This window comes from Schistocerca serialis, chromosome 6 (assembly GCF_023864345.2).
Source record: "Schistocerca serialis cubense isolate TAMUIC-IGC-003099 chromosome 6, iqSchSeri2.2, whole genome shotgun sequence".
NCBI classification, from domain to species: domain Eukaryota; kingdom Metazoa; phylum Arthropoda; class Insecta; order Orthoptera; family Acrididae; genus Schistocerca; species Schistocerca serialis.
In genome coordinates, this window is record NC_064643.1 from 499,541,136 (window position 1) to 499,613,224 (window position 72,089).

Sequence of the window (72,089 nt, forward strand, 5' to 3'; positions counted from 1 at the left end):
GAGATCCGGGCTGTGAGATGAATGAGGAAGAACAGTCCACTGAAGTTATGTGACCTCATCTTGGATGCCCACACTTGCGTGAGGCCCTGTGTTGACGTGGAGAAGGAGAAATTTGTTCGAATTTTTGTGGCGACCGAAAACTAAGTGGTTTCTCCAATTTCCTAAGAGCAACACAGTACACTTCATAGTTGATCGTTGCACCATGATGGAGGACTTCAAATAGAACTGAAATGCCTGGGCTAGCAGGACAGAGCAGATTAGGTTGTGGAAGGGGGCCAAAATAAGTTGCTGTCAGTTGCACTCAACATACAACCTTTATTTATCAACACACAATATTACAACAAGTATGCAAAACACTCAAAAATCTAATCGACCTCCTGCGTTTAAGTTTAGATTGGCTGAAGGGCACACTCATCCAAGACACAAGGCCTAAGCAAGAAATTGAAATACGAGATTCTTCTGGAGGTTTCACCCAAGAATATTTTCTAAATCTTCCATCTACACAGGCTGAAGGCCTTAGCAATTTAATTTTAATGGAACTTGGTTGGAGGCCGCATATTAAGCAATAAGAAGAGTTTCAATCAAAAGGCAGAAGGCCTTCTCTTAAAACATTTCATGCAAAATTCGGCTGAAGGCCCCATACAAAAGCATTACAATCTTATGCCTCAAGGGCAAGACAAGAACATTAATTTCAGAGATTTCACCAAATAATTTAACAGCTTAAGCCCAAGAAACAAGAGTTTCAATTTTAAAAAGGAGAAGGCCGCATCTGAAAACATTTCATATAAAATTCGCCTGAAGGACCCTGTAAAGACTAACAATCTCATGCCGTAAGGGCAAGACAAGAACATTAATTTAAGAGAGATTCATACTCGGGTGAAGGCCACACATGAACCAAATACCTAAAACCCAAACAGGGAAATTACTATGGAACACAGAGGGAACGGCGCTCAGAAGTTTCCAAGGGTCGGCCTGGGACTGTAACACTAACGCCCGTTTAGGTGAGACGGGCTGCCTGTCCAACGACTTTTTAATCTGAAGGCAACAAAACCGACAGACAGCCGACCGACCACTCACTCAACAAAATCAGTTCCGCTCCACGCAACCAGCAAAACGACCACAAGATTTCAATACAACGACACACAGAATATTGGCGCTCACAACGACCAACAACACCTCAGCTGTCGAACTACATGCCGCGCTGGACAGCAACAACATGACGAGGAAAATACACTGCCGAAAATCACGTCAACGACCAGGGCGGGTAACCGGACGCCAAGGGCCACAAGGCAGAAGATACCGCTGGTCAACTTCAATAACAAGGGAATAAATTAAGTTATAGTCCACAGGAAGACGGCTGGAATCTTAGCTGACTTGAATACACACACGTTGTTGCTCGCGGGAATGTCCTAAAAGCGACAAGCAACGAAGAAATGCAAACAGTTGAGGCTCGATAGTAGGTTAAGTGAGGACTCAACTGTCATGTCCAAGATCGGTGGGCGACGAACTTCGTAGCAATCGCAAGCAGCACCTCACACTCCAAGCGCGCGTGCACACCGCCAGCGACCCGGGCCAGACTATGCGCGACGGAGACTTCCTTGCTGCTCCACGTCAAGCGACTGACTGCCGAGGCCGAGAAACGGTGAAAGGACTAAATATACTTTAGCTGATGAGACGACCAACCGAACGACCAACCAATGGTCGTCCCGCTCCAATCTCCCTCCGTCGGACAGTTCATGTGTGTCGCCAGCGGTCGGCTAGCACTGGCTGTCGGCGCCTCACCGGCGCTCCATCCCCGACTTCACTGCTGCTGCATACCGACTGCACTGCTGGTCCGTCTCCAACTGACTGCCAGACACACGACGACCCGGAAATACTATCGGTCGCTCCAGAGATGGTAATACAGTACACTTATCGATACACGCTGCTGCTGCTGCTCACGGGCAAGTCCGGAAGGAAGTTAGTGACACCAGTAAATGGAATGAGAAAACGAAGCGGCAGTACCGTAATAGAAGCTGTGTGCGGCTCAAATAGCCTCTTCAGAGTCCCGGAAGATCGTCGCCATGACTTTACCAGGTGACGGTGCGGCTTTGAACCTATTCTTCGGGGGAGAGGTGGCGTGGTACCGCTCCATGGGCTGCCGTTTTGTTTCCGTTTCGAAGTGATAAACCGATGTTTCATCGCGTGTGACGATGTTCAATAAAAAATTCTCACGGACAGTCTCTTAAGGCGCAAACGATCCTCCACAGATGGTCCTTCGTCTCTCTTTATAACCCAGCTGGCACATACCTTTCAGTACCCCAAGTAGTGCACGAGTGTGTCAGCGCTACCAACAGAGACGTCCAGTTGAGCAGCGGGGATGTTTGATTGCCGGCCGGTGTGGCCGAGCGGTTCTAGGCGCTTTAGCCTGGAACCGCACGACCGCTACGGTCGCAGGTTCGATTCACGCCTCTGGCATGGATGTGTGTGATGTCCTTAGGTTAGTTAGGTTTAAGTAGTTCTAAGTTCTAGGGGACTGATGACCTGAGATGTTGAGTCCCATAATGCTCAGAGCCATTTGAACCATTTTTTGATGTTTGATTGTGATCTGTTGATCGCCTCGAATGAGAGTGTCAGTACGTTCCAACATTACCTGGATCACAGCTGTGCGCAACTGGCTGGCACGTTGGAGATCGGACAGGTTCAAATGGTTCAAATGGCTCTGAGCACTATGGGACTCAACATCTCAGGTCATCAGTCCCCTAGAACTTAGAACTACTTAAACCTAACTAACCTAAGGACATCACACACATCCATGCGCGAGGTAGGATTCGAACCTGCGGTTCCGGACTGAAGTGCCTAGAACCACACGGCCACCAAAGCCGGCAGCGGACAGGTGTGCGTGACCTTGTTGCCATGATAATCGTCTCCACTCACCGTGGTTTTGTTCACTGCTGAGTCTCCGTTGACATTCTGCAAGCGCTTATGAACATTTTCGATGGTCTGGTTTTCCGCCAAAAGGAACTCAATGATAGTTGTCTGCTTGGAATGCAGCTCAGTAACAGTTACCATTCTGAAGCCTACGTAGAGCAGCGCCACCTATCGGAACTTCATGAAACTAAAGTGGCTACAAGGGGAATATTTCACTGTGTCCCACAACATATTCCGCATTTTTTCACCCAAAACATGTGTTGCATTATTTATTGAACTCCCTTCTTATAGTCAGATTTAAAAATGTTTTCATTTAATGGCAAGACAGAAAAGAACAGAATGAAATTAAGGATTATGATGATAGAATGACAGAAAATACATTGCCAAAACAAATAACAAATAACCAGCCGCCTGGAAAGAGAGAACTAGGTAGACATCGTAAGAACTGGTGAATATACAATACCACCACACGGTGTACGCTCTGTTACACACAGTATTTCCGATAAAAGCAAACTATAGTTTAGAATCGGGATTTTTCTGAACCTTTCATTATTCCGATACCAATAAATATAGATGACCTTAAGGCGACATTGTTCTATGAAGTTGGCAGTTAAAGGCAGTTGGCCTATGACCCATTACGTGTGGAATAGGGAAGCTTTTTTTGCTAAATCTTGTATTCCGTTGTGTGAGTGACCAATGTAAAAGTGGTGTGCGTGACCTTGTTAAATCGTATGCAGTAATTTAGCAGTCTTACGTCACATGTATTGGTCCGGATGCTGCGCTGTATAATGTGCCATGTGTCGGTACACGCGTAGCATCCCAAGTAACGGTATTTTAACTTCTGTGTTTGTGTGTGTGTGTGTGTGTTTTACTCGTAATAAGAAAATAAATGTGAATTATTGCTAAATTCTTTGTTATTACGTCTCGTAGCGCCATTCCGCTCCCAAGTCAAGATCCTTACAATCAGTAAGTTTGCACCTCTTCTTAGCAATGTTTCAGTGAGATTCGCCCTGATTATTGTATATCCAACATATGGATTGATATTTTATTAAAACATCTTATGATCTGTGAGGTGGCGCCGTTTTATCAATTTAATTAATTAATATTTAAATAAATTTGGCCCACTAATCAGAAATTTTGTGTTTGGTACTTGTTGCAGGCATGCAAAAGTAGCCCCTATTTGCAGAGTCATTCTTGGGAATTATGGAATCAGTTCGAAATGGCTCTGAGCACTATGGGACTTAACATCTGAGGTCATCAGTACTTTAAACCTAACTAACCTAAGGACATCACACACATCTATTCCCGAGGCAGGATTCGAACCTCCGACCGTAGCAGCAGCGCGGTTCCGGACTGAAGCGTCTAGAACCGCTCGGTCACAGCGGTCCACCTAGGAAATCAGTAAAGAGATATTTTGCTTAGCCTATCTTACCAATAACATGCAGTAGTAAAAGACGATAGGCACCATTCAATGTTCCGCCGTGGACGTTAAAATACTTTTATTAAAATGTCACAACCAGTTTCGCAGCACTTGAGATGCGTCTTCAGATGATAAGTTTCTTTACGTTTCTTAAACAGTCATGATACAGCAGATTAAATGCTACGAGCCAATTCCCACCGTTCATCGTCAAGCTTATACCAATAGAGCGCTAAAAGTAGTTGTCTCAGATCAAACTGACTGGGACCGTGCTGCACCATGCCGTAGACACCATAGAAGTACGTACAGTACTGTTTACGCTGGCGTCTTGGGGACTTCTGTGATGTCTACGGAGTGGTGTGGCGCGATCCCAGTCAGGTAATCATAGACCACCGCTTTTAGCGCTCTATGTTTAATCGTGACGATGAACGGTGGAAATTGGCTCGTAAAATTTACTTTGCAGCACCGCAACAAAAGTAAAATAAAATAAAATAAAATAAAGAAACTTATCAAATGAAGATGCATCTCTACTGATGCGAAACCGGTCTTGACTTCGTCATAAAAATATTTTAGCAGCCAGTGAGAAACATTTTATTCACGACGTTAAACTTTGACTGTGGTTGCCCGAATTCTATATAATTGTAGGGAGCTTTGTGGTAAGTCGTCCTTCATTCGTGGAAGCAACAAATGTCGAAATTCATCAAAGAGACCTGAGATTCAGAGTTTCTGAAGTATTATCCTGTTATCCTTCCGGCCTCGCTACAATACTGGCCAGCCACCACTCAATTGTGCTACAGCCCTCAGGTGCCCCGACTATCCGTCTTGGGCTACTTCCTGTGTCGAGCAGGACCAACACATCTGTGTGGGCTTTTCCACCCAGGGCCTGTGTTACACCTGCCTTTTCATTTCCATTGGCGTTCCAACCTCTGCTAGTACAGGCAATCATTCATTACTCCATTTTGATAATAAAGACAAGCCATCACCTTTCATGCCATAAGAGTTTACAAGGTGTACGGTATGTGACAATGTCAGTCTTCTTTAAATATTCAAATATAGGATGTACAAACTATCAAATGATACCTAATTCCGGTTGTAAATCATAGCAAAGTATGTAGATGAGTGCTTGTAAGGTGCGAAATTATTGACACCTTACAATACCCCCACCTAATGAACGTGACAACTGGAATATACAATAACACGAAAAATAATCCATGTTATCAGAAGAAATTTAACTATCATTTCAAAATTTTTATGCTCTTTCAAAAATGGCACTTCTCATCTTTCTTTAGACTTAAAGCCCATGCTCCCTGTCATTCATCCATCCCTAAGACATAGATTAAGGCAAGGAATATTGAACAATCCAAATCTTTTCAAAGTAGTCATCCAATAAATTACATGTTCTTCATTTAGCCATTAATATACAAAACAAACAGTTACATCAATTATTATAGAGATCATCTATTGATCATTATACAGTTATACAAAATTCTGTGAAACATTCTGCATAATTTTACTTCATCATGTTTATGACCTTGGCTTGTATTAAAAAAAATATTGACTGTCCAATTCCAGTGTGTCTCTTATGCGTATACTCTTTAAACATTTCAAAAATCTTATGTTCTAAAGCATTCTTTGACAAACTGCATTTACGTTTCCTGTGACAACTAGTATTTGTAATAAGAGTTTGGATCGAGCACCAATTTTAACTAATCTTCTTGTTCACAGTGTGTAAAAATGTAATGCATTAAAACGTTAAAACTCATAGCATCATTATCAACGAAAATGATAAACAATAGTTTTATAAATAAATACGCAAATATTTAAAAACATTGAAGCATATAGCATTATTATCAAAAATACTGACAAACAATAATTTTACGTGAATGAATATACAAATATTTTCTTAAGACTACCCTGAAAATAAGTACAAGATGTTTACAAAAATGACAAACATATTGGAAATTATTAGTTTGTGGGTGTAACGGTTCAGCATTCATCAAATTATATGCCTTTTTTTAATCAAGAGACACACACTGTTTCGTATTTCACAACACACTTTCATCTTCATTTGTGGACGGAGATGGAAGCTACAGTTTTTGTGAAGTTTAGGCAGCGAAGATTGGTATAAAATATTGTTTGAGATCGGTGATGGTGGCTTTGCAAGTTACTCTTTGGACCCTCAGCCCATTCTTGATCCTGTCAGGTTACAAGTCTCTTGCTGAGTTGATGATGTGAAAGGCCCCTAAGGAGATAGAGCAAGGTAAGTGCGTGTATGTTTTAAAACAGCCGAGTTTTCGTCAAATTTCACACATTATGAGGGACGTAAGCTGAGGTAGGCTCTTTACAGGTCACCTAAAATTCTTCACCATCAACTAGGAGAAGGTAATGGTATCTAGTCTTCTTTTTACTATGTTTGTATCTAGTCTTCTTTTTACTATGTTTGTGTTCCTCCTCTTCTGTTCTTCACGTTGCTTCTCTTTCTTGACATAAATATTGTATCTTGGATAAGAGTATTGGTAATTGTGGACAGATAGGTTATCTGTTTGGTGATATTATACATGGAACTTGAGTCGCGTGTGACTCAGATTTCTCAGAAATCAATGCCAGGTGACTGAATGCTACAGATTGTGTTTATCAGTCTCCGTCTGGCAGAGAACAGCAGAAGGAAAAGCAAATAGAGTTCACAGTTCTGTACAGCTATCAGCAGTTGGACTGAAGGATTAACTGTGTGTGCAATTCTGTTATTTCGTCTCCATCATGTAGTACAACAGTGGAGACAAGTTATTAGTGGCTGTTTAAACACCCATCTTGACCTGACCCGACAGGGCTGCTGCGGATGGCTGTTTACTACCTGCTCTGTCGACACCTCCACCTGAGGTCTTTAGGGAGCTGCATTTGAATATGCCTGCTGTTTTTCACGTCCACGACATGGTATTGGTTTACCGACGGCGTCCCTTGCTTCTACTTTTCCCTGCAGCTGTGCCATTAGCCTCCCATTCCATCCACACATCACAACACCGGTGTTGCTTCCAGTGTGTCTCGCAAAAGTTTGTTTTTTGTGAATCAAGTGTTTTACTAATACATACAATTAGTTCCTGATTTACACAAATACTATGTAACAAATAACACAAAATCATTGACATGTTTCTGTTATGAATATATATATATATATATATATATATATATATATATATATATATATATATATATATATATATATATATATATATTGTAAAATGGCCTCATGAGTGAGGTCATTTATCTTTACATTTATTATTGTTCTAGTTGTACAATCAGCCAAGACGCTCACTTATTTACTCTTATTGTTGTGATCAAAATTTCATGTACAATTGATGTTAATAAAAGAACATAGTCCTCAATCTATTTAATTTAATTATTAAATATCTGTCGGCACCTGTATACCTATAAAATACATGTTCATGAGTTATCCACATAACAGAATTATGATCATCACCAGGTCCAAATGTTAATAACTGCGAATACTACTTGTTAAACTACTGGCCAGTAGGGTGTTTGTATTAGTCTAACTACAACCTTATTCAAAGTACTACACTGTCGTTGAATATCACAAGATCACACGATCTTATAGCTCTTCGTTTCATAGTGGATGTTGTCGTGAATATTTGTGAACAAAAAAGTGAACATCTGCACAAAACACACATGAATGAATGATGGTTAGGCAGGCCTCTCCTTCATTTCATGCTCCGGCTTGCTTCCTGTGGACAGTCATATACTACATAGCAAGTTCAGTACAAAATTACTGATACTTTGTTTAATCACACTGTCACGTACCTTCTTTCATGTTTTTACTCAGTAATACTTTCTCTGTCGCTGTCGTTTCTCCAGAGCTGCTGCTATTTACCTCTATCTGTTGTTAACTCTTCCTTTTGTGTAAATAAAGTTACATTTTATTTTACTAGTGGTACCTGAAAATATAAAAACTTCAGTACATTATATAAAATCACTGCTCATCAACACGACTGCCATGCCCTTATGTATTACCAACGGTATCATATGCTTTGAATGTATAGCATTTCTTACTTTCCTTTATTAATTTTTGTGTCTATATCCCCTTATTACACTTCCATTTCATGTCGCTATAAGACTCAAAAAATATTTCGGTGACCTCATACGGTATTCCGCAGAATTGGCCACTACGTACACAATTCTCCGGGCTCTCTGAACATATGTAAATACAACACTTCCATATACAAATAACGGTGCGCTCTCGCGTGGCCACGTGATGCAGCATATCTAGTGAACACTCGTTTCTCTGAATGGAGACAAATTACTTGGACGATACACCTGTGTGCCACCGCAAACCATTCCTAGCAAATAATTCATTTGTGATCCCGTAGATAAAAAGGTAAAATAGTCACTCATTACATAAAGTAGCTCTAAAATCTTATTTATCTATTTACACATCTTTATAACGATTTTTTTGTTTTGTTTTTTGTTTTTTGCAGATGCCAGACGTTTCTCATTTTTACTTTATCCCTTCGTGGACAGGTAGCAAATCTTAAACTCTAGACACCTTTTGAATTGCACTCTCTGCTTGCTGTGCACATATTTATAGCCTACACAAATAAACATACCCTTATTTGAAACTTTCTGGCAGATTAAAACTGTGTGCCAGACCGAGACTCGAACTCGGAACCTTTGCCTTTCGTGGGGAAGTGCTCTACCATCTGAGCTACCCAAGCACGACTCACGCCCCGTCATCACAGCTTTAATTCCACCAGTACCTCGTCTCCTACCTTCCAAACTTCACAGCTCTCCTGCGAACCTTGCAGAACTAGCACTCCTTTCTTCCAGAAAATGAAAATAACAAGTTAAACAATGTATTCACTGTATGCATGTAATCAAGTATATTGACAATAATTACATGATTTTGACTGTTTTCATGCAGAATGCTTCATGGCGGTGATGTTAGCCATTTTATTACTCATTGCTAATTGAAGTCGTTCTTCATTTTCAGTATATACATTATTTTTGTGCTGCAGTGTGGATAACCTCACAAAAAGTGTATGGGCAGTGCAGTTAGTTGTAGGACCTACTGTTTGAATCTATGGCTTCAATGCACAGTTACAGCTACTAATAATCTACGAACTGCACCATGCTGACCACATTTATTTATGATCCTTTAGGTGGGTGACTGTTAGTACGACTATTAATGTGCAGTTCTCATTTTCAGGTTTCTTTATTTGCTCACTGAGTCCCATTAGTTTTGCATCAACATATCAGTTTGTTACCACTTTGGAAGTCTTATGACCTTCATATAGATTCGTTTATTATTTGGGAAACTGTGTTGTGTTGTTAGCACCCAATTATATCCAATATCATTTCGTTAGACGAATGATTTGAAACTGTATGTAGAAAACCCCAATGCTATAAAGGAGATGTTACTTAGAAATGGTAATGGGTAAAGTTGGTCAGGTAGAGGATGTCAACAATATGGGTGTTTGAGCATTACTAAGTGCTTTCCTATGTCAGAATGTCAAATTCCTAGTGAGTAAATAACATGTTTGTTTGTTGTATATATCGACCATCGTAAGTGCATTTTCTTGATGGACAAAAATAGGTCAACTGTGAAGAGAGACTGTACTAAGGCAGCAAAGTGCCAGTTAGCTTCGTCTTTACTGACCATTTCAGAGTGGACACAAGGGAAGACATCTTCGCTCGTATTTTACTTTCGTGTGCTCAAGTATAGGACTATAAAATCAGATCAGCAACATAGCATATTTCGACAAGAGATAAAAAATTAATTGCAATTGACGGTTGAGTTTTTGAATATTTTTTATGAGGAAATGTACCCAATTAAACAAAATAGTAGATCACAGTGTTTCACTACCACCTGCGTGTGTCCTGTTCCACATTGTTTTCAATTGCGTCTCAGAAACAGGCCAAATGTTCATGTGATGTTTTTTGTTCAATATGATTAATACTGCCACTCATCAAAGCATTTACCTTTTCTCCTGACTCACCCTGTATAATGGGGCATAGGCGAAGGGGAATCGTTCTAGCGACGATCAGTGGGAATGTTACGGCTGACAAACATATTTCGTTACAACTTGACGACGGTTGTGTTCAGATATGCCTACAACAAGGCGAATGGCAACGCATCACAGGCACAAGCCTTCGGGACAGTATCATGCTATGGGAGACATTTATCTGAGAATCCACTGGACCTGCGGTAGTAATCGAAGACATCTCCCAGCGTGACAGTTGTCCATTTCACAATTCGTATTGCAATGGCTTGATGATCAGGACAGTGAACGCACGTTGATGTCTTGGCTACTAAATTCGCCTAATACTAACTCGATGACGCACATCTGGGACACCCACAAACCAAGGACCCGTAACTGAAGGGAAATGTGACGCCCGTGAATAGACGTTGGTACTACATACCTCCGAACCCAATGAAGGACTTGTCCAGTCCATGTCACACAGAATCACTGCTATGGTGGGTTCCATAAGTGACCCAACACGGTAGTATGCAAGTGGTAGTAATGTTTGAGCAGCGAATGTACAGTCATCTTCAGCTGCTTAAGACTTTGTTCTTTCTTCCACATGGCTTTTTCTTTTCTGAACATGGCACAACCTGCTGTTTTCCTTCTGCTTTTGCACGTGAGGACTACCAGGAACCTACGACTTCAGCGTCAGGCCTCTCGTCTATTGGACTTCGTACTCATGGAGCTCTCTCGTCCTATCTCGCTTAATGGCTCTCACGATTTCACCTTGGGCATCGAACCTTGCTCCATTTCACTGAAAACTACATTCATGGACGATGAAGCTGCTTCATCAGTACCAACTTTATATGACCTCAAAAAGTCATAGTCTCGTTAATGCCAACTTAACAAGTTAGAAGAAAACATAACATACTTCATTCCATACTTCATTACCTCATTCCCTTCCCAGGGAAGGATTCATTTTAGCTCGCAACAGACCCAGGAATGCTTTCTCCCACTCTTTTAGACGTATCGCCTTGTTGAGACTTACTGTCACACCTGCTTTCTGCTTCGCGTTTTCATCATTTAAATTCTTTTGAAGTCCAGAGTTTCTATTAATGCTACGCTAATGCACCACACACAGCAACAGCATACTTCTTTTCGATACTGGCGGTTGTATTTGTTTACAATGTCACCGCGACATGTTAGCAGTTCCACGAAGTGCACTTTAAAGCGCGTTGTTCCTTCCACTAACAATTTGCAACTCCTTTCTAGACTGAAATGTTGGACTGCTTATTTCGGCGAACGAACAAGCGGGTACGAACTGTGGCCCGTGTCATGTCTCTGATTTCCGAAGATCGTCTCAGAGGGCCTCTGTTTTCCCAGGAGCCATGATTCGCAAGGCACGACTCAGCTTTATTACTACAAAGACCCTCTATAACGTATCATTTCCAAGCCTTTAATTGGGTCAGTACTTTTACTCTCCTTGTCTGTCCCGACAGACGGCGACGTGATCTTTGCTGCTAACGTGGGTGACGTTAGCGAGGCGTTTACAGGCTGCTTGGGAAGGAGTGCTTTTGCCTGTACAAAGGCCGAAAGGGTCGGGTTTTCTTGCTCCACGTAATAAAGTGCTTCTCAGAGATTCACAATATATACGAAATGCTGTAAATAGGCTCCTGTATGTGTTAGACAACTCTCATTGATGTCAGGTATTGTCCTAATGACATTAAATGAAGACGTTCGAAGCACTTCTCCTGTCTTTGTCATAACTTTCCCCCAAACTTAAGGAACATGGCCAGTTCACTTCTGTCATACACTGAAGTAAATACTCTCACCTTTTGTCAACTTCCTCTCTTTCTCTTTTCATTTCTCAATCATTAATTGTATTTTATCTACTTTAATCTTTTTCGTCTTTATCCAAAGCGTTCATTTCCTTGGCTGCTGGCGCTCAAATTTGAAAACTCCATGCCTGTAATTTGTTTGTTATAATTTGCTGAACGAATGAAACCTGCAATTTTTTCCGGCACTTTAATAATGTCTAAGTCTTGGAGTCTACAGAGTATTTCTGTAAGAGCATGCAAAAATATAACGGGACATAGAGGATGCTCCACTGAACAATTTGAGGTAGAGAACCTGGGATCGGAGAAGCAAACTTAAATACATAATACAGATAAAATCATACTAAGGTATACTTTTTTATTTACATTAGTTACAGGTAACTTCAGATACCATCACTGATGCAATGAACGTACCATTTGTACTGTATCTTACTAATTGTGCTGAAACTGACGGCCATCAACCTTAATGCATGACAAGGTTTTGAAGCACCCTGACAAATATCCCTGATGTGTTTCAAAGTACATCACAGGCAGCTAAAATTCTGGCAACTAATTCAATATTCAATGGGGTCTCATACATAAGTGACTTTAGATATCCCTAAAGGAAATAATAAAGGGGATTCAGGTCAGGTGACCTCACAGGCCATGGAAAAGGACCTACTCTTCCAATCCAGCGACAAGATAATACAGAATTTAGGTGGTAGCGGACATCCACACTGAAGTGAGGCGGTGCGCCGTCATGTTGTACCCACATCCTCTTACGAAAGGCAAGGGTGCGTTGTCCAACGACTGAGGTAGAAATCTTTGCACCAATCTCAAGTACAATAGGTTTGTTTATAATTAAATAAATCTTCTGCTACCAGTCACGATTTTTCTTTATTTTACTATTCGCACGACGCGTTTCGAGAAATAATTCTCATTTTCAAGTGCCTTTTTTTGATGTGTGTTAAGCCATTTCTTTTGATGTTGTCAGTGTGTGTGAGTCTGCTTCATTTTGTTGACTTTTAAGTTTTCTAATGGTCCATTTGTGTAGAGTCTCACACACACTTAACATCACACACAACTTGTACACTTTACACATCAAAAATATCTTGTATAAACAAAACAGTTACAGAGATCTTCTTACAGGTATCTACAGTCGCAGGCTTTCACAAACCATTTATAATGGATCAAATCAAATCTCAAGTACAGTTGGCAATTCAGACTTCCAGGTAGACTTCCTAGTAATCAGGCTCGTGCTCCTCGTTTCCTTACAGGAAATAAAGAAAGTACATGTAAATAAACAGCACAGTACGTGTAAAGTTGTACTCATGTTGGTTATAAATAAGACGGAAAACAGTAATGTTGGACAAAGTGATAGAGAAGTTGAATTCCATATCTCCTTAAAGTGGTTTCTCTGACCTCATGTTCCCTACCCCAAATTGTTCATCAGAGCATTCTGTATGTCCTGTTACACTTTTGCACGCTCTTATGGAAACATCCTGTATATTAGATGTAATTTATGACAAATTTATCGTAATGAATATAGGTACCACAAAATTTGTAGAATGCTATGTAAGATGTGAAGAGAAGGCCTGACATCTTTTATCTTGGTTTAATGAAAGTTGAAACGTCCCCTTTGAACAATTTATACAGGACTGTGCTTAACCTGACACACAATATTTTTAGCGCAACGCAATCTGACTTTCAAAATTACCTACTAAAGAATGGCCCTGACAAACATTAAACTATACCTTTCACAAATCACTTACCTCACAAAAATCTTCGCTGCTCAAGCTACTGCAATACAGCGAGCGCCACTACTGCCAGCTAAATAGAAGATTCAAACTACTGAAGGCACTAACTACTGATAGGGATAGTTAGCAAATGAAAGATATTAATAGAGAACAAACAATGTATTTACCTTAATATCATCACAAGTCATAATATATATATCAGTTCATGACAAATTTCAAAACTCCGCCATCTCTCTCCCCACATCCACAACTGCTGGCGGCTCACCTCCAACTGCGCAACGCTACGCGCTGTTCACAGCCAGCTGCCTAACACTACAATGGCGAGTATTACAACAATGCAAAGCAGCCACAGACTGCACACAGCACAGCCAGTGATTTTCATATTGAGCGCTACGTAACGTTGCCAATAAGAAAACATAAACAGCCTACTTACATAGAGAAAACATAAACAGCCTACTTACATAGCCCCCATGCTCCCCACAAAAATTTTTACAAATGGTGTTGGGCACTGGCCAATACAGATTTGACAAAAATTTTTCACAATTACAGTAACAAAGATATAAAATGCACACACTTATTAATATTATGTTGGTCAAAAGATCAAAATTTCTCACAGTCCATAAAGACAGTCCACATTGTTCATCACATTAGAATAGCAGTGTTTTTTCTCAAAGTCTGAGCAGTAAAAGAAAATGCACACGGAAGTAGTGGATTTCCATGCAGTCTTGAAGAAGTAGTGTTGTCCTTCCAATGGAAAGACAGTGCTGACTCTTGATATGCATACAGGTAATGGGCCACAACAGAGCAAACCCACAGCAGAGTCATTCGAAGTTCTGACGAATATTGGTAGGTAGGTCATCACAGAGCAGACCCACTGGAGTCCTGGTAGAGATTGTGGTATTGGTGGGCCACCAGAGGTGCAGACCCACTGCAGTCCTTGTAGAAATAATGGCGTTGGTAGGTCATCATAGATGCAGACCCACTGTAGTCCTTGTAGAGATAATGGTATTGGTGGGCCACCAGAGGTGCAGACCCACTGGAGTCCTTGTAGAGACGGCCAGCAGCCATCCGTTGCGACTGTGCAGGTGCACAATCACCCTCGAAGAGTCTTGCGGAGAATATAGCAAGTCCATAAACCACCACTTGTGCACTCACAAAGTTTTTGGAATTGTCCTTAGAACCAGCAATGCTGTTATCCAGTCCCTTGCTGAATTACCAACACACGTGCAAACACTATCAGTCCCTACTTCTCACATATTGTCCATATACTGTGACCAACAGAAACGTGTGCAGTGAAATGTAACTTAATTGGAAGAACTGGTAACAATTACAATTTGATAACATAAAAATACAATAACAAAGGTACAAAATACATCATTAAAAACATAATAATACAGATAACATCTGTAGTACAGGCTTTACAAAAGAATCGAACTAACATATACATCAGTGGAATTATGACATGAGTGCATACATAAAAGATCACAATAATTTTTGAAACATCAACTTCACACATGAGCATTAAACAGAATGGAATTAATGTCTAACATCTTTACAAAGTAAATAACATATTATTAATGCCAATTATATTCGAGGATAACAGTATTCCTCATCATAGTGAATGTAGCTTAATATTAAAAGAGAAAAAAAATTCTATGAAACTGTACACAGAGACAGGAAGAAAACAAATACACAAGGGTACACAAACATATAGTGGGATAACACAAAAGGGAAAGGACAGGGTTCGTTTTCAGTGTAACATGTGGTACTGCAGTCCAACCCAAAACTTCATATATCTTTCCTCTTATTTCATCCTTTGTTTCCACCAACAAAATCCTATCCAAGCATGCTTTCTGTATTCTATTCATATTTCTTTCAATATAATTATTTCTCAGTGTACAATACTCATTTTGGCCCAAATCTTTTTCATATTGTCCATAGTCAGTTTCTTATATAGTCTACCCCCTCTTAAGCTAACTTAAATCTACTGAGCTCAGATGCTAAACTAAGGGACGAGGCAATGCAGCAGCACATAAAACAATTAATATAAGCAGCAATGACAAGAAATACAGATTGGCAAAGCTAGCAGCAGCAAATGTAATAACTTATATCAAAACATGACATAGCTCAAGCAAAAAAGATATTACAGTAAAAACAACAATGCAGATAAGGGAAATGTATATTCACATCTTAATATCTATGTAATTAAAGTGGTGCACCACAACAACTGATTGTAAAAAGAAATATTACCATGTACTTGAAAAGAAAATTATGTGTTACTGTTACTAGATCCTTCTTATTGTTCTTTCCTTTCCAAGTGCTCCTTTTTTAAAGAATGTGGATCATAAAATAATTATTTAATAGATCTGTTGACAGAAAGTGTTCACATTAGCAAATGCATTTCATTTTATAAAAGCAATGCTGCAACACAGCTGGAAACCAGATATCAAATGAAATAAGCAACTATGAAAAGCAAAGCATAAAAATATCATTCAGTAGTCATGTGACATTTCATAAGTTAGTAGCTCTCAACTCTCGTAGAAAGACGCTTGTCGTAATCAGGTGTGCAGATGTACGAATATTTCTCATCAATTCATAAGCATTTCAGTAATTAGCACAAAGTGCGAGTAATCATATGTTTTCAAGTAACGAGGGTGTCGCATTAGCGATGAAAGGCACACCCTAATGGCTTGTTCTCCAGGTGTTTGACACGTCCCACGTCCCCTTTTTTTTTTTTCTACCTGTGCCGCTGAAAAGGGCTCGCAATAATGGCTTTTTCTCCAGACGTCTGACACAGCTGGGTGCCCGCGATGCATAACGTGCAGGTGGTCACTTAACTTTCGTACGGAAATATTTACGACAGCAATTTTCGCTAAAGTGACAGTCTCACATAAAAATACTTCACAGGTCAAGAATTAGCGTTGCAAATCTGTAGAAACAAAATCCTATGAATATAACAGTGTCCAAAAAATGTTCAGTGGCATTGTGATACATTCACACATGATTCACACATGTCATAACTCTTAATGTACGATTCTTGGTTTCCAACATCCTTTTTCACAAGTCAAGAGTCCCTACCCACTATTCATTACTCCTTAACTTATTACACATATACGTATCCATCGACACTCGTCAATATTTCGTCATTATAAATATGAAGCATAATCAAATAACTCATATAGCCTCAGCCTATTAATCGTAAACATACCTCAGCAGCATAATACACATCGTCGTCGTAAAAATAACATCATAACACCTCAGTCAAATCTCAAAATCGTCGTAGCTTCCTCCAATAATTAAAAAAATTATCTGCTCATGTCAAAAGTGTCATCTGCCTCAAACGTACTTTAAAAATCATGATCTCATACCAAATACATCATTCAAAGCTCTCATAGTATCACAATGATTCCGAAAAAATATGAACAGTTTACAAAGTACAGACAAAATACAGTTTCATAAGTGTGAAGTTATCCAACCGTGTAATTGCGTAAACATGTGTCACTGATGCAGTAAAATAAATGTTTGTCTCTCTCAGTTAAATAATCAGACAGCTGTGTAATTTGTGTGTTAGAGAAATAAGGTACCGATGTGTAAAGTTGTATAAGCAAATACCATATTAGCTAGGGTTCCTTGTGGTTGCCACACACATGGTACACAAAGTAAGCGTGTACCCCCCTGAGGATTAATGTAATTATACCCTCAGGTGTTACAGATTACAGCAATGGAATGAAATGTATCACGGAAAACTTTCTTTGTAATTCAAATATCTTTAAAAATAAATGTTTCAAGTACAAAATTAATCACTCAAATACGTGTACTGTAGCGCTAAATGTGCGTCTTGTTGCAACATAATCTGTGTGGAAGTGTCGTAGTTATCGTCCTCTGAAAGCTAAGTTCTGCAGAAGCCAATGTACTTACCTCATGATAAACAAAAGTGAAATGCTTTGCGTAGAGATATCTTAGTTATTACGCTTATTGTTGTGATGATGAAAGTACTGTGCTGTAACGTATTGTTGTGCTATGGAAAAGGCTGTCTCCTTGTAGCTATACCACAAAAGTTACTAATAAAACATGTTTTGATTTCCAGAAGAATTCAGAAAACTGTGCAGATATAAAACAGATACACCGCAAAAGCAACATTGTAAATTGTCACTCATTAGTAGCGTCGTGATAAAAATCGTGTAGCTGTCACATAAACTAACCTCTGTGTCATCTGGTATCTCTCAGAAAGCACTTTAAATTCAGAATGTATTTTCAAATAAACCAAAATGTTGCATTAAAATCTCATTAGCAGTACTGGTAAATGTTCTAAGTATGTGAGCCTTATAGTCGTTACGTAATCGTGCAACAAACAAGCAAGAATGTACACATACAATAACACTGTGACGTCTGTTTACTATAACAATGCATTCGTCATTTCTGTTTAAATAAGTTCTCTTGGTTCTTGATTGGATATTTAACTTCAAACATTGTTGCATGTTAACAGATTATTAAGTCTAACACAGCATACTAGTAATGTAAAGTGAAAAGTTATATGGCAAAGACAAAGTTAAAAAGCAGATTATCTTTCAATAAATGGTTTTACATGTGAAGTGTGGTGCAATCCTTTACTCTTCCTAGTACGCAGACTTTCAACTTCAAAGCAATTATCATGTTGTTTACATCGGTAAAGAATGCTAAATCTTTTCTCAAGGCTAGCGTCTTTGTTATTTTTCCCTGAGCCAGCGGCCGCACGCAGCTGCCTGCTGTGCGAGTCATTGTCTGTCTCTTTGTTGGCGCGCGCTGTTATTGGGATTAGGAGACCTAACTTCTACAAATTCGCCTTGCTGAGAGGGCCCAGCTCTGTTAGAGTCCCGCCAGTTCTGATGAAATTCAGGTCTCTCGTTACGATCATATCGTCTGTCGTCATGTCGGTAGTTCATGTAGTTTCTTTCTTGTCGGTTAAGTGGTGGAGAATTTCTCCCTGAATCGTAACTGCGCGCTGGACCGTTGCGTCTCAAGTTATTCTGTCTCCCTTGATAATAACAGTTCTGGTTACCATATTGTCTGTTTCTATGGTTATCTCTGTCATATTCATTTCTACGGAAATGCGATCTTTCTCTGTAACTACTATTCTGCCAGCGGTTGTCATAAGGGTGGTGTCTGTTTTGGTCACGATTTGTGTTGTGAGAATAGCCTTGTCGTGTCCAGTTATTACTTCTGTCGTCACGGAATTGTGACGGATGTGACCTGTAGTGATTGTTTTCCCGGTTTCGCGTTCCGCGATTGTCAGTGTCAATTTCTAATTCTTGTAAAAGTCCCTGAAATGCTTCAATGTCGTCTTTGCAACGTCCTGCCAAAATAATATGTCGTAAATGTTCAGGCAGTTTGATTAAGCAAATGCGGATGAGTTCTGAGGGGCTGTATGGGTTTGAAAGATACTGATTCTTATGCAACATGTCTTGAAAATATTTCATAAGACTGGAAAATTCAGATTGTTCGAAGTGTTTCATCATTATGATGTTATGTTTTACACGGTCTTGTGTGGCTTGAGACCAATATGCTGAGAGGAAGGCATGGTAAAACTCTCCTTCACTGTGGCAATCGTGAATTACCGATCGCATTCTTACAGCTGGTTCATTCTCCAAGTAGCCACACATAAATTCTAATCTGTGTTCTAACGACCAGTTGGGAGGAAAACAATGAGAGAATTGATGGAGCCACGCTTGTGGATGAATGTCGTTGGCAGAATTCTTAAACGTTTTGAATTTACGTGTAGTAATGAACAGCTTATAGTCAAAATCGTCATGTCGGCGAGTCGCATGTCGGTCATTGTTACTTCGCTTCGGCGGTTCCAACTCAAAATCCAATGCGCCTTGCCAATTTCTTTCATAATTTCCGAAGTGTCCTGTGTTATTATTTTGTGGCTGTTCCGTATTTCTATGTCCCTCTTCCCGTATTGGAGCGCGAGTGTCCTCTGAAATACGTAATTCTTGTATTACCTGTGTCAGCTGATCTTGTACTTCCCGGATTTCTCTTTTGTACTGTGTATTGATTTGATTTTGATTCTGTTTAAATTTTCTTATTTGTTCATACTCTTCTGTGTCAGTGAAGGCTACGGGTCTTGTGTCATTCAGATCATCATCTACCTTTGTAGATAAGTTAGTGACCTGATCCGAAAGTTCGGCTACTTTCTCCGATAGTGTACTTATTTCCTCCATGTGTCTTTCTGAACCAAGTTTCAGGGTATCTACTGTGTTCTTTAAGTTTTCCTGAGTTCTTGCAAGTTGCGTAACCGAATCGGTAGATGCAACTGAGTCAAATTTAGCTTGCAAGGTCTCATGATTTTCATGAACAATAATTTGCAGTTCTTTTATGGCTGCTTCGTGATTCTGTAATGCATTTTCATGCCGCGAAAAAATAGGTTGGAAATGCTCACAAATTTGTGTTTTTACGTCATTACAGACTTTTTGACATTTCGTTTCAATGTGATGTAACTCAGTAGTTAAATCTTCACGCGTTTGTTCAAGAGTTTGTTCCAATGAGTCTAACTTTTGAAGCTGTTGCTGTGTTTGTCTCTGATTTTGTTCCATTGTGTCTAACTGTTGCTGTGTTTGTCTCTGGTGTTGTTCCATTGTGTCTAACTTTTCAAGCTTTTGCTGTGTTTGTCTCTGATTTTGTTCCATTTGTTGCATTAATTGCAATAATAATGTATTAGTGTCTGGAATCTGTTTCTCTACGCTTTTCGGCAGTGCATTTGCACCGGCAACATTCACATTTTGACAAGCAGAAAATGTGTCTTGACTTATTTGAGAAAACGGTGATGACCCAAAACCTGAATCTACAGAATTTGCGAAATTGTGTCCTGTCATTTCGGATTCCTGAGGCGAGCTGTTGCCGACCGATCGATCGATAATGCTTCCCTGTTCACTACCTGTTTCACTGTCTACACCATTGTTTGCAGCCCGCTCCATTTCCCTATTCACAATTACCAAATTACTACTTTGAACATCAGTTAATTCATTACTCTGCGGCGCTAACACACTGCCTTCGTCTTCACTGTCATTTCTCAGTTTACTTTGGAGCCTAGTATTACGTTTTTCACACGCCATTATTGTCACAGTATTTCACACGACAACACAGAAAAACACAATTTGAAGAGCAAAATAAAATAACGTAGCAATGGAAATAATGTCTAGTTAATTGCAGCTGCGAAATACTTGGTGCAAATCTACATGCATGCCACAACTGTTTTACTCTACAACAATGAAAAACTATAACTACAAAGGAGATTCTCTCTACAATTACGCGCTAGCAATAAACAAAAGCTACACTAAATACACAAACTACAAGAAAAAATCAGAAGATTCCAGTGAGGTATCCTAGGCTAAGGGTCGACATATGAAACGTCCCCTTTGAACAATTTATACAGGACTGTGCTTAACCTGACACACAATATTTTTAGCGCAACGCAATCTGACTTTCAAAATTACCTACTAAAGAATGGCCCTGACAAACATTAAACTATACCTTTCACAAATCACTTACCTCACAAAAATCTTCGCTGCTCAAGCTACTGCAATACAGCGAGCGCCACTACTGCCAGCTAAATAGAAGATTCAAACTACTGAAGGCACTAACTACTGATAGGGATAGTTAGCAAATGAAAGATATTAATAGAGAACAAACAATGTATTTACCTTAATATCATCACAAGTCATAATATATATATCAGTTCATGACAAATTTCAAAACTCCGCCATCTCTCTCCCCACATCCACAACTGCTGGCGGCTCACCTCCAACTGCGCAACGCTACGCGCTGTTCACAGCCAGCTGCCTAACACTACAATGGCGAGTATTACAACAATGCAAAGCAGCCACAGACTGCACACAGCACAGCCAGTGATTTTCATATTGAGCGCTACGTAACGTTGCCAATAAGAAAACATAAACAGCCTACTTACATAGAGAAAACATAAACAGCCTACTTACAAAGTGAAACGCCCGCTAAACCCGCTGGGCAGAACAGATACTTAGAATTGTGGAAAGGGCCAAATAAGGTTGGGGTCAGTTTCACCCTAAAATTGTAATTTATTGTAGTTTAATATCAAATTTACAACTAGGAGTTTTAAACCTAAATCTTTCACGGCTGAAGACTTCCAAACAAGAAATCTTAAAAAGCAACAAGATAAAAATGCCGTTAAAATTACAAATAAAATAATTCAAATACACATATTTTTACAGCTAAGCTGAAAGCCTCAAGGCAAAAGTGGATAGACCAACATAAACAAAATGCAATACGAACAGCCGAAGGCCCACAGCAAAATTTTCAAGATTTTAAAAATAAATTACCATAACATTTCAAAGGCAGAGGCCACAAAGTTTAAGCTTGAAAGGTAATTTTAAGAATAAGGTTGCGTGGCTGAATGTCCACAGTTGATTTACATAAATTGATTTACATAAAACATACTCATAATTAAACTTTTTCCTTTTAAGGCATTGGCTACAATAGATTACCAACACACAATTAAACATTGGTGAGAGAGACAGTAAAGACAACGAACGGCACTCAGAAGCATTCAGGGGGTCGCTTTGCCCTCGTTCACTTAGGTGAGGCAGGTGGTGAGCCCAACAACACTTGATCCGTCGGAACCCAACCAGGGGACAATCACGGACCGACCGACAAAACGACTTGCTTGCCACCGATCGGTATATGAGAACTCAAACACAAAAAGTTACGATCGTGATTACCCACAATGAAACATGTATTAAGCTGTCAAAACTACACACCATGTTGGACAGCGACAACAGGTGAGGAAATGACGCTGCCCGAAATTACGTTAGTGGCCAGGGCAGGTAACCGGAAGGCAGAAAATTCCACTGGTACACTTGAATTTGAAATACAGTAATATAGTTAACTTCAACCAAAAGGAACACTGCTTGAATTTACGTCAGTGGCCGGGGCAGGTAACCAAAACACTAACGGCCACAAGGCAGAAAATTCTGCTGGTGCACTTGAATTGTAGTCAATCAATGTAGTTAATTGCACCGCATGGCGGCTAAATTTCAGCAGTGTTGCTCACAGGAAAATCTCACCAACAGCGAACCAACGAAACGAACCACACAACATGAATGGCCGTGGCTTGGATTGTTGAAACCACTACTCAACTTCGACGTCCTGGGTCAGTGAACCACGAAGCACGTAGCAATCGGACAGCTCAACACACGCTCCGACACTGCACAGGGACCGCCAGCCGACTGCACCGCGCGGAGACAATTTCCCTGGTCCGCAGCAACCGACCGAATCCTCTCAGAATGCCGACAACATCTAAAATAGTCGTCAGTGGAAATAAAGCCAACTACACACACAATCCGACAACACACACACACACACACACACACACACACACACACACACACACATCCGACTCATGAACGATCCGCGAGCCAAAACATGTCGTCCGGTAGGATGACCGACCGACGATCCACCAAGATCGTGACTCAAGTGATGCGTGGTGGCAATGGTCGGGCGAGCCATGTCGGCTGCTCCAACCCGAATGCACTGAAGTGCGCGTCATATATCTTGGCGGCCGAGTTTAGGTTCGTTATGCGCATCTGACGTCACAAAACACAGTCAGCCAATGAACAGAGAACGACGTTGCCAGATCTCGACAGCAGTGCAGAGCACGGACGAGTGTCTTCAGTTTTAGAACCGTTCAGTCATAAATAAAGTAATAGAGCAAAAGCAATGTCTTGATAGCAGACTTTCTTTTACAGAAAGTTTGGAAAAAGCATTCTTTATACCAATTGCTTCATATTCTATTAATTAATTAAACCAAACAAGCAATAAGACTCCTAATTCAGGCGATAGCAAGGAAAGGTGTTTGTTTCAATCTCACGAACTGCTTTTTCGCAATAAAGAACTGCGGTAATTGTTTATTTCCTATTGTACTTCGACGAAGCGTGAGTAATTCATAGTCATACCAACAGTGTTTATAAGTAGTTGCGTGAGGTGTTAGAGTCTTTATGGAGTTACACTGCTTGATGAGTTGAGGTAGCGGAATGGTTAAGGTGATAGGCTGCCACGTGAAAGGTTATGAGTTCAAACACTGTGTGGTGCTTAATATTTTCTTTATTTAAAAACAATATTGGAGTGCCTTACTTCACGAATTTTATTCGTTTGAATGAAATTTCTAGTGCTTTTCCTCTTCATTAACTTTTTCGCCGCTGCAGACACGTGCTCCCCGCATTCCGCGCTGTGCGCGATTTTGTCAACACTGCACTTCTCGCCTGTGCAGACACATGGCGTTCCCACTGCTTTGACACACTTATCATTCGATTTCACAAAAACTATTTGGCCAAAAAATTTGATTTTTACACGTCTTCTTGCCTGATACCTTCCCCCTACACGTAAGCTTGCGAACTATGCTGTACTATGGCGCTGCTTCTATTGGTGCGTGCGTCGTGTGCAACTGGCAACGCAGCAATCTCCAGCGTCTGGGCGGGCATGCGCGAGCCGCCAAGATAAAAGAATTGAACTATAGTGCCGTACTGCAACTGCTGACTGGCAGGTCCGGACTGCGCTCCAAACCCCTTCCAATTGACTGGCAGCCCGAACTCGAGACCCAAATTCCCCTACGACAAACAACGGCTGGGAAGTAATAGCAGTCGGGCAAAGATACTATGAGAGGGGATATATCGATACGCGCAGCTGGTGGGGGCACGGTCAGGCAAAGCAACAACTCAGTGACAGCAGTAATTTAAATTAACGTAGCGAGGTGGAAGTACGTTAAAAATAGAGGTGTAAAATACGTGATGGCGGGAAGACGATCCACGCACCCTCACTAAGGTAAAAAAAAATCAGTAAACAAAAAGAAAAGAAATGTTTGTGGGATACAGGTGACGTGTAATCGGAGTATCCATGTCTGAGGCAAAACCCATCGTTTCGCTTCTCTGGCCCAAAAGGCTGAAAAGTTTCATTTCTTAAAACCCCTCCTGGCATAAAAGCAATTTACAGGTCGCCATGGAGAGGGACGTGGAATACGTTTGTGTACTGCAAGTCAAAGTTTACTGTTTAGTAATGTAATACATCCCCCAGTGGCCACATACACCGGCCACTAGCGCAAGGCCAGCAGATGCTCTCAGCTCGCTTAAGAAAGGACGCCTTGGCGAAGTGCCTGGTGGACAGTGAGGATCGTGCTGGCAATTCGTGGACACCTGAAGGCACTAACATAAGACAAAGCATAAACAAAAAAGCGTAAATTCGTTCAGACATAAAAGCGTTACTTTAGTATGGAGACCTTACAAGAACTATCAAGTAGAATTGTGTAGGCTTGGAGATTGGATTGGATCAGTAACTTCCGATTTTTGCGGGTATGTGTTGTGGTTGTGTGTACGCATGTTATAGGTACAGATGAACTTGTATTAGATCTTGGAGCTATTAGGTACTTCAAGTTGCATCAGATATATTTTCTGTAACTACCAGATACGGCACCTAGGCCACTCAAATGCTGAAGAATTATTTAGCATTTCAGGAATATTGTTGCATAGCCTAGAGCGCGTGGGTACTGCGTTAATTCTTCATCAATTGAGTATTGTCTATTCACTGAAACTAGTCTAACGCAAAATATACTTTATGTCATAGGGGCTGTTGTTTATTAAAATTATTAACAAGAATTTGGTATACACTGTGCCCATTATGAACGACATAACTAATAAAATGACAAATAAATTGTAATCGTTTTTGTTGAAATCTGAAGTATTTTGACCTCTGTGACTTTAAACCTAAGCTACTTTCAACTGCTCTCCTGTTCTGACCTCGTGAAGATTTCTATGGAAGTTGCAACAAACAAATTGAAGGAGGTGCGTTGACTGTTAGCAGTGTACGTATTCCAGTCCAGTCAGTGACTGGGAGTGTACGGGTAAGAGCCATCGGCGAGTTTGAGACATACAGGGACGTCACCACATTCTGAGTCAGAGATGCACCAACGTTTCACTTCTTCCCTCATTTGTGATTTCAGTAGTTGGGCGGTTCCCATGACGTAACAATACAACGGTATCCACCCATCGCTCCTCCCTGCTGAATCCCGGTAGACATATCGTTTTTTGAACACGACATATAGAACCAAAGTCATGTGGACATATGTAGTCAGCCGGCCGCTGTGACCGAGTGGTTATAGGCGCTTCAGTCAGGAACCGCGCTGCTGCTACGGTCGCGGGTTCGAATCCTGCCTCGGGCTTGGACGTGTGTGATATCCTTAGGTTAGTTAGGTTTAAGTAGTTCTAAGTCTAGGGGACTGATGACCTCAGATGTTAACTCTCACTGTGCTTAGAGCCATTTGAACCATTTGTATGTAGGCGTAAATGAAAAGCAAGAGGGAACCACTCCAGTACAGCAATTTGTAGCAGTCCGTGGCGTGGCAATAGTCCTCGACGTTCAAGTGGTCTGATCGTAGCCCGAGGACATCCTGGTGAATAATTACAAGAGTTTGTCAGGCCCTCGTTGCTTTGTCACTGTCACGGTCATTGACGGATGCGACATCCTTACCCTATTATCAGGTTTACCACGTGGTGCTCAAGCACCCAACAACGTCGTTGGTACCGTGTTCTCTTCCTGTTGTCTTCCATCATCAACCTGTGTCAAGGCACGGTATTATTACTGTCGCAAGATGACGTCACATTTCTCTAGAAATTCTGCTTAGGGACGAAGTTTCAATTAGTTCAAAGGAAGCCTTTCCAGTCGCCATCACATATGCAGTTTCAATGGGGAAGAAATGCTTCATTCATAAAATAGCGGTGAGATGGATTAGGGACAGAATTTTCGATGGAGCCCCAGCCTTTAGTCTGCCAAATGGCAAGTGTTTGTAACTGAATATAAGGAGTACTTTCTCTGTTTTACAACGCTACGTATTTTCTTCTGACTTCATTTCGCATCCAGAAAGAAAATAAATAATAAATGTATTCTGTACCTTAGCAAACAGAGCTTTTCTGGAAACTTCAAGACGTCATTAGTTAAAGACCTTTTTGTCAGCGTTAATCAATGCTTTTGACTGTTTATTTCTACAGTTGAGACAGAACATGGTTTTTCTGACGTTATACTTTAGCAAAAATCTCCCGTCGAAATGAAATATGGTATTCCAACTCGTGCAGGCAGGCTGCCTTCCTTCTCCTTTGGCAATTACACTGCACATTTTAAATGTAAAAGACGCCAGCCCAAAGAGTACTGAAAAGCTGCGCTCTCTGCGACATCGTTTTTCACAACAAGCATCCGAAATGAGAGCAGCTGATAAATATTTAACTCTCTTCACCACTCAGGGCATTTAAAGCTCTTTCAGAACAAGATACGCGAGACGACGGTCTCTATCAGACTATCGGCACGCCGTCTCTGTATTTGACCCAGCACTTCCTTCGTCGTTCTCAAATTTTTCTACCTCTGTTCCCAGCTCGTAGGAAGACCTGCTCTTAATATTCAAGATGTAAATCAGGTGCTATGAATAGGTATTCCTCAGGCTTCATTTTCATCTAAACAGCTCGATAAATGAAGACCGAAAAGTGTAGACAGGGGAAAAAAATTCGTGTATTCGCAGATTTTGTGTACGGTGGTAGCGAGAAGTGCAGTGAATAACATGCCAAAAATCCTGACCGCTGTTGTATGAGCGCGGCGGTGGATAGATGGGTAAAAATCATTTACTTAGGTTTTGCTAAAAGCGCAACAGGTAGAGAAAAACGTTTCACAGTGCAAAATTGTGAATAGATACAGATTGGAGTTGCTATTATTACAAAGACAAGAAAAAGATGGGAAAGATGCTACGTAAATCTCTGCACAATTTTCTGCACTGTTAATGGGAGAATTGATTCTTAGTCATCCTGTATTGCCGCTGTAGCGTTCTTCAGGGAAAGGCGATATCATCCATCATGAACGCCGCTCGCTTTTCAGTTTACGGACAGACGATAGCTTCCCAGTACTTCCTGTCCAGTTCTCTTATGTAAGTAGACAAATGTAACTTCCCTGAGCTCGTTTTTATGTAGTGGAGCTATTTTCAGTTTCTTTAGTGAGTACTTACCTGTAGTTGTTAAGTGAGCTTTCATGTAAAATACGTTCCTGTAATCAGTGGATGGTAAGTGCTTTATTTGTATGTGTTATGTTATCAGTGACATACTTAGTGTCGGTGGGTAGGGACTGGACTGGTAAATGTGGTATCTAGCTGCTCTCTGTCGTTGGGGACCTGCTGTAAAGGTGTATAACCATGATGCACTGAATTAATGAGCGACCAGGAAGTTAATCAACTTCTATCACAATTACGTGTGCTACTGGTAGACTGCATAAATCTCTCGCATTCAGGAACGTCTGGCACTTCTAGGGTGTGTAGCACTGAGTGCTGGCACTTACCACACATCCACAGTATATACTGCAATGTGAGTGTCAATGCGTCTAACGGAATTGGACTGATCGTTTTTAGAACAGTAATCTGCTGCAATACGTTGCTTCACTTGTGTTGAAATATCTGAAGTTCTGTAACACCTAGGTGACCTATTTCTGTCACAGAGGGAACCATTTCTTCAGGTGTTGGAAGATCTGAGGATGGGGTGATGCATTTGATACCCACAAGCTACGAAAAGTATTCCAGGCATTGGCAGTGGAGAGAATGAAATAAACATCGTCGGATACATACTGGCAGCTGTTTCACTTAGAACAGTCTCTTCAACGTGGTAGACAGTAGTTGATCTTGTTTACACGACAGGTCATTAAACAGCTGCCAGTGAACACTCACTTAATAAACTGACAATAACTCCACTGTATAAACACAAGATCAGTAAGGTTATTTTGCCTACACATATGAGACAATTGAGCAGAAATGCTGGGGAGGTACAGTCTGTCTGAAAAATGAGCAGCATTCATGGTGGGAGAAGTCATCTTTCTCGGAAGAACGCTACAACTGTAGTGCAGGATGACTAAATTTCCCTCTGACTTTGTAGACAGCGTGCAGAGATTTACGTAGATTCCGTCCATATGCGTTTCTTGCGATAGTATTCTTAGTCATTCATGTCTGTATTACCTGTAGTGTTGACGCATTTTGTGGAAAATAATCGTCCATGGTCATGTCTACACACTGCGTCGTTAGTGATTCATAAGGCGAGCTGCAGAGTGGGCTGTATAGCTTTATAAAACACTCTGTAGTTGATTTTTGTGACGTAGTGCGGCGGAGAGAATGGGCAATTGCTTGCTCTCTCTTCAGTCTGTAGACCTACGAAGGAGAGAAATGCATGATCACAATCCGGCGACACACCTTCTCTCAAGCTTCTAATGTCCACTGCCGTCTTTCCACCATCTTACATCCTGAGAACACAATTTATCCATTAGAAATGTCCTACTGAACCTAGATGTGTTGCAAACGATCAATATTTGTTATTAACTCACGTTATTTAATAATATGCATTACTTTTATACCATTAAAACGCTGTTCTTAGTAACCTGCGATTTTTTTTCCATGCCCTGTAACATGGAAACTATTAGTCCTAGAGAAAAAGGAAAAGAACCTTTTTGTACGGAATTTAGTGTATTTTAATTTTCTACTGGGAAACATTTTCGCATGAAGCTACTGTTTTCGAGAGAGTCAAGAAAAGCTTTAAATGTGACCTTTAAACGCACCCCACTCCAACGCTTACACTCATCACTGGAGTGGCCAGTACATGAATTTTACCCCTACCTGGGCTAAAAGGCAGGATCCACAAACATTAGTCGGAATTTCTGTACCTCTGCGATATTTCATCAAAGCGGCTTCGCGGAACTAATTAAATGTTAACATCTGCAGGCACATTTTCTCAGGTGTTACTTCCATCATGTTAACGACGTAGAGAAGAACAAATATTATCCGTCTCTTGCAACTGGATTCAGCTACAAGAGATTGTTAATTGCTATTCTTCCCTATTTGATAAAGACCTACAGAAAAAGTTTGGTCTTATTATACGAGAAATATCATTAATATCCCAATACCTTTTCTCAACTTTTGAAGTATGCCTCAGTCTCCAAAAGACATTTGTACTTTTCTGTAATTTCGTAAGAAATCTTTATGTAGACGTCCAATTTTTTAGAAATTTAATTTGTTTCCAAATGTTCACTGAATCAATACTTTGCCACCCCATCGTCAGTGAGATGACAGCGTGAACCGTATTTAGGCCAGCTTTTTCCCCCTGAAACGGAAGGAGAAGTGACTAAAAATGTTTGTTATTGATTCTGGTATTCCCCAACGATAATGTAGACCAGAGCGTGTAATTATCGTTGCTTCCCTGTGTGTGTGTGTGTGTGTGTGTGTGTGTGTGTGTGTGTGTGAAGTGATTGGAGTAAGAGGTAGATTCATCAGTGTATTTATATACTCTGAATGAAAACTATTCTGTCGTCAAACGATGCCACCGAAGACTTTTTTAGTCGCCAGTCAAAGCTTCATACATTTTAACGCGTACACTTCTCTGTTAGAAAAGCCGCTGAAAAAAATCTCTAAACAAATTTTTTGGTCTATTGATGGAGTCAACCACATCTGCATCCGCTCCTTGGCAAGGCGTAACTAAAAATGTGGAAGCATACACAAAATAGTCGATAAGGATGACTGCTAAGTTATTTCAGGTTTTACCTGAAGCTTTAACGCAAATATCTTCTCCTGATTACAAATTTGATGGTTAGTTTTATTGTGGGAGTCAATAATGCTGAATATTACGTGACACACAAGACTATGACCAGCCCAGGACTCAAATCATAAAAATTGACCTTCAGACTGTGACTATATTATCATTTGTACCATTCTAGCAAACTTCTGACACGGTAGATAAACTTCCTATTCATTCATTTCCCAAGACGTATTTGCACACATTCAATCTGCAAGAGGCTAGAATTTTTTTTTTCACCAGTTCATATAATTCAGTTCTTCATTTGTGTGGTTATATTGTCTGCAGCTGCTTTTATGATTGAGGATATTTTAATTCCGTGTTCGCAACTTCAAGATATTGCGTGTTTTGCCACGAAACGGGTTTCGTTTCATTTAAAAAAAACATCATCAGTGGTCTGCAAGGAATGATTTACAATTTGAATTGCTTTCTAGATCGGTAAACAGTTCGTTACAAGATGTTACTAGCGGTATTTCATGGCTGGTTTTTAGGTCACATGGGAACGCCGTCTGCTTGCACGTTTTTGGATTATTTCTTCGTCTGGCGCTATTGATTATGGCCTAATACCACTCTGCTTTGCAGAACAGTACATATTTGTTATGTTAACAACAGCGCAGTGTAGTGCTACCATTATTTGTTTGTTTGACTCTAGCCGGGCGTTGTGGCCGAGAGGCTCTAGGAGCTTCAGTCCGGAACCGCGCTGCTGCTACAGTCGCAGGTTCGAATCCTGCCTCGGTCATGGATGTGTGTGTTGTCCTTAGGTTAGTTAGGTTTAAGTAGGTCTCAGTCTAGGTGACTGATGACCTCAGATGTTAAGTCCCATAGTGTTTGGAGCCATTTGTTAGCTTCTATCTAAAGATGAATCCTTTGCTTTGTGTAGCCTTGTCAACTTCGTCATTAGGTTTGATTTGATCTAGATAGACATTGCACCGGCACTGTAGTGGGCGAAAGCGGATGTAGATGAGATCGTGTGACATTATGCGGAGCACATACTGCAATAGCGTCACCAGAGCCATATGCTACTGACCTCTCGCGCCTGCAGGTCACGGCGGTACAGGCATAATATGCCAGTTGTGGAACTCCAGAGCACTGCCTCTTGGTCAGCTACAGTTAGCACTGCGGCCGCAACATGCAAGTTCCCAAATTACATGTAGTGACATCCAGTCCAGCAGTGCACTCCGATGCGGGCAGACACTAGAGCCAGTTGGCATCTGGACTGTGAGCGCAGTGGGTGGAGGAGTGGGCACCGTACACTGAGGTGACAAAAGTCGTGGGATACCTCCCAATATTGTGTTGGACTTCCTTTTTCCGGGAGTAGTGCAGCAGTTCGACGTGGCAGGGGCTCAAAAAGTCGTTGGAAGTCCCTGCAAAATTATTGATCCATGCTGCCTCTATAGCTGTCCACAACTGCCACAGCTGGATTTTGTGCACGAACTGACCTGCAGGTTAAGTCCTATAAATGTTCAAATGGCTCTGAGCACTATGGGACTTATCATCAGAGGTCATCAGTCGCCTAGAACTTAGAACTACTTACACCTAACTAACCTAAGGACTCACACACACGCATGCCCGAGGCAGTATTCGAACCTGCGACCGTAGCGGTCGCGCGGTACCAGACTGAAGCGCCTATAAATTTTCGATAGATTCATGTCGATCGAAGATGGTAGTCAAGTCATTCCCTTGAAATTTCCAGAATATTGCATAAAAAGTTCTCGATTTACTTGCTGCGTCAAATTTGGATAAAATCCCGAGCTTTCGATGACTACATCCGTCAGTTTTACCCCTTACGAAGATGACGGTGGTAGTCATGGAAAGTTTGGGATTTTATCCAAATTTGGCGCGGAAAGCAAACCGAGAACTTTTTGTGCAAGGACTCAGTCGCGAAAGACTTCGTAGTCATATTTCCAGAATATTCTTCAAACCGGTCGCGAACAGTTGTGGCTCGGTGACAAGACATCGATGTTTGGGAACAAGAGGTCCGAGAATAACTGCAAATAGTCACGAAGCTGCCGAACATAACAATTTCCAGTCAATGATGGGTTCAGCTTGACCAGAGGAGGCTTGTCCATCCTCTATTGAAGTACTGCTGCGTGATGTGGCGTGATGTGGACAGAGAACATCGAGAAAGTTCAGAGAAGAGCAGCACGTTTAATAGTATTGAGAAATAAGGGAGAGAATGTCACGGACATACATGATTTGGGCCAGCACTAAAACAAAGACGTTTCTTGTTGCCAGGGGAACTTCTCACGAAATTTCAATCACCAACATCGTCTTCCAAATGAGAAAATATTTTGACGAAACAGACCTACAGAGAGAAACGATCATCATAATGAAATAAGAGAAATCTGGGCTCGTACGGAAAAATATAGATCTTCGTTTTTCCCGCGCTGTGTTCGAGAGTGGAATAGCAGAGAATTATTACGAAGGTGGTTCGATGAACCCTCTCCCAGGCACTTGGGTGCGATTTGCAGAGTATCCACAGATGTAGATGTTCTGACCGAGCGAGGTGGCGCAGTGGTTAACACACTGGACTCCCATTCGGAAGGACGGCGGTTCAAACCCGCGTCCGGCCATCCAGATCTGGTTTTTCCGTGATTTCCCTGAAGAGATCCAGGCGGATTCTGGCATGGTTCCTTTGAGAGGCCACGGCCGATTTCCTTCCCCATCCTTGAAACTAATCGAGTATATGCTCCGTCTCTAATGACCTCGATGTCGACGGGACTTTAAGTTCAGTCTTCCTTCCTTTTTCTTCGTGTTATGTTTTGATGTCGGCGTGACTAACAGAAATGTTGTTCTTGCATTGGTTTGCTGTTGAATCTGATGAGACCAATCCTATGACTGATCAGTTCACAAAAACTCACACACCTTCCTATTCATAACGAATTGTACTCCGGTTATACAATTTTCTGCTGTTGTGGATATTACCCTATATTCGTCTGACTGCAAATCCATCTTCTTTCCATTTCACTTCACTGATACGCATTTGCAAGACCCCTTCCTTCGTCCTTTTGACAAAAACTTGACTCATAGAAGTCTCAGGAAAAGTTATAGATTGCCCGCTTTACGCCCTCATGTGGCAGTGGTCAGTAAGTCGGCTACACTGTTTATCATGTGGTCAAATGGTTTTGGGCAGACACATAACGCGAGTTTAACATTATTGAACATAAAAAATCTGGGAAACCACAGTAGCAACAAATTCTACATTTGATATTTGTATTTTACCTAACTAGTTTATTCAACAAGATATAACTTTCCACTGAGAGGTGGGCTTTAGTGAAACAAAATATGAGCTCATCTAGTAAGAATATCAAATTTTCAACTTGACCAGCAGCACACGCTCCACTTAATATGCTCAAATTATTAAGACCATTTATACGCCAGTTCCTTTAGCCCCACTCTCAGATGCACAAAGTAAAGTTCACGTATAAAAAAAAATGCAGTCCCATGTTCCAACAACTGAAGACACAATCAGAAGTGTCAACTCAGAATTTCTCAATTGGCTGCACTCTCGATCACGACAAAGACAAGTCTCCAACGGTCCTAAATGAACATCAACTCTCACACCAGAAAAAACAAACCAGCCAACAGCTCCCCAAAAACATATCACCCACCACTACATCCCCCGATGTCACAAACTTTAGCCAATGGAATCTCAAGCAGCTTGTCACCACATAACGTTCTTCTTACAACACTTTCATACATAATGTGCAACTGAAATAGAACGAAAATTAACTTGAAAGCCGGCCGGAGTGGCCGAGTGGTTCTAGGCGCTACATCTGGAACCGCGCGACCGTTACGGTCGCAGGTCCGAATCATGCCTCGGGCATGGATGTGTGTGATGTCCTTAGGTTAGTTACGTTTAAGCAGTTCTAAGTTCTAGGGGACTGAAGACCTCAGAAGTTAAGTTCCATACTGCTCAGAGCCATTTGAACCATTTTTTGAACATAAATGTATGATCCACATAGACGTGGATGTTTGATTATGGCACTTCCAGCCAAATATCGCCGAGAAGGGTAATATGTTAAATTAATTTGATATATCAATAACAATGTTCCATTTCATTTACAAGTATATTTGAGGTGTTTACTTTCTGTCATGGCGCCCTTAATGTAGACACTTTATCTTCATAGCGTATTTAATAACAATGTAATTTGCATTGTTACTCGTGATAATAGCTGCTGTGCAGTGCCATTATCTGATATTATGTACCTTGCAAGACAGCCTTATTTAATATTATAGTGTGTAAACGTTTGTGGTGTAGAGTCTAATTATGCCTGTAAGTACAGATGGTTCAAATGGCTCTGAGCACTATGGGACTTAACTTCTGTGGTCATCAGTCCCCTAGAAATTAGAACTACTTAAACCTAACTAACCTAAGGACATCACACACATCCATGCCCGAGGCAGGATTCGAACCTGCGACCGTAGCGCCTGTAAGTACATTTGGTTCTTTTGTACATAGGAATGCATTTCATGGAATCATATATACCCCTTAAGCTTGCTGCATCAATATTACTTCTCTCATGTTAAGTAGTTAGGGTGTTTGTTCTGTTCGGAGTCTTGGTATTTAGCTTTGGACACCTGCAGCCGTCACTGGCCCCACGACTTTTACCTGTTGGTCCCTACCACTTAATAGCCAGACGCTCACTCCTGCTAATCCGAGTTTGTGACAATCGCACAGAGTGACACTTGTATGGAAAGGGAATGTGCTGACATTCGCACGAAGCCCTGAGCACTGTAGGTAATGGACAGGGTGTTCCAGAAGTACGATACACCAGCCTGTTCGCTGCTGAATGCGACGTATTCTGCGGCAGTCCAAAGCCCCAAGTTTCCGGTCATCGCGCCAGTTTATAGCGTGCACGGCTTTCTCCCAGATTCAGTACTGCAGCTAACCTCTGACTGGCAAAAGTGTTCAGTGTTTTAGTGTTGAGATAATGGAGCTCACCGATACTGCCAAATGGAAGCCTTTACCGATTTACAACGGACAAGAAATTACTTACCGGCGTTGTGTGAACTTTAAAAACAATAAATGCAAAGGAAGATTATTCTCAAACAAACACAGTTTTAGGGAAAGGTAGCCATGTTTGTATTCCAGATGAAGCAGCAAATGAAGTGCGGAAACATTTTGTCAGCGCAAAGAAGCGGGCGAAAGAAGCAGACGCTACAGTTTAATCAATTTACGTTGAAGAAGTAAGGCAACTCTTCAGTCGAGGCTACAACGTAGTAACATCATTACCATCACATAGGAACATCGCATTAGGGAAAACATATGAAAACTATGCAAGATCCCAACTCTCTGGAGAAATATTATTCCAAGAAAATAATTTACTAATGAATGAAGATAACAATTTTTTACTTGCATATGCTAACAGGGGACCGAATGACAGAATACTGGTGTTTGCCAGCGAAAAGGGTAAAGTGTGTTTACCAAATTGCGGATAATTATTTGTGGATGGAACATTCAAAGAGTTCGAGCAAGCACTTGGGGCAGTTGTTTATAATCCACGCTTCGCTGAAAAACAGAAAGTGTGAAACGTATGAAAGTTTTCTTAAAGCTAATAAAACTAACGTGCCTGAATGGAACCCGGCATCTCTGATGATGCATTTCGAAACTTCCATCATCCGAACAGCTAACAGTTTGTTTCCTGGAACAGAGGTTACTGGTTGCAGTTATAATTTTAATTAATGTTTGTGGAAACAAGTTCAGTGTTGCGGGCTCGTTCCAGCCTATAAGGAAAATGAGGAAAAACGCTGCCGCATATGAATGTGTTCTGCACTTGCACATCTTTCATGGTATGACTATTTAGTATACCAGTGGCTCGATAACGAACACATTCCAAGAGAGACGTGGAACTGTAATGATTGGCACCATCGCACTATTAACGTTTCAGGAGGATGGAATCGAAGAATAAACACATTAAAATCAAACATTTATGCCAATGTTTACTCTTCAATGAAAAATACTCGGGAAGACGTAGAGAACCAAGGACATCAACTTGGCTGACTAATTTTAAACATTGATGGGAAAAGAAGATAAAATTCAGCAGTGAAGACTGACGAAACGACTGAAAAGACTTTAAAGAAACTTAGAACCGATAGGACCTTAAAATCATTTGTGGCTTGTGTGGACTACGCACAGTAGCTACAATGACGACTAAAACGTCTGAATCTTTGAAAAAATTGTAAATATTCAAAAGTAGTTTAATGCAATCACTGGCAATCTTCTAAATATCATAAATACATTTTATCGGGGACGGAAAGAGACTGCCTCCTCGCGTTGTTCCCTGGAAACGGCACAAAGTAGGCTAAATATGTATTGAAATATGTAAGATATTCCCTAATGAAGACTGACAAGACTGTCAGGAAGGGCCGGCCACTGTGGCCGAGCGGTTCTAGGAGCTTCAGTCCGGAACCGTGCGACTGCTACGGTCGCTGGTTCGAATCCTGCCTCGGGCATGGATATGTGTGATGTGCTTAGGTTTATTAGGTTTAAGTAGTTCTAAGTTCTAGGGGACTGATGACGTCAGATGTTAAGTCCCGTAGTGCTCAGAGCCATTTGAACCGTTTGTCAGGAAGACCAGGCCTTTTCGAGCGAATATTTGCAGCATTCGCCTTGTGAGGTTCTCAGAATCAAAATCTGTATGTGCAGACACCGAATACCAAGTCTTTGGCGTTCGGTCATAAGGTTTAGTTACCCTCTGTAATAAAAAAAAAAAGAAAACTGAGTGAACGGGTCAACGAACAGTCTGAACGAGTGTCATCGGACGTCCGCCACGAACAAATTCAACGAACAATATAGAACAAAATAAGACCATAAAAAAAGGGCGAGCGAGAGCTTGGTTGGAAAGATTAGAAAACCGAGTTTTGCCAACAAAATTTCGCTTCGGAAAACTTTCTGCAGTCAAAAAACTTGGAAAATTTCGCCCTTTTTTCAGTTTTTTCAAAATATCTCAGTTTTTTGCTCCTATCGCTTTAACGTTTACTTTCTTTTTTAAAGAGCACAAAATTCTGTACAAATTTGATTCTTGCCATATTTTTCTACTCCCAATATCTAAGGCGCTACAGTGCCTCAAAAAATACCAATTTTTCAAATTTTGAGCATAGTGACAAGATACCTTATGTTTGAACACTATTTTTTCAGTTTCTGTTTGTGTAGTATAAATACATTATACATCATGTTATATGTTGGAATTTACCACCTCACTTTCAGGTATTCAATCTCTGTATGCAACATGAGGATTGCTGGGCACCCAACTATTGTGATTCTTACATCACTGCCTGAAGTTCACTATGGGCCACCTCAGCCATGGTATTTGTAAAACTATAAATATAAAAATACATCATTAAGACACACACACACACACACACACACACACACACACACACACACACACAGGCACACAAAATAAATTGTCTCAGGAAACTGAACTATTATTAGCTGCAACAGGCAACCTAATTAGGTAGGTAATTATTCTTGTGTATAAAAGCCACACAGTTGACATTAAAAATAAATAGCTTTATTACAATTAAAATGCAATGTCAGTTACTAAAAATTGTTGACAGTTCTGGGTGTGTAATACTTGTAATATCGCACTTTAGCGCACTTGAGACAGATTTGAGCATCACTTCCAACGTTTCGATGGGCCAGGTTCCATAGTGTCACCAGAAATACCTTGAATTACGGATTCAGCGTCTGTACATATATTTGATCCCAGATTGACCTCTTCTTTAAACAGCGAGTCAGCCTGAGCAAGTTCGTTGATTTCGTCAGCGGCTTCCTCAACATCCTCCATAACATCTTCACTGTCTTCATATAAAAATTTTGGCACGTTTTCACAGTTCACCCCAATACATTTCTTGCAAATTGAAGAACATTTCAAACCCGCTTTTCTGCACGAGCGCGCTCCACCACAGCTCACCTTGCATGAGCATGAAAGAATGTGAAGAAGTGCTTCAGGTGCTGGATCTTGGCTCATTATAACGTGTATTGGACCGTGGTCACTGTGATTCCAGCCCCATTTCTCAGGAGATTTCCAGTTTCCCAACCAACTTTGAACTTGTTGGTAAGTCCGCAACGAATGATGTTGTGCAGCGTCTTTTGTAGGTGGCAACCGTACAAGATTCAGTTTGCTTTTTGTGGAAGACTTGGCGATTAGCTGGTACCGCAAATGGTCTAGTGTGTGGGAACTGCTGACACCTCCACTATACAATGCGATAGTAACCTATTCTCCTGCTGTTATTATTTCTTCACGGGTAGCATGTGGTTTATTGAACGTGTAAAGCGCTGAGGTAGGTTTTCATTTTTCGCAACAATATTGCAGCACTTAATTTTCCCTTGACCAAAAAAAGCGGATGTTGTATGACATCCGCTAAAGGCGTGAGTGAACAGAATATATTAACTGTCAAACTTGTAAGATGCCATGAAAAACCACTTGTCTTCTGCATTTCCTCTTCCTGGCTTTAAAAAAAATAAGTTTTCAATGCCTTGCCCCAAACCGGTCATGAGCACAAGCAAGTCAACATCTTCTCCTACAATGACAACACTCCTAAAATCTTTCGTTCTTGAAATGGCAGATGTTACAATCATAACGTCATCATCTTCTTGTGCCTGGTGCACTTCAATGCTACACTCCAGAAATTCCTTTTTAAGAAGTGTGATCAAACGCATCTTGTTTCGTTCGTTGTACAAGAACTTGTCCTGAGGGACTTGGTTCACCATCTCTGATTCAACCACAACGTCAACCAAAGAATGTTTTTTGGACCTACGAATCCTCTCAGCACTCTTTGTGCTACATTTGTCTTCCTCACATGGATGCCCATCAAATATAATAGCAAATTGAGATCCAAAATGACGTTGCAGTTAAGAAACGTAGCTTTGGGCTATTGACTTGAAGCAAACATTTCGAGTCCAAGTCACTTTGTGGATAAGGTACCCTCCATCAATGACAAAAAATTTGCTCGGTCCACCTGACTTCACATCTTCCACTGGAACGAAGGCATTGTAGAACGAAGATTTTGTTCCTCTTCGCATGCCTTTTTCTGAGAATAGGGACATTGGGTAAGGAGCAAGTTCATATTTCAGAATGGCTTTTAACTCTTCTTCATTTTGTTTCATTAAACAAATCCTTTGGAAAAGAGTTAAAGGATCAACACTAGTAATTTTAGTGCTCCCAGCTTTTATAGAATTGAACGCAGAGAGGAGAGTCACAACTTTATCTTTTCTACGGAACTTTATATCGTGGAAATTGTCATTAACTATCCTTTTGATGACTTTTTCCCCCTCATCGTGACACATATGACAACACCGTCAACACCGCTGCAGATAGACATTATAAAATCACTTTCAGGGAAGGGAGGGTGCACTAAAAACCAATCATGCAGCTTACGCAAGTCAATGCCATTTCGTTCGATGCGACAACTTCTTGCATCTACATGCTGTTCTGATGTTACTGCCCTCACTTCGCAATACGACTCAATTTCTTCACAAATGTTCTGCATGTGAATCATAATGTCCATCTGGTTAATACACTATCCGTAATTCCTCGGCCAGAAGTAAGTCCTCCAGAACTCTTCATGGTTCTCATCAATGTTTGTTCTATAGTCATGTCAGAAGGAACCCCTGACCAATACTTTTCTGATCGCCGTATTGTAAAATGCCCTTTCGTTGTGAACTTCTCATATTCTGATAAATCCATTTTTTCCTCGAGTCTCAACATATCCTGTAAGTAGAGGTGGCCACTTTTAGCGTACATAAAATGTCCAGCTGAATGGAAGTAGGGAAGTATTTTTCGCACGCTTTCAAGACGAAGTTTCCAATTGCCTGATCGATCCGCTTCAATAAAACGAGTGTGAGCAGACTCCCTGCGTTTAGCACTACAGTCGATAAGTGTGCTCAGTCCTTTCTTTTTCACATTGCGTCCACCACTCACCACAGTTTTTTCGCAAATGAAACACAAATTCATGTCAGACATATTCATATTCAGCACCACAACATAATACTGAATGGAAGCGACTCCAAACTATAGGACCCTTATTGTTGTGTGTTAGTAGCTGTCAGCGCGCTGTGAACAATCACCAGAGATAATCGCCTTCCGCCCGCCAAAGAATAAATACGCTTTTGTCCGCTAAACTACGATTCCTACATACTTTTTCTTATAACTGATCATTAACGTCAATCAACTGTAGAAAATGTACGGCACCTGCATGCAATCGTATTACGTATTGTAACACAAATAAACTTCACGCAGTCCGACGTGAATGTGTTCGTAGTTACTGAATGTGATACTGTTTGTCCTGGCCCTGCAGCAGAGTGAGATCGTAAATTCCAATGAATAACAAGATCAGTTATATGTTTATACTACACTCGGGTCGTACCCGTGGTGTAGAAGTAGCGACTTTGATTCATAACCAAAACGTTGTCGGTCCCTGGTTCGATTCCCGCCACTGCCTCAATTTTGACAAATAATCAGCATTGGCAGCCGAAGACTTCCGGCATAAGAAGTCAGCCTCATTCTGCCAACGGCCTTGTCAAAGAGGGCGGAGGAGCGGATAGAGGTTCAGGGCACTCTCTTGTCCTAGGGGTGGGAAATTGCCCCTAAAGGCGGAAGAATCAGCAATGATCAACGACATAAAGATCCAGAAGGCAATGGAAACCAATGCATTAAAGACACGTAACGTGTATTTGCAGGACATGTGGCCTGTAATTGAAGAAGTGTCATGATGATCTCTCCATTGGCAAAAGATTCCGGAATAGTCCCCCATTCGGATCTCCGGGAGGGGACTGCCAAGGGGGAGGTTACCATGAGAAAAAGATTGAATAATCAACGAAAGGATAACGTTCTACGAGTCGGGGCGTGGAATGTCAGAAGCTTGAACGTGGTAGGGAAACTAGAAAATCTGAAAAGGGAAATGCAAAGGCCCAATCTAGATATAGTAGGGGTCAGTGAAGTGAAGTGGAAGGAAGACAAGGATTTCTGGTCAGATGAGTATCGGGTAATATCAACAGCAGCAGAAAATGGTATAACAGGTGTAGGATTCGTTATGAATAGGAAGGTAGGGCAGAGGGTGTGTTACTGTGAACAGTTCAGTGACCGGGTTGTTCTAATCAGAATCGACAGCAGACCAACACTGACAACGACAGTTCAGGTATACATGCCGACGTCGCAGGCTGAAGATGAACAGATAGAGAAAGTGTATGAGGATATTGAAAGGGTAATGCAGTATGAAAAGGGGGAGGAAAATCTAATAGTCATGGGCGACTGGAATGTAGTTGTAGGGGAAGGAGTAGAAGAAAAGGTTACAGGAGAATATGGGCTTGGGACAAGGAATGAAAGAGGAGAAAGACTAATTGAGTTCTGTAAAAAGTTTCAGCTAGTAACAACGAATACCCTGTTCAAGAATCACAAGAGGAGGAGGTAAACTTGGAAAAGGCCGGGAGATACGGGAAGGTTTCAATTAGGTTGCATCATGGTCAGACAGAGATTCTGAAATCAGATACTGGATTGTAAGGCGTACCCAGGAGGAGATATAGAGTCAGATCACAATATAGTAGTGATGAAGAGTAGGCTGAAGTTCAAGACATTAGTCAGGAAGAATCAATACGCAAAGAAGTGGGATACGGAAATACTAAGGAATGACGAGATACGTTTGAAGTTCTCTAACGCTATAGATACAGCAATAAGGAATAGCGCACTAGGCAGTACAGTTGAAGAGGAATGGACATCTCTAAAAAGGGCCATCACAGAAGTTGGGAAGGAAAACATAGGTACAAAGAAGGTAGCTGCGAAGAAACCATGGGTAACAGAAGAAATACTTCAGATGGTTGATGAAAGGAGGAAGTACAAACATGTTCCGGGAAAATCAGGAATACAGAAATACAAGTCGCTGAGGAATGAAATAAATAGGAAGTGCAGGGAAGCTAAGACGAAATGGCTGCAGGAAAATTGTGAAGACATCGAAAAAGATATGATTGTCGGAAGAACAGTCTCAGCATACAGGAAAGTCAAAACAACCTTTGGTGACATTAAAAGCAACAGTGGTAGCATTAAGAGTGCAACGGGAATTCCACTGTTAAATGCAGAGGAGAGAGCAGATAGGTGGAAAGAATACATTGAAAGCCTCTATGAGGGTGAAGATTTGTCTGACGTGATAGAAGAAGAAACAGATGTCGATTTAGAAGAGATAGGGGACCAATATTAGAATCGGAATTTAAAAGAGCTTTGGAGGACTTACGGTCAAATAAGGCAGAAGGGATAGATAACATTCCATCAGAATTTCTGAAATCATTGGGGGAAGTGGCAGCAAAACGACTATTCACGTTGGTGTGTAGAATATATGAGTCTGGCGATATACCATCTGGGTTTCGGAAAAGCATCATCCACACAATTCCGAAGACGGCAAGAGCTGACAAGTGCGTGAATTATCGCACAATCAGCTTAACAGCTCATGCATCGAAGCTGCTTACAAGAATAATATACAGAAGAATGGAAAAGAAAATTGAGAATGCGCTAGGTGACGATCAGTTTGGCTTTAGGAAAAGTAAAGGGACGAGAGAGGCAATTCTGACGTTACGGCTAATAATGGAAGCAAGGCTAAAGAAAAATCAAGACACTTTCATAGGATTTGTCGACCTGGAAAAAGCGTTCAACAATATAAAATGGTGCAAGCTGTTCGAGATTCTGTAAAAAGTAGGGGTAAGCTATAGGGAGAGACGGGTCATGTACAATATGTACAACAACCAAGAGGGAATAATAAGAGTGGACGATCAAGAACGAAGTGCTCGTATTAAGTAGGGTGTAAGACAAGGCTGTAGCCTTTCGCCCATGCTCTTCAATCTGTTCACCGAGGAAGCAATGATGTAAATAAAAGAAAGGTTCAGGAGTGGAATTAAAATACAAGGTGAAAGGATATCAATGATACGATTCGCTGATGACATTGCTATCCTGAGTGAAAGTGAAGAAGAATTAAATGATCTGCTGAACGGAATGAACAGTCTAATGAGTACACAGTATGGTTTGAGAGTAAATCGGAGAAAGACGAAGGTAATGAGACGTAGTAGAAATGAGAACAGCGAGAAACTTAACATCAGGATTGATGGTCACGAAGTCAAGAAGTTAAGGAATTCTGCTACCTAGGCAGTAAAATAACCAATGACGAGCGGAGCAAAGAGGACATCAAAAGCAGACTCGCTATGGCAAAAAAGGCATTTCTGGCCAAGAGAAGTCTACTAATATCAAATACCGGCCTTAATTTGAGGAAGAAATTTCTGAGGATGTACGTCTGGAGTACAGCATTGTATGGTAGTGAAACATGGACTGTGGGAAAACCGGAACAGAAGAGAATCGAAGCATTTGAGATGTGGTGCTATAGACGAATGTTGAAAATTAGGTGGACTGATAAGGTAAGGAATGAGGAGGTTCTACGCAGAATCGGAGAGGAAAGGAATATGTGGAAAACACTGATAAGGAGAAGGGACAGGATGATAGGACATCTGCTAAGACATGAGGGAATGACTTCCATGGTACTAGAGGGAGCTGTAGAGGGCAAAAATTGTAGAGGAAGACAGAGATTGGAATACGTCAAGCAAATAATTGAGGACGTAGGTTGCAAGTGCTACTCTGAGATGAAGAGGTTAGCACAGGAAAGGAATTCGTGGCGGGCCGCATCAAACCAGTCAGTAGACTGATGACAAAAAAAAAAAAAAAAAAAAAAAAACTACACAAATAGAAACTGAAATAACAGTGTTCAAAAATTACGTAATTTGCCACTTTGCTCGAAATTTAAAAAATTGGTATTTTTGACGATCTATAGCGCATTAGATACCGGGGGTAGAAAAATGGTAAGAATCAAATTTGTAGAGAATTTTGTGCTCTTTAAAAAAGAAACTAAACGTCAAAGCGATAGGAGCAAATGAAACTGAGAGGTTTTGAAAAAACTGAAAAAAGTCCAAGACTTTCGAAGTTTTTTCACTGCAGAAAGTTTTCCCAAGAGAAATTTTTTGGCAAAACTTGGTTTTCTAACCTTTCCAACAATATGAACGAGTTAAAAAAATAAAATCTTCTACCCCACCTTCTGCAAGGTACAGGCTTTTTTTCTGACAGTTTCACTGGACTAGAGTGGCAGTGCAGGAGAAATTCAAACAATATGCTACCTTCAGAGGAATGACCATAATTAGGTTAGGCTTAGCCTTAGATACTCCACCCAGAAATTTAACTTTTCTTCTACTTTGCGCATAGTAACCAAATCTATTACGTAAAGACGTAGCAATACCCACGTTGTGAAATCCGTAACTCCATTGATTTTCGAGTTCTCAATTTTTAATATGATGTTAAATGCGTTCTTGGAAACAAGTTTTTGGTACACATACCACAGTTTTCACATGCCGGATTTTGTAGGTACATTCACAAGACAATTTGTTTTCAGTGTTTATTTCAAATTTCAGTCTTAAGGGTTATTTAATTATCGATACATAAATGTGATGATAGAATAAACAAATTACATTTTCGATCATGTTAATGCATAGAACTATGTGGACGATTCAAGACTACATCCTGCAAAAATTTCATTTGGGTTGATCAATATTTATGGTGAAAACATGGCACTCAGAAAAACAAGCTTATAGTAAAATGGATTTTAACATTTTATCGAAAAATGAATGCCACAACAAAACACGTACACACTAAAATTCATTCGCACCAAAACATCTTTCCTCTCTGTTTATACGAGGCTTCTGCTTGCCTTTACAAGATCAGTGTAGCCTTTTCTTGACTTGTCTGAATAAAAATCTAAACACATTCTTCTTGAGGAGATGCAATGTTAGAGATATCTGACTGCAAGCCAACGCCTGTTTGCTTGGAGCTTGCTGACTGTGCTGAACAGGACTTCAGCGTACTCCCTAATTTTATATTTAAAGTCAACAGGCACAGTAATTGGTTTCCAACGACTAGCTGCCAATTGCTTCGCTTCAGTTTTTTTGGGATTCTTGCAACTTGTATTTTCCAGTTTGAGTTTACATCAAGGTAAGAGTAAAGATGGTTCTGTTTGAAGGTGACATAAACCAAAAATTATCTTTGGCATCTTCCAGTGTACGACAGCCCCTTACGCAGTCAATATTTCGAACATTTCTTAGAGATATTTGTAATTCGAATACAGCCAAACCGTTTTGGGATCTAAGAGTAAACACTCCAAAGATGTGAAATAACCATTAAATATTTTTGAAAACATTAAAGTTTTAGGGTGGAGTCTCCCCTTAAAATGGGAAGTAGCTGTTTTTAAAGGGTTGAAAAGTAGCATGAAGGCCGGGTTAACAACTTCAAAGCGGTCAGACACATTAATATCTACGTATCATTGCAGGATGCCTAACCTAAATGTTTGCTCTACGTGATGGTGTATTGATACGTTTGGTGTTCTATTGATGTGCTTCAAAACTTTGAACACGCCAAAAAGTTTAGTTTACAACAACATTACAATAGATTTCCATGCAAAAGATTATGGACACTTGGAAACCGAACAGCGAGACGCTGAAGTTCACAACTTGAAGAAAAAAAAAAAAAAAAAAAAAAAAAAAAAAAAAAAAAAAAAAAAAAAAAATGGAAATTGAAGAAAAAGCTCCGGTTAGGTCGACAGCGTGGAAAATCTGCTACAGATAGAACTTATACACCTAAAGTGTGACATTTGCTTGAAAATTAGTCTCGTAGATTTCTGTTTACCCAAAGTAAATTTTCATTACACAAGTATGTAGGTACTATATGTCGTTGTTTAGACTTCCATGCAGATGCTGCTTTTTTACGCAATGAAGAGAACGAAATGCACCCACAGACGCTCACTGGCAGAGTTCATTGTAAGGGATTGTTTTCGAATTAGCATTATTAGAAAAGCGGTAACAAATATTGATTCTTTGGTGAAAAGCAAAGTAAATAATATCCATTGACATCCTGTGTTTTTTGTTTAACGTTTCAATAAAACTGTACCGAAATACAAATATCGTCCTAAAATGACAGTCATCATAAGGCTGCAACAGTCGTAAGAATATCGTGCCTCTTTGCCTCTTACTTAGCTGCCTCCCGCCCCCCTTCCCCCACTGCCCATTTTCTCCATCATCAACATATTAAAAAGAGATGTTGAATTTCATTTTTAGATGCTCTATCATCCTGTCCCTTCTTTTTGTCAGTGTTCAAATGGCTCTGAGCACTATGGGACTTAACATCAGAGGTCATCAGTTCCCTAGAACTTAGAACTACTTGAACCTAACTAACCTAAGGACATCACACACATCCATGCCCGAGGCAGGATTCGAACCTGCTACCGTAGCGGTCGCGCGGTTCTGGACTGAAGCGCCTAGAACCGCTTGGCCACCCCGGCCGGCTTCTTGTCAGTGTTTTCCGTATATTCCTTTCATCGCCGATTCTGCGGAGGACCTCCCAATTCTTTACCTAATCAGTCCATCTAATTTTCAACACTCTTCTGTAGTCTTTTTTTTTATATACAAGTAGGCTTATTCTGGCCAGGAATGCCCTTTTTTCCACTACTAGTCTGCTTTTTATGTCCCCCTTGCTACGTCCGTCATGGATTATTTTGCTGCCTAGGAAGCAGAATTCCTGAAATTCGTATACTTCGTGATCCCCAGTTTTAATGTTAACTTTTTCGCTGTACTCATTTCTGCTTCTTTCGTCTCTTTTCGATTTTCTCTGAACACATATTCTGTACTCATTAGACTATTCATTCCATTCAATACATCCTGTAATTCTTCTTCACTTTTACTGAGTCTATCAACGTCATCACACAATCTTATTTATTATTGAAGTCCCTTCACCTTGAATTTTTAATCCCAGGCATGAAATTTTGTTTTACGTGCCTTAGTCATTCTTCGATGTATGGACTGACTAGAAGAGGCGAAAGAGTATATCCCCGTCTTATACCCATTTTGATCAGAGCACTTCGTTTCTGGTCCTCTAATCTTGTTGTTCCCTCTTGGTTCTTGTACATGTTGAATATTAGCCACCTTTTCCTATTGCTCACGAATATTTTTCTTAGAATTTCGAATATCTTGCACCATTTGACATTGTCGAACGCTTTTTCCAGGTCGAGAAATCCTGTAGACGTGTCTTGACTCCTCTTCCGTCTTGCTTCCAGTATCAACTGCCTATCTAGCTCCTTTACCTTTCGTAAAGCCAAACTGATCGTTACGTGAGAGATCTTCACTTTTATTTTCCATTTTTGGGCTCTTATTGTCTTCGGAATTGTGTGGGTGATGTTTTACCGAATGCTTCTTGGCATATCGCCAGTCTCATACATTGCAAACACCAACATGAATAGTCGTTTCTTTGCCGCTTTGAAAGTCGCGAGCTCTATCTTCTTGTCTCGTGTTTTCTACTGAAAATCTCGTGATTGTACTCTTGTTAACTTTACTATTACAGAGCGGCTCCTGCTGTTTCTGCGGCTGCTTACTACAACTACATATAATTCAAGAGCAAGGGTTTGGTCAAATCTAAACTCGATAAGTGATAACCCAAACACATAATTCTTTTTTTTTTTTTAAAAACTATATTCTGAAAGCGATTCTTTCTCATTCAATTCAAAACGCTAGAAGCTCTTTGAACAATCGCTTCGTATGTAAATGTGCCTCCAGTGGCATTAAAGCAATATTGCAAATTAATCAAACTCTTGAGACACACTGAAATACTTCTCAATTAAATACATAGTGAAACAATTCCCTGACAATTACAAAAGAAATCAATGACAAAAATCAATACTTAATCTAACAATGGTTTCCCCTTAAGAATTCAACTCCTATCATTTTCAAAATTACCGTATGCTGCTACGCACATACACAAACCCTTTTCTTTAAATTAATAAGCGCGCTGCAAATTATAAAAAAATATCAACTAAATACCAAATCCTGTGTCGCTGCTGGCGGACACGGCAGTACGGCAGCTCGGCGACGACCCCTCGCCCAACACACGTGCGCACCACAGCACGCGGGCTCCTACACTGGCTTCAAAACTGCCACTAACTAATCCGTGCGCTGCGAAGGGCGACAACAATATCTTAGATTCCAGAGGTTGTGTATGTGCGCTGTAGCCAACCTTTAAATCCTACGAGAGTATTGCCAACTCTTAACTTCCCCCAATGATTTCAGAAATTCCGTTGCAGTGTTATCTGTCCCTTTTGCTTTATTTGATTTTAAGTCTTCTACAGCTGTTTTAAATTCAGATTCTCTCTATCGACTGCTGTTTTCTCTTCTATCACGTAATCAGACAAGTTCTTCCCTCATAGAGGCCTACAGCGTTCTCTTTCCATTTGCAGTGAACAGAGTGAACACTGGAATAGCCTTTGCACCCTTAATGTTAGTGCACTTGCTTTTAATTTCATCGAAGGTTGTTTTGATTTTTCTACAAGCTGAGTCAGTCCTTCCGACAAAAATTACTTTTTCGATTTCTTCACACTTTTCACGCAGTGATTTCGCCTTAGCTTTCCTATACTTCCTTCTTATTTCTTTTCTAAGTGGCTTGTACTTCGGTACTCTCCTCCAATAACCTCGTCAGGAGTTGTTGCAAGAACAGTCAGTACACTGACCTGAGCCGTGGAGACAACATTCAGGGTCCAAGCAAGTAGTCGCCCACGATAGTGGCCCATATGTTTGCTGCAAACTGTCTGTAACGACCTCGTGTAACTGTTGAACAGGATGTGGCACAGTAAACCTATGTTTTGAAAAGGATGTAGAAAAATTCAATAACATTTTTGCAAATAGTACCACTTCAAGTTACATAAAAAGCGAAAAAAATCAAGTAAATATAAATAAGTCTTACAAATAACTCCAATAATCTGACGTCCGTTTGGGCATAGCCGCTGTTCCACGTGAGCATTAAAGTTATTTATCACATTCTGCAACATTACCGGCAGTGTCTGAACCTCTTCTGTTGGATCTATTCTTCATTGCTTCTTCTGTTCAAAATGGTTCAAATGGCTCTGAGCACTATGGGACTTAACTTCTAAGGTCATCAGTCCCCTAGAACTTAGAACTACTGAAACCTAACTAACTTAAGGACATCACACACATCCATGCCCGAGGCAGGATTCGAACCTGCGACCGTAGCGGTCTCGCGGCTCCTGACTGTAGCGCCTAGAACCGCTCGGCCACCCTGGCCGGCCCTTCTTCTGTGCGTCGTGGGTTTTCCTGATACATTTTACTCTTCACGTAACCTCACAAGAAGAGAAATGAAGAGGCCATGCTTAATCTTATTGTGTAAGCTTGCTTCGTTTCGTTGAAAATGTCTCCTTGTTTACTTCGTATTGAGGAAGTTGTAGAGAGAGAAAGTTTCCCAACCTGTCTCTGTGAAGGCACTGTCACAACACTGTTAGATCACCTTCGAAAACGTACGGCCTCTTGATCGTTGGTGAAGACATAGCACACCACTCTGTAACGTCTCTGGAATGGACGGGCTGCTGATGTTGTTGTCTAACGATGATGTCACTCCAAAACCTAATGTTCTACTTGTTGGTAGAACCAGACAGAAAGAAATGGGTTTCGACTCATCCACAAATTGTTTACAGGTCTTGATCTGCATTAAATGAATCCAAAATATCTTCACAAAACCGTCTTCGATTCACGTAATCTGTTTCTTCAAGAGCCCGAATAATTCGGATCTTGTGAGGGTGTTAGTGTAGATATTGTGTAAAATACGTGTACTGTTCGTGTAGTGCCATACTGGCGAGCTGAGTGACGGGAACTTCTTCCCATTGCAGCTCTTACACGCTCGACGTTTTCAGGAGTACGCAGTGTTTTTTGTTTTCCAGGCTTCCTTATCGTCGTTGGCGAACTCTCTTCAAAGTTCTTGATCCACTTTATAATCTCCCAGTTTGAGAAGCGTGCGAAAAGCATGTAGGAGTTACCGTTTCTAGCAAGAAAACTTCGACAGAGTACACACAACGCTGAGTTGTCCAACGCTTCGTTCCTACTGAATGGTAACGTTTCAGGAATACTTCCGACAGGATACCCACAAGCTTCCAACAGCTGAGCACGATTCTCAGACTTTTCAGAATCACTCTCTACTCTGACGCATCCCGCACGTGGGTTTTAATCCGGTCATCAACTTTAGTGTAGTTTTTAAAAGAAAGTATTTTTTGTGTATCTCCTTCGGTACGGACATACTTACGTTTACATTGTCCTCACTCAATATGTGTTTCCGACATCCGATCATTCAAAAAAATAAAGTGTCAATTCACATAAATGTGATCACCTATCATAAGCATAATTAACCACCTTTTGTGGCACGGGCCGCTGCAAGATGTGAAGAAACAGAGTCAGTGAGGTCCCAGGAGTACTGGCAGGGATGTGGAGCCATACCGATTCCAGTGACTTGCCCAGATGCATTGGGCATCTCGTTTCAGGATCAACATGGTCCGATAGATCCTCAACTGGGTTTAAATCCGAGGAGTTTAGTGGCCAGGAAAGTACGATAAACTCATCGTGGTGTTCTTCGAACCACGGATGTACACTGCGAGCTCTTTGACACTTTTCATTTTCAAACTGGTAGAGGCCATAACGCTGAAGAAAAACAATCCGCGTGTAGGGATGAACATGGTCACCAAGGATAGATGCGTACTTGTGTTGATTCACTGTGCCTTCCAGAATGACGAGGTCATCCAGAGAATGCCGCGAAAACATTCCCCAGATCAAAATGGTCACTCCTCCGGGCTGCAGGGAGTTCGCATTAAGACGTTCCACAGAGTACGCGCCAACTGATAAAAGCGTAATGCTGAAAAGACGACCCTTCGCCACTCAGTGGACTTCAGTTGAGGTAGAGACTGGCGTTCAAATTCCAGACCTCGTCGCCACTGAACTGCAGTCAGGAAGGTTGCCAGTACCAGGTGCCTGCTGTGGGGGCCTGTACACAGCAACGTTCGCTGTACGGTCGTTGAGCGGACATTGTTGGTAGTACAGCGGTTCACCCGAGCGGTCAGCTGCTCAACAGGTGCACATCTATTCGCCCGCACACTTCACCGCATCCGTCGTTCACCCTTGTCATCTATGGTCCTGTCCGCCCCCGGTAGCTGAATGGTCAGCGTGACGGATTGTCAATGCTGGACTCGGGTTCGATTCCCGACTGGCTTGGGGAATTTTCTGCGCCCAGGGACTGGGTGTATGCTGTCCTCATCATCATGCTATCATCCTCATCGACTGCAGGTCGCCGAAGTGGTGTCAGATTGAAAGACCGGCACCCGGCGAATGGTCTGCCCGACGGGGAGCCCTAGCCATACTGATAAATGTCTTTGGTCCTTGGTGCAGTTAGGTTTTGGATAGCGCTATAGTGTCCTCCATGGTATTCTTTAACCACGGCAGCACACGAACAGTTTGCAAACTTAGCCGTTTCGGTAAAGCTTCCAACACTGTCCCAAAACCCAACGAACAAGCCCTTTTGGACGTCACGTACATCGTTCCGTTTCCGCTTTACGACAAAGACTGCAATATCTTACTCGTCCCCACCAACAAATTTTATATACTAACCACTGCTGGTTCAACGACGTGCCGTCTGTGAGTGGTTATTGCACGTAGAGGTCGAATGTAGCTGGTGGTCACGTCACTGTGACTGGACTTCGTTGTCAGTTAGGACAATGAATTTCTGAACACCTTGTATACTTACATTTTTTTTAATCTAAGAGGGGGAAAAAGGTATGGAACTAGCAGCTCCAGGTTTCCAGCAGTAGGTGAGAGGGAGCGATCGGCCGCGCAACGGAAGGCGAGGTGTGGAGGGGCCCGGCGACTCTTGGCGGAGCGGCGCCGGCTTCCGGTTCCCGCGAGTCTCGGCCGTAACTCACACCTCGCGGCGGCCGCTGGAGCCAGCTCAGAGGCAGCGGCGCAGGCAGAGGGCCGGCCGGATCGCGCGCTCCTTCCTGCCGGCGGCCGCACCGTCACCGCAGCTTCCTGCCACGTGACGCCCGCCCACCGACTTCCCAGCCTTGGCTGCGACTGCGGTCTAAACGTTGCAAAACACCAAAAGGATGACCTGGCCGTGCGGTGGCCCATCTGAAAAGAAAGTGTTCTCATGTTGTGCAGGTTAGCACACAGAAATCTCCTCACCCACCCCAGACCACCCCCGACATTTCCTCCCTATTAAAATCTTCATTCGGTGATGTAATACTACAAGCTATGTGGAAGCAAGGGTGGCCTTCCCCACCTCATTCACCGGTAGGAGGGGTGTTCAGTAAGTAATGCATCACGTTCCTTTCCTTGTCCAATTTCAGATGAAAAAAAAAAAAAAAGAAAAAAGAGGAGGAATTTGTTGAAGGACTTTGTGTAATATTCTCGCTTCAGTCCCTATATCTTCATGAAGTTTCTATAGGTGGCGGCATTTCACATACCTGCACAAACTATCAAACCACCACCCGAGACAGAAATGAGGCATGATTAATACGCTCTGATTAATACGCTCGTAACGGGAGCATGACGAATATGTGAGCCGCAACCCCTCAGACGGAAATGCAACACCTGGAACGTGTTCTGTGGAGCGATAGGTACTCCACAAATTATATTAGAAGTGTAACAGAGCCGAACAATCGGCGAAGTAAGGAATCAGAAAAAGAAACGTCGGGTACGGCCTTGCTGCCATACATTCCCAGAGTGACGGATATAATCGGCCGTATATTGCGCAAACATGGCGTAAAGACAATTTTCAAAGCGACAAGGAAGATCAAAGAGTGTCTCAAATCGGCAAAGGAGACAAGGGACCCACTTGCAATTTCGGGAATATACCGTATACCAGGCACATGCGGAAAAGTTTACGTCGGAATGACTGGACGATCAATCAACACCATGAATCAAAGGACATATGCGACATTGCACGCTGGGGCAGGTGGAGAAATCGGCCGTGGCAGAGCACACACTGAGTGAGACCGACCAAGTGATAAAATTCGCCGACACTTAAGTTCTGGCTGTAGAGAAACACTATCACAACGCGCTTGTTCAGAGAAGCTGTAGAAATACAAAAACAAGCGAACAGCTTCAACAAGGAACAGGAAAGCTTTAAGATAAACGGATCCTGGCTTCCCGTACTGCAGCGAACGACCGTCGCAGGTAGCAAGAGGAGAACCGCACCGGAAATGACCGCGGAGAAGCCCTCGGACGTTGACGCGCCAGGTACATGTAGTCTGCGGCCGCGAGCTCGCCTCCAGTTCACCACCGGCAATGGAGGGTGAAGCTTTGACGATGCCAGCCACTCGTGCTGGCGAAACGTCAGTAAAATCATTAAATGTACTTCACATAGCCTTCAGAATGGCATCTGTAACAGAGGTGCATTTCAAGAAGAGAGCTGTCCCTGAGTATCTTCTGGCGGAAAACGAGAGCATTGTGGATATTCGCAGGTAGCCCCTTCCAGAATGTCTAAGGAGACTGATACCACGGTCAGTCTTTGGGCGAGGCGTCTGTCAGGATTGCAAAAAAGGGGGCGCGATCTTACATGTGCCGACCAATCGCACACAGGTGACACGGCTGCAATGTTGGTACGTAAGCACGTATTCGAGATGGTAAATGGATCACAAGCACTTCGCTACTGAATATGTCTGTTGGTAGCGGTGATAACTCTTCCACCAGTTGTCGTACTCAAAGGTGTGTCCCCAATGGATTTCTCGTCGTCTAACGGAAGGCGGTAAAGAGCAACGGAACTGATTGCGCGCTACGACACTTATCGTGATAATCGAACGTCATCACAGGTGATGAAACATGGTTCATCAGTTCGAACTGGAAGCAAAGTGGCAATCCATAGAGATGCGCTACACCACCCAGACTCCGAAGAAAACTTTCAAATCCGCACCTATAGCATGTAAAGTCATAGCGATGGTCTTTTGGGACTCTGAAGGGGTTATTCTATTTGATGGCTTTCCTCATGGTGCAACGATTGACTCGGAAGTGTATTGTGCTACCGTCAGAAAACTGAAGAAACAACTTCATCGTGTCCGTCGCCACAAAAATGAAAACGAACTTCTCCTTCTCCATGACTAGACAAGACCGCCATGGAAGCGTCCACACCAGAGAACAACTCACATTGTCTTCCTTACCCACTCTACAGCCCGGATCTCGCACTTTCAGACTTTCATCTGTTTGGTCCAATGAGGGACGCACTCCGAGGAAGCAGTTCGTGGGTATTGGGGATGTTACTGATCAAGCGAGGCGTTAGCTCTGCGACGTCGACCAGTAGAGTGGTACCACGTGGGCATACAGGCCCTCCCAGCAATGTGATATAAGGCACACTGTACAGAGATGTCGAAAACTACGGGGTTGTGAAGCAGCTGAATGGGTTGAAACCAAATAAATCGCCAGGTCCTCATGGGATTCCAATTCGGTTTTACAGAGCGTACCCTACTGCATTGGCTCCTTACTTAGCTTGCATTTATAGCGAATCTCTTGCCCGACGTAAAGTCCCGAGCTACTGGAAAAAGGCGCAGGTGAAGCCTGTATATAACAAGGATAGAAGGACGGATCCTCAAAATTACAGACCAATATCCTAAACATCTGTTTGTTGCAGGATTCTCGAACATATTCTCTGTTAGAATATAATGAATTCCCTTGAGACAGAGAAGTTGCTGTCCATGTATCAGCACGGCTTTAGAAAGCATCGCTCCTGCGAAAGGCAACTCGCCCTTTTTTCAAATGATATCTTGCGAACCATGGATGAATGGTATCAGACGGATGCCATATTCCTTAACTTCCGGAAAGCGTTTGACTCGGTGCCCCACTGTAGACTCCTAACTAAGGTACGATCGTATGGGATTGGTTCCCAAATATGTGAGTGGCTCGAAGACATCTTAAGTAGTAGAACCCAGTACGTTGTCCTCGATGGTGAGTGTTCATCGGAGGTGAGGGTGTGAGTGCTCCAGGGAAGTGTGGTAGGGTCGCTGCTGTTTTCTATCTACATAAATGATCTTTTGGATAAGGTGGGTAGCAATGTGCGGCTGTTTGCTGATGATGCTGTGGTGTACCGGAAGGTGGCGTCGTTGAGTGACTGTAGGAGGATACAAGATGACTTGGAGAGGATTTGTGATTGGTGTAAAGAATGGCAGCTAACTCTAAATATAGTAAATGTAAATTAATGCAGATGAATACGAAAAAGTATCCTGTAATGTTTGAATACTCCATTAGTAGTGTAGCGCTTGACACAGTCACGTCGATTAAATATTTGGGCGTAACACTGCAGAGCGATATGAAGTGGGACAATCATGTAATGGCAGTTGTGGGAAAGGCGGATAGTCGTCTTCGGTTCATTGGTAGAATTTTGGGAAGATGTGGTTCATCTGTAAAGGAGACCGCTTATAAAACACTAATACGACCTATTCTTGAGCGTTTGGGATCCCTATCAGGTCGGATTGAGGGAGGACATAGAAGCAATTCAGAGGCGGGCTGCTAGATTTGTTACTGGTAGGTTTGATAGTCACGCGAGTGTTACGGAAATGCTTCAGGAACTCGGGTGGGAGTCTCTAGAGGAAAGGAGTCGTTCTTTTCGTGAATCGCTACTGAGGAAATGTAGAGAACCAGCATTTGAGACTGACTCCAGTATAATTTTACTTCCGCCAACTTATATTTCGCGGAAAGACCACAAAGATAACATAAGAGAGATTAGGGCTCGTACAGAGGCATATAGGCACTCATTTTTCCCTCTTTCTGTTTGGGAGTGGAACAGGGAGAGAAGATGCTAGTTGTGGTACGAGGTACCCTCCGCCACGCACCGTATGGTGGATTGCGGAGTACGTATGTAGCTGTAGATGTAGATGATTTGTAGCCCAAACAAGGTGTACTGGAATCCTGAACAAAACCAACCTGTTCTCAGAAGAAAAACGTGTCGCATTACTAACTGAACGCCACTCGTAAAGACAAGTAGTTGCTATCATTAAAATATTTCATTTCTTTCAGCTTTATTATCATTAAAAGTGTAGCAATGTTTGGTACGTTGAAAGCTGAGCTGACAGGAAGTTTTATTTGACAGAATGGGAAGGGGGCCGGAGAGGGGAGGAAGACCGTTACAGTGAGTACTCCACGCCTCCCGGATTAGCAATATGCTATATGCGGCTCCATTTGCCGAGATGATCGAGACAGCATTGGACGTAGACATTTTTCACACTACGCATCCGCCACGTCATTCATCCTCTGCAGAATCCTTAGAATGCCAATATTTTCCAGCGATGTCAGTCAACTACGAACCGGCAGCGGAACGGGGCAAATTCAGCTCCCGTGTCGCTGCTACAGCCCAGCTCAGCCTATAGCCCGGCACGACACGCCTCGTTCGCCGTCGGTAATTAACGGTTCGCGTGGCGTGCGCGCCAGCCAGAAGGCTAGCTGTCCGCCGCAGCTGCTCACACGCGCCCCGTTACTACAGTGCCGCTAGTGGGCTACCTGCCTGCTCTGTCAATTACGGCGTTTCGGCCGGCAAATCGCATTACGGTGAGGCGGGGCGAGGCGAGCAGCGCCTTTCCAATTTGCATGCATTCGCCGGCAGGTGGCCGTTTCGCACGCCAGCCTCACGCGCACCCTGCTCGCCGCGAAACGCGTGATCCGCCCACAACACGTGAGTCTGACGTGAGGCGTCTGACACGTACTGTGAGCCCCACATCCTCTTCCTGCCTCTGGACGCGGCTACCGGAGGAATTATAGCACTCGGGTCGTCGCAGAGCGAGCGGAGAAACTGCCACAAGGCCTACATTTACTCATAGGCATGTAAAGCAGCAAGAAGTAGCCTCCATACATTAAGCATTCTGTATATTCTTTTAGGTTTTTATTTATATTAGATCACTGTTTATAATGCATAATCGAATTATCAACCATTTCATTGGCTGATACAGGCAAGCACCACGTACAAAGAATTTCTGCAGTTCTGCCAGTCTGGGAGTTAATTAGAGCTCTGAGTACTGACAGAAAGGGTGACGTGGGCAACGCGTTTCTCAGAAGCCACTATCGGCTGAAGAGGGGCTGGGAAGAAGGTTGTATCTGCAGGGGTAGATATTTACTGCCCTGGGAGAGAGCGGAGGCCGGCCGGAGTGGCCGTGCAGTTCTAGATGCTACATTCTGGAGCCGAACGACGGCTACGGTCGCAGGTTCGAATCCTGCCTCAGGCATGGATGTGTGTGATGTCCTTAGGTTAGTTAGGTTTAATTAGTTCTAAGTTCTAGGCGACTGATGACCTCAGAAGTTAAGTCGCATAGTGCTCAGAGCAATCGGTACACCTTTTGAAACACCTGTTGATAAATGTCCGTTGTCCCGTTTTCTGTGAAATATGCGAGAAAGCTGCGCAGAGCTACAGTAGAGCGGTCAACAGAGGTCAAAATATGCGTGTTTGTGACTATAGCAACTTCGCGCTGAATTTACGGTCCGCAGAGCCTGAAGCAAATCAGGTGCAGAGCGAGAGAATGAAATACGCTGGCCTCCGAAGGGAATGTAGGACCAAGGAATTTGAAGTACTCTCCTGGGAGTCAGAATTCTGGAAAAAATGGTGTTTGTGCAGACACTAACCTTGACGGGTGGCCTGGGAGGAGCAAAATAGAAGTTGAGAGGAAGGGAAATTTTGTGGGAATATGTTCACTTCCCAGAGCAGGCATTGGTCGGCACTGGGAAGTGACGCATAATTAATGTGACTTGTGCTTCAATTGGCATAAGTGATTTTGCTGGAGGGGAAACCGAGGCAAAGAGCGGACTGTGAGAAGTCTCCATAGAGGTCTTCCATTCCCAGTTTGCCTAGAGTGCAGATGTGGTGTTCTTTACTCAGCTTGCCTGAGAAAGAGTGAGCATCTCTGCAGTTTAGGACTTAGCAAATGGAACGATTGAGATTGGAGATAGAAAAAGGGGTGAGAAGTTCCGCCTTATGCAAGACACCTTTTTTCTTTTGTTTCACCCATACATGTTTCAGCACTTTTGTGCTATCGTCAGTTCGTTCTATTTTTATTTTTAACTGTAAATTAGTTGTTAACATATTAAGAAAAAACCTACAGAAAACTACAGAATAAATTAACACAAGAAAATGCCATAATCACAAAATCTGACAAAGGTAATTCAATAGTAGTCATAAACAAAACATTAGAATTCATCCAAAGGAACAACATCACAGAATTAACAAGTGACCCAACTATCCGATACCAAAGTAAGTTACAGAAAACCCTGAGAAACATAGAAACAATTTTCACAGAAACACAGATTAAAAAAATGATACAGAAAAATCCCAAGGCCCCCACCCTAAAATCATTGCCTAAAGTTCACAAACCCAGAATACCCATACCTCCATTAATTAACTTCACCAAAGCACCAACATACCACTTAGCCAAACACACACACACTCTGCTACAGACAATATACAAATACACTGACAACAGAAGTCTAAAGAACTCAAGTGACTTAATAGAAAAAATAAAAAATGAAAACATACCAAACACAGCCACATTGGTTTCATTTGATATAATTTCAATGTACACACACATCCCAACAGAAGAAACCGTCAACATAATAGAAAGAAACCTCCAACTGCAAGGAAACATACCCACAATAAACATACAAGAAATATTAGCCATACTCAGGCGCATCACAGAACAGAACTACTTCACATTCAACAACAGATTTTACTCTCAACAAGATGGACTACCCATGGGATCCCCAATCAGTGGCCTCCTAGCTGACATTTTCCTCAACCAGATAGAAAAACAAATCTTTGACAAAATAGTAATACCAAAACAGTACAAAATAATATATTGGTACAGATACGTAGATGACATAATTTGCTTAATAGATGAACCACTGTCCCACATAAGAGAACTTCATGATAAGATAAACTCGATCCACCCACAAATACAATTCACCATAGAAACACAAACAGATGAAAAACTTCATTTCTTGGATCTCACTATACACAAGAGAAACAACAAACATGAATTCACAATCTACAGAAAACCCACACTCACCAGCACCATTATTCATAACCAATCCAATCACCCCATAACCCACAAAGAAACCAGCTTCAGATATTTACTTCACAGGCTGAACAAAATACCCATGAATAAGCATGACTACACACAAGAACTGAACACAATAAAACAAATTACACAGGAGAATGGATATGACGCAATGAGAGTAGACAAAATAAACCACAAAATACAAAAACAAACAGCACATAACCATGAAACACACAAACATACAAACACAACTCATCACACAACAGATCAGCAGAGAGTAAGCAACAAATGGCACATAATGACTTACAACAACAAAGTCACACACAGGGTGGGTAATATACTAAAGGAACAAGGACTCAACATAGCATACAGAACCAACAACACAATACAGAGCAGACTCGGAAGAATTACCACCAACACTGACAAATACAGCCAGTCTGGCATCTACCAACTTACATGCAACTGCTGTCAATCTGTATATGTGGGCCAAACATGCAGGACCTTCAGAACCAGATATAATGAACACCTCAGAGCACTGAAAAGCAATAGCACACACTCAACATTTGCAGACCACCTGGTAGCACACAACCACCACCCAACAAACATTGAAACTGACCTTCACGTCCTAAAAACTAGCAGCAGCCTATACCAAAAATTAACTATAGAAGAAAACTACCACATCCAAAAATCAATAGCCCAAGGAAAGAAAGTACTCAATGAATACACATCACTGTGCAACAAAACTCTCTTCGCCACAATAGAAGAACTATAGAAGCAACACACACACACCACACACACACACACACACACACACACACACACACACACACACACACACAGAAACAAATCCTCTCTCTCTTGTCTTTCTGTATATGTGTCAATCTGTATATGTGGACCAAACATGCAGGACCTTCAGAACCAGATGCAATGAACACCTCAGAGCACTGAAAAGCAATAGCACACACTCAACATTTGCAGACCACCTGGTAGCACACAACCACCACCCAACAAACATTGAAACTGACCTTCACGTCCTAAAAACTAGCAGCAGCCTATACCAAAAATTAACTATAGAAGAAAACTACCACATCCAAAGATCAATAGCCCAAGGAAAGAAAGTACTCAATGAATACACATCACTGTGCAACAAAACTCTCTTCGCCACAATAGAAGAACTATAGAAGCAACACACACACACCACACACACACACACACACACACACACACACACACACACACACACACAGAAACAAATCCTCTCTCTCTTGTCTTTCTGTATATGTGTCAATCTGTATATGTGGACCAAACATGCAGGACCTTCAGAACCAGATATAATGAACACCTCAGAGCACTGAAAAGCAATAGCACACACTCAACATTTGCAGAGCACCTGGTAGCACACAATCACCACCCAACAAACATTGAAACTGATCTTCACATCCTAAAAACTAGCAGCAGCCTATACCAAAAATTAACTATAGAAGAAAACTACCACATCCAAAAATTAATAGCCCAAGGAAAGAAAGTACTCAATGAATACACATCACCGTGCAACAAAACTCTCTTCGCCACAATAGAAGAACTACAGAAGTAACACACACACACACCACACACACACACACACACACACACACACACACACACAAAGAAATCATCTCTCTCTTGTCTTTCTTTCTTTCTTTCTTTTAGTCTCTCTCTCTCTCTCTCTCTCTCTCTCTCTCTCACTCTCTCTCTGCCCCAGTACTCACCACACACACGCAAAGCCACATAAACCACACACCACTAACACCAAATACAATTCAAACTCGCTCGCCTCACCCAGCAGAACACGCTACGAAACAAATGAACGCCACACAGCCACAACAACACGTAATGGCAGCGAAAACTCAGCCTATGTTTTGAGTAATCGAAAAACTGCATTGCGACGCAAACACAGGCAAAGAAGTAAGCCTATTTACTTCGCCAACAACACAGGAAAACGTACCACAACTTCAAAACGGTAAGTTACAGAAAGAAAACGTGATACAGTCTTATTTCCGTTCGTAAATGCATAATAAACAGAAAATAAATTACGTTTTGCTGTTTGCAGATGACAGGTTGTATATTGTGTAGCATAACAGCTACCAAAACAAGAGGACAATAACATAGTGTAAGGTATGTTACTTTTCGCCAATTAAGTTATAAATGCAACTTTTACATTATGTTGTAAACGACGCAAATGTTAATATGTTAACAACTAATTTACAGTTAAATAAAAAATAGAACCCACTGACGATAACACAAAAGTGCTGAAACATGTATGGGTGAAACAAAAGAAAAAAGGTGTCTTGCATAAGGAGGAAATTCTCATCCAATTTTCTTAGCAAGCACGAAGACAACAAGAAGAACTGCACCACAAGATGATTATTGGAGATAGAAAGTTTTGGTTCAGCTACGTACTGAGCAAGATCGCTAGGAGTGAATAGACGAGCGCAGCCTTGCAGCACAACGAGGTCGGCCGACGTCCACACAACGACGCCGCTCCGCCACGCTGTATTCAGTGATATTGCGCCCGCTCCGGCCACTAATTTGTTGGATCACGTCGGCAAAGTTTCCACGAGGGTTTCATGGGCCGTGTATTGTAGAATTCTTCTCGCACTTCGCTTTACGCCTGGGTCAATCGATAGGAATTACTTTTGAGTTATCGCGCTTTACTCCATGCAAACGCAATTTATTAGCACTGCCTGTTAGGAGAGTCATGTAATGTGATGATTGAAGGTCGTGAGTTAAAATAAATCTGTGCTAATCGACTGCATCTGTTTTCAATCAAGTAGTTGAAATCCCAAGTCACTTTCTTAATTAATTTTATGTTCAACATTTGCATCTGGTTTCAATAGCTGAATAGAACATCAATGTGCATCCCTTTTTAATTAAAAGGGATCAATTCTGAACCAACTAATGTCAACACTGCCACCGCAGTTCAATCAGGAGTCACAGGGCCTTATTACTTTCTTTGCGTTATCCGACATTGCGGCAGTTTTGCACTCTCTGTTGATGTGTTAGTCAATTACCTGGGGTGAACACACACCAAAACCAGCTATGTGACAGGTGGGGTGTTACATAAGTTCTAGGGGACTGATGACCTCAGAAGTTGAGTCCCATAGTGCTCAGAGCCATTTGAACCATTTTGAACCCTAGACAGAACTACTTAAACCTAACTAACCTAAGGACATAACACAAAACCATGCCCGAGGCAGGATTCGAACCTGCGACCGTAGCAGCAGCGCGGTTCCGGAATGAAGCGCCTAGAACCTCTCGGCCACAGCGGTCGGCACAAATATTAGTCAGTGTTCATTATTGATATTGGGTGGAAATAGGGGAGCAATCTTTCCTGGTGTTCGAACTCTTTTCTGATATTTATGGTGTTTGTTCGTTACTGAACTCGTTTCGCACCATTTTGTCACTAATTTCTGCATTTCAGATTTTTCTGGAGGTTATGACAAAATAATTCCATTGTTAAAGTCTTGCGCAACAAATACCACACTCGTTTTCCTTGAACTGTGCTTTGCATAGCACTCAAGAATGAACACGCGCCGCTTTATCGTGAGCACCATTCTGTCTGTACCAACTGATTGTTGAAAATTTGTGGCAAGTTCGTATGGGACCAAACTGCTGAGGCCATCGGTCCCTAGGCTTACTCGATACCTAATCTAAATTAAACTAACTTACGATAAGGGCAACAAGCACACCCATGCCCGAGGGAGGACTTGAACCTCCGAAGGGGGAAGACGTGCGAATCGTGGCAAAGCGCCAAAGACCACGCAGCTATCCCGCTCGGCGCTGATTATTAACGACGTCTGCTCCTCTTACACATTCAAACGGAGTATCACGGCGAAGTGCTGGAGACAGAGCGTGCGGGAGACATTTCGCACCAATCGACTGGTGCATCGAAATCAGGGTTTCCAGTTGCCGAGAATTCTTCAGGGTTATATGGATTACGTTTTGAAGATTTATCATTAGATATCTTGAGTTTTGGCGAGTGATCGGAATTTTTGTGCATCCATACCACAAAGCGGATCTTCCCATAATTTCTCTACTGCTCAATCTCACTTCTGCAGCTGCTTTTGAGTAACAAGAGTAATCTGTACATATATCCCATCGCGCCTACAGAAAGGTCTCCGTTTCGCAGCGTCTCCAGCAGAGATGTCTTGATAATACCTAAAAAGATGGGGCCGCAAACGGATCCCTGGGAAATCCTTGGTTTCTAGTTTGTTCAGAGACGTCTCTGAAGATGGCAGAAAGACGACTCGTAATCGAAATAAATTTTGACACTAAACTCATAAGTACGTATTTTTGTTCTTACAGTACTTCATAAAGAGCTGCTAAAACATGGCAAGCTAGATACTCTACGGTATGCTGCTACGCATGTAATTTATATGACACGGTCCATTAGCCGCTGTAGTCATAGATTTCATTAACTAGGACCAGCCAGTATGGAACATTTCCTCCTCCTGTGACAAAATGCCCAAGTTTGATTACACTGTTGATAAACAGCCTGTGTGTATCCAGCTTCGAAGCTATCCCGGACAACTTCTCCTCCTAACAGTATCACTATGTCTTCCACACAGATTTATGTTCTACCCATTCCTTGCAGTGTTCGCCAACGGACAATAATTGCCCTTTCTCGATATTGCTATATATTTCCATGAAGCAGCGTTTTGGAAACTGAAAGCACATACTGGGATTCCGGCTGTCATTAGTAAAGAATGGGAATGAGTGAACGTCCGCAGACGAAATTTAGTGTCCTAACAAAAAGAAATAACGAGATGAAACAATCAACAGCGATGAGCTGTTTCGACCAATAAGCAAAAAAGGAAGCGGAACAATTACTACGCCGCTGGTAGGAAATATGGCACAAGTCCTCTGGCTCTATATTACAGTAAACAAGAAATCCACATATTTCCTGAGGAAGTTCTATCAAGTACACAAAACCTTACCACATTCATCGTTAACGAGGTTCTACTGACTGATTTAGGTCGGAAGTAGTTAAGAGATCCTGTTTTTCTTTTATGAGATTTATTTCCTTCGTTTGGTAAACATTTGAAGCGCAAAGTTGCATTTTCCCAAAGACAAATCATTGCTAGACAAAATTATAGCCTCATATGGTGTCGAAACCTGGGCTTTTGCATTTGTTCTTTGTCACCAAATCACTTGAAACTAATAACCGCAACAAGTAAATGAAAATTACGTTAAATTAAAAGCCAAAATTCATTTGATAGCTGAAATTCTAAGATAAGTTAAACGGGGCCATTAGAAAGAGCTACCTTTGTAACTTGATGGGCGCTTCCAGGAAAATAAAACACTGTCGATCTACAAAACTTTTACATCTGCTTTCCAAAAATACCAATCACCAAATTTGAAGCGCAAAGTTGCATTTTCCCAAAGACAAATCATTGCTAGACAAAATTCTAGCCTCATATAGTGTCGAAACCTGGGCATTTGCATTTGTTCTTTGTCACCAAATCACTTGAAACTAATAACCGTAACAAGTAAATGAAAATTACGTTAAATTTAAAAGCCAAAATTCTTTCAAAGATTACAAAGGAAAACTGGCCCTAAATAATCAGAGAAACAGAAAGCAATGACAATATACTTTCAGAAGCTTTTAAACTGTGAAGAACCAGAAGGTAAATTCCCAAAGCAAGTTCCATAACATAAATTTTAAGATTCACAGCCACCAAGTTTTCAGGAAATTCAACAAATTGTTGGAGAACTAAAAAGTAGCAAAGCGCCAGGGAAATAAATTGTCGGTTTTCTTCTTTTTTTTGGATTGCGAAAAAACGTAGATGATTGAATTGTCAAGCAACTACAAAAAGGAATCACAAACATCTGGGATACTGACCAAACACCAGAAGATGGTAACAGCGTTTATTCATCCATTACGCAAAAAAGCCGAGAGCAAGATGCAAACAATTACAGAGAGATGTCCTTGCTGTCAGTGGCGTGTAAAATCCTATGAAACGCTTTGCAAAAGAGATTATAAACTGAAATCAAGGAACAGTTACTAGATTACCAGCGAGGGTTTAGGAGAGAAACATGAGATGAACAGGTATTAAACATAAAGCTGTTAATTAAGTATAAGAAACTTGGAACCCAAAATGTCTACGTATCCTTAGCTGATTTTAAATAAGGCTATGATTCTACAACAGGAACACAACATACAATGTCCTAGAAGAATTTGATGCTGACAATAAACCAATGGCAATCATTATGCAAACATTGTCTAACAAAATTTCCGTGGTCAAATTTTTAGGTGGAATACGACATCTTCTGAAATTAAAAAAAAAAGGCGTGAGGCAAGGGGATGTACAGGCTCCATTATTATGTAACTACGTTTTTGAGGTGTTAGCAGGAGACTGGAGAAAAAGAAAAGCAGAACAGGGAATAGATAAAATAAATGGTGGGGAAGGAAAGTGAGAGAAGCTAGTAACCGACTGCTTAACTTTTGTTGATGATTGTTCCAGAGAACCAACAGAGCGCAACGAAACCAATAAAAATTCTCCAAGGGTTGGAGAAAAAACTGGACCACAAATTTCGTTTGAAAACAGAAGACGAAAATACCTATACATGACAAAAGATAAATGTTCAACAAAGGTGAATACGTAGCATTAAATCAGCTTCAGGGACACCTCTGTTGGAATTCCATACAACGATCTACGCCTATAGCAAATGTTATTAAAAACTCCGACATGTGTTAATGACACCATCTGGGCTATAAACAGACTCTGTCAATGTGAAGGCTGCACCACACTTCCACACACGCTGTCACGGGTCGGTACCGTTTAAGCAGGCCGAAGTGAACGAGCTGAATGCAGAATAGGGCCTCCGCTTGCTATCCACGATTAGGGAACTTCCTAGGCAGATGTTTACAAACGAGATGGTTCAAATTGCTCTGAGCATTTAACTTCTGAGATCATCAGTCCCCTAGAACTCAGAACTACTTAAGCATAGGTAACCTAAGGACGTCACACACATCCATGCCCGAGGCAGGATTCGAACCTGCGACCGTAGCGGTCGCGCGGTTCCAGACTGTAGCACCTAGAACCGCTCGGCCATCCTGGCCGCCTACGAGAGAGATGCGCAAAATGAACTGGCGCCCCATCGTGTCAGAAACTGCTTGCGTGCATAAATAACAGATGAGATATTCTGTAAGGATAAGAGGAGTAGATATTCCTGAAAGAAGCCGGGAGAAAGCGGACACTTGTTTACTAATCAGTCACTGATTGTGCGCGCTCACAAATTCACTGGAAATCCATGTTGGTGACTGTTCACATGCACAGCTTTGGGACATTCAACGCTCCATTAAATAATTTTCAAGTTTTCGGCGGTAAGTTTTTGGGAAAATAGGTTTAATCCGAGGGAAGTTTATACCCAAAAAAGTAGGAATTAACCATACATCGTTGTAGCAACGTTCGGCTCAACGCGACATGAGGCTCAAAGTTAGCACTTTCTGTGAACGGTAAGAGTGTTACGGCAGTTTCATAAGTAACAAGTCCAGAACTGAATGAAGACGAGCAGACACTGTTTCTTCCCAGTGGGCACTCTCTTCAACTGATTGCTCTCCTTAGCTGCTTTGTGGTACCTCTTGCCATGTTTCCCTTAAGCATTGGAACTGTCTTGCATGCATGATGTGCCTTGAATGTATCCTGTGTAAGCATTTGGCCTAATACTTCTGGAACTTACCATTACCTTGTTTGCACACGAAAACTCAGTCTGCTAATTCCGTTAACTAGGTACAACACTATGTTAGTAAGGCTAATCGACTGTACGCACCAACTATTAAACGCAGGAAGCTGTCTTCGTGCGCAGTGTGTGCTGTGTCGCAACCACTTTCTGCAATCCATGTTTCTGTCACGCAGTCGGCAGAATGTTTATACGGTTATTTACGTAAGACAAGCAGACCACTTAAATAATGCCGGCCGCGGTGGCCTTGCGGTTCTCGGCACTTTAGTCCAGAACCGCGTGACTGCTACGGTCGCAGGTTAGAATCCTGCCCCGGGCATGGATGTGTGTGATGTCCTTAGGTTAGTTAGGTTTAAGTAGTTCTAAGTTCTAGGGGACTGATGACCTCAGATGTTGAGTCCCATAGTGCTCAGAGCCATGTGAACTATTTTGAACTTAAATAATGATATTCACACAACTCGGTAGTCTGACGATGTTCTCACGAAAAAAACTGGTCGTGACACAATAAATGTGTGTCGGTAGAGCTGTGGTGGTTCTCATTAATCGTTGACACAATTCATTTACAATTTTTTGCTGGGTTTTCTACTGACAGTGCCAACAGCCTTGCCGCAGTGGTAACACCGGCCCCCATCAGATCACTGAAGTTGAGCGCTGTCGGACTTGGCTAGCACTTGGATGGGTCACCGTCTGCGCCTGCCGAATGCTCTAGGCAAACGAGGTCGGGAACGCGGCGGGCTGCCCACATGCCTCTCCGTATCCGCTTCCATTGACACCTAAGATCTGAAGACGACACGGCGGCCCGGCCGGTCGGTGCCGTTGGGCCTTCAAGCCTGTTCGGGCAGTGTTTCTTTCTTTTTTTTTTTTAATGACTGTAATTCGCTCGTAGATCCTAATACATAACATATCAAGATATCCCGAGTGCCCACGATAAACACTTCTTTTCCAAGCTACAGCCTTCGCTAAAAACAAGAAAATTTTGTTGAAAACTAATAACTGACGACTGTTGTTTCATTTTGGACCAAGAACTGCACAATCAAAGATATCACGGATTATTTTTGTTTGTTACTGTGATCAGAAAAAAATATTTACCCACGTTACATACTTGCTTCTTCCGTTCTGTTGTTATATCAAAACATCTCCAGATCAGTAAATTGTGAAACATTTTACCTAGCTTTTCCATTCAGCCATCCGGTTTGGCTGTGTAAAAAATTTTCAGTTCAATCATCCTAACAAACCTGAACAACATACATTTATTGGTCTTGGCTCATGTTGGGTTGCAGTGAATAATTGCTCAACTTCCCTAGGGGCATATGCCGACTAATGAACGCACCAAAACACTGCCATTTGCGTAGTTTTTCATCCAGTAGCGACTCGGTGCGGACTCTGCTTACTGCGCTTTCAAATGACGCGCGTTTTTAATGTAACTCTCCCAAAGTAAAAACTGTATACAGATTTACGTCGGTATTCATGCCTTGCTGTGCCCGCCGACTGAATAGAGCATTGTGTCAGGCATATTCGCTTTCATTACCTCCCCGCTGGGGACGTCGCATAAAAGGCAGCCTGTCTGTTTGAATGTGGGCTTTAATTTCTGTAATCACTCACCGATATCGTGATGCAACATGCGTGGGGGCAATTATTTTTCCACTGTCTGCTCAGTCTTTCCACCAGCTAGCAGGACGAATGCAATTATTTCTATATTGTTCGTTGTTACGTGAAATCAGCGTGAATTCAGTGTTTGATAGAAGCCCTGGAACGTGATACAAACACACACACACACACACACACACACACACACACAGACTTATGGTGTGGTCAACACTGTTCCCTTATAGATGTGTTACAGCGTATATGTCTATTAATTTTAAGCACAACTGTCATTTCTGTACATCTGTTAAGCAATATGGCTAGTTCTCACTGCAGACTTGACAGGATTAGTTGCCTAAGTTGTCAGGCAAATTCTTTTCCCAATAGTACCCCTCCCTTTGAGGATTACAGAAACAAAATTTCTTATTAACGACAGCATTTCGCTTATTAATTCACTTAGCACAAAACAGGCGGTCTTAATGTAGTATAAAAAATTGCCTTACTGTTGCTAAAGATCTGCGCTGAAAATCAATGTAACAGATATGGGAAGTCATGTATCTCCTGACAGTCTTGTGCAATCATCGTCTGGAAATCTATTATTTTGCTGTATCCCAAAATCTTGTCTTCGTATGATTTGTATGCCAGAGAGACGAAGTCACGTATGTGAAGATATGAAGCTGTGAAATAAATATGTCGAGATACGTCCGCCATTACCATTTACCTAAATTTAAAGTGTGCTTAACAGCGTCGTTTGATTTTTAATCAACTTTCTACTTAATTAAAAACTCGCCGATGTCCATCAGGGTTATGCAAGTGGCTGGTCTAATCATAAGGCTACGATGTCAGAGCTGGTTAGTCGGATGGAAAACTTGTCTGTATGTAATAACTAGCGAGCGCAGAGGATTCAAACTATTTCCAATCCGGTTACGCCTGTTAGTAGGCTTTTCTAGTTGAGTCCCTTGCAAGAAATCCCTTCTATACTTGCTATCCAAATCGAAAGTTCTCTGTAATTCATGAACGTAACTATATTTTTGTTTATGAGTCATGCTACGCCATTTGGGTTTTCTTTTAATATTCAGAAGTTTTTTATGACACTGGTATCAATAATGTTTCATTCGATGGGATAAGGAGAGGCGGCCATGGGGATGCGTCTTTTCGTAAGTAAACAAAAACTGCGGCTATTATGAATCTCGTAACGAGCAAAAAAAATAATTCAGTCACATACTGTCTTTTCAATAAAAGTCCCAGGGTAATTTTTTTTTAAGTGAACTGCACTTACTAAGTAATGATCCCAGCTCCTATGGAAGTAGTCCCCATGGCTATCTAAACACAGCTGCAGATGTTTCTGGAGGTCTTGGAAGCAAGCAGAGAAATTTTCAACTGTGACGCTCGTAAGCTTATTTGTCACAGCCCGTTGAATGTCTGCGATAGCTTGGTGAAGCTTTCCTTTCAATCACCTTTTCATTCATGGAATCAAGAAAACATTGCAAGGCAAGAGTTCCGGCGAACATTGTGGATGTGGGATGGCAATGAGAGAATGTCAAAAGATGGTTCAAATGGCTCTGAGCACTATGGGACTCAACGTCTGAGGTCATCAGTCCCCTAGAACTTAGAACTAATTAAACCTAACTAACCTAAGGACATCACACACATCTATGCCCGAGGCAGGATTCGAACCTGCGACCGTAGCGGTCACGCGGTTTCAAACTGAAGCGCCTAGAACCGCACTGCCACACCTGCCGGCAGAGAATGTCTGGCCAGTTATTCGGTAACAGATAAAGCAGTAAGGGGTCTTGCACTGTAATGCAGCAAAAACCAGTACTGAAAATGGCAGAAATCAGATCGGTGGCGTTGAATTTCTTGTCGCAAACGTTTCAAGATTTCACTGTTTGACCTAGAGGAACGTACTCATAGTGAGATAATCCTTTACTATCAAAGATTGTGATAAACATTTTCTGCCAGCCGGAGTGGTCGAGCGGTTCTAGGCGCTACAGCCTATACCGATACGGTCGCGTGTTCGAATCCTGCCTCGGGCATGGATGTGTGTGATGTCCTTAGGTTTTAGTAGTTCTAAGTTCTAGGGGACTGATGTCCTCAGACGTTAAGTCCCATACTGCTCAGAGCCATTTGAACCATCTGAACCAACATTTTCTTTATCCTCGAAGGTCGTCGTTTGACTTTTTTCGAGGCTGGTGTTCCAGGACTCCGCCATTCAGCAATCATGCTTCACGTGACGGTCATGCTGGTAGCACCACCTTTCGTCCCCGGCAATAATCTTTGACAGAAATGTGGGATCTTGTCTGGCCCAGTCCAATACTTCAGCAGACGTTCTTCGCCTTTCCTCTTTCTGTTCATCTGTTAGTGTGTGAGGGATTAGTTTCGCATTAAGTTTCCGTTTCCCTACATCTTCGTACAGAACCTTATGACACATACAACGAGTCAAATTAAGTTCTTCTTATATCGCACGGATAATTACATAAGGGTCGTTTTGCTATAACTGCCTTACACGCTCTACCTTTGCATCGGTATGTGCTGTAGATAGGTGACCAGCTCTGGGATCGTTTTGCACTGAATTTCTGCCTTCATGAAACCTTTTGTACTACTCGAAAGCACGACTTCTTGAAAGTGCCTATCATGCAACTGAGGCCACACTGCCTCAGCTGCCTGAGACTGCAGTCATGTGTGTGTGAGTTGCGTTACGTGAGTGTGTATGTGTGTGTCGTCCAATTTTGACGAAGGCCTTATTCGCCGAAAGCTATATTTTGTGCCTATGTGCGACTTGGCATCTCCGCTATATGGTGAGCAGCAACGTACCTTTTCACAATAATGAAACATTGGTTTACCATTTGTGTGAAATAATAAAGCAGGAAGGAAATTACGCTAACAGCATTAATTTAAAAACTCAACCACAATTCAGTCATAGTGTACAATAAAAATAGAAAGTTGCTGATATGCTGCCTGTGTCAGCAAATTGTGCCTTTATCTGCTTGTAGCCATTGAGAGCGGGCAAATTAAAACGAAAAACAGCTTTTACTCTTTCTCGCTGACTATTAGTAGTGCACAAGTAGTGGTATAATCCAAGGTTACAACATGACCTTTTAGCAGATTTTCAACTAATTAGTGGCAACTGGAGAACACTGATTTTTTTTTTTTTTTTTTTTTTTTTTTTTTTTTTTTTTTTTTTTTTTTTTTTTTTGTAGTATGCAGACACTAATTAATTTTCGAGAGAAACAGTGAACTTCGCATGAACTAAGTTTTCTTTTATTTGCTAGTTTAATATTTTCATTGCATGTATCTTGAAACTGAGGGAGTCATAATTTTTCTTTGTTCCATTTCTACGTTCATTACAGGAA